The following is a 71,801-nucleotide window of genomic DNA, read 5'->3' as shown; positions in this document are numbered from 1 at the left end:
CAAATCAAGTCATAATCTGTATGTACACCATGTCACTGGCACCTGGAAAAGAGGGGCTAAATTCAGACCAATAATTTACTTATTGCAAACCCCTATTAAGTGCTACCTATATTTGCTTGTGCAGTTTGTGTATAAGAAGCAAATCCCTGGACTAATAATATGTATTTATTGGAGCAGAAAAGAGTAGTAGGGGAATTAAGTAAGAACTATAACATTCAGATTTATAGTGCATTTATAGCTAGCTAATGCTTAGCTCAGTTCAGCTTCATATGGGGCCTAACCTGGAAGACATTTCTGATGACCAAAGTGCTTTCTTCTCTGAGCTGTTCTACTGATTTGAATAGAATTATTTGTGTTAGTGTCTACAGTATCGGCTCCTCAATTTATATCAGATGCCATAAAAAGACAAACAACTGCAAAGATTCATTTTTCTAACTAAATTATAACATTAAATTAATATTCTAAAATAAACTAGTTATGTTCTTATTCCTGTATTTATTTTAATGCCCAAACTATAATATAACTAATTATCTACAATTTAATTAAAATGTTAACCTTCTAAAAGTAATCTTTATTAATTATTGTAATTGTCTTTTTCCCCCAATTAACTTCTATCCTTTTAGTTCCAGGTTTTTGACTTGTAATGGCTCCCAGCTCTACTACAGGCCTCCTAGAGGAAAAGCTAACTCATGCTGCGTAACCTCAGTAATGCTCACTTGCTCAAAACTTCTCCATCTGGGTGTCCATCCATCCAGAGAACCAGCTGCTCTGAACAAACACCTTATTCACCTTGGCTGATGTATCAATATCTGAAATATACTGCTACCATAATTACAGTTTTCAACCCTAAAAAGAGCCAGGGACTGATCTATCAGTAGCCTTAATTGTTGCTTGCTGGATACAACATTTTGTTTATTAGAGTCAAAATTTTGTATCACTAGGAATAAGGAAAATTGTATTGCAAGAACAGTATTTCAAATACAACATCTTATCACAAAGACAATAAAATCACTAATTAAAAGCATAGTATCAAACATGCTAGTAAGAAGCAGTCATTTTGAGTTTCCTATGACCTAGGAGAGAGCTCAGGAAATACCTAAATCCCATTTTTGTTTTAAATATGACAAGGTACCTTCAAAGTTTTTGAGAGCTCTATTTCTAAATTTTGTCCATGTAATAATATAAATGTAAAGCTAATTGTAGTTTTTAAAAAGTAATATTATACCATTAATATACCATTATTAATGTATCAATTTAATTAGAGATCTAAATAACATCTGGATTCTATTAACCTTACCAGTTTTTGTCACCAATTCAGCAAAGCAGTTAAGAAGGGTGGCTGTGCCTTAAGGAAACGATCCTTCGGGCACAAAGCAAGACGATCCCCGAGCGAGGCAAAAAAGGGAAAGGGGCCAGGAGGCTTCCATGGCTGACCAGAGAAATCCAGGGCAGCCTAAGGGCCAAAAGGGGAGCACATAAAAAATGGAAACAGGGTGAGATCACTAAAGATGAATATACCTCCTCTGCTCGTGCTTGTAGGGAGGCAGTTAGGCGGGCCAAAGCTACCATGGAGCTGAGGATGGCAACCCAAGTAAAAGAAAACAAGAAATTGTTTTTTAGATAAATTGGGAGTAAAAGGAAGGCCCAGGGAGGAATAGGACCTCTGCTAAATGGGCAGAAACAATTGGTGACAGACAGGGGGGACAAGGCTGAACTCCTCAACGAGTTCTTTGCCTCAGTGTTCCTAAGTGAGGGGCAAGACAAGTCTCTCACTGAGGTTGTAGAGAGGCAGCAGCAAGGTGCCAGACTTCCATACATAGATCCTGAGGTGGTGCAGAGTCACTTGGAAGAACTGGATGCCTTTAAGTCGGCAGGCCCGGATGAGCTCCATCCGAGGGTGCTGAAGGCACTGGCCGACATCATTGCAGAGCCACTGGCGGGAATATTCAAATGCTCGTGGTGCACGGGCCAAGTCCCAGAGGATTGGAAAAGGGCTAACGTGGTCCCCATTTTCAAGAAGGGGAGGAAGGAGGACCCGGGCAACTATAGGCCAGTCAGTCTCACCTCCATCCTTGGTAAAGTCTTTGAAAAAATTATCAAGGCTCACATTTGTGAGAGCCCGGCAGGGCAAATTATGCTGAGGGGAAAACAGCACGGGTTTGTAGCAGGCAGATCGTGCCTGACCAATCTAGTCCCCTTCTATGACCAAGTTACGAAACGCCTGGACACAGGAGGAGGGGTGGATGTCGTATACTTAGACTTCAGGAAGGCCTTCGATACGGTATCCCACCCCATACTGGTGAACAAGTTAAGAGGCTGTGATGTGGATGACTACACAGTCTGGTGGGTGGCGAATTGGCTAAAGGGTCGCACCCAAAGAGTCGTGGTGGATGGGTCGGTCTTGACCTGGAAGGGTGTGGGCAGTGGGGTCCCACAGGGCTCGGTCCTTGGACCGATACTCTTTAACGCCGGAGGGCAGGGAACAGCTGCAGGCAGACCTGGATAGGTTGGACAAGTGGGCAGAAAACAACAGGATTCAGTTCAACAAGGAGAAATGCAAAGTGCTGCACCTAGGGAGGAAAAATGTCCAGCACACCTACAGCCTAGGGAATGACCTGCTGGGTGGCACAGAAGTGGAAAGGGATCTTGGAGTCCTAGTGGACTCCAAGATGAACATGAGCTGGCAGTGTGACAAAGCCATCAGAAAAGCCAATGGCACTTTATCGTGCATCAGCAGATGCATGACGAATAGGTCCAGGGAGGTGATACTTCCCCTCTATAGGGCGCTGGTCAGACCGCAGTTGGAGTACTGCGTGCAATTCTGGGCGCCACACTTCAAGAAGGATGCGGATAACCTGGAGAGGGTCCAGAGAAGGGCAACTCGTATGGTCAAGGGCCTGCAGACCAAACCCTATGAGGAGAGACTAGAGAAACTGGACCTTTTCAGCCTCCGCAAGAGAAGGTTGAGAGGCGACCTTGTGGCTGCCTTTAAGTTAATCATGGGGGCACAGAAGGGAATTGGTGAGTATTTATTCACCAAGGCGCCCCCGGGGGTTACAAGAAACAATGGCCACAAGCTAGCAGAGAGCAGATTTAGATTGGACATTAGGAAGAACTTCTTCACAGTTAGAGTGGCCAAGGTCTGGAACGGGCTCCCAAGGGAGGTGGTGCTCTCCCCTAGTCCGGGGGTCTTCAAGAGGAGGTTAGATGAGTATCTAGCTGGGATCATCTAGACCCAGCACTCTTTCCTGCTTATGCAGGGGGTCGGACTCGATGATCTATTGAGGTCCCTTCCAACCCTAACATCTATGAATCTATGAATCTATGAAGGTGTTTAAATCCCAGTGTTACATTACTTTTCAAGAAATCATGAAAGGACAAAATCTAATCCTGCAATATACTCAGGGCCCAATCATATTCCATTGATTAGGCATATAAGAGAATGTATACACCTAAAAATGGCCTCATTCCAACCAGCTCAAGTCCCTGAAAAAACATTAACATAAAAAGCAGAGTAATTCTCTCTCTCTTTACTGCTTGTTATGACTTAATCTTAAGGTTAAGATGATGGTATTTTAAAAAATAGATGTGTTAATGTTTTTTTCAGGGACTTAAGCTGGGTAAAATTGGACAGCACTTAGGCCCTTAGTAAGTGGAAAAGAATTTGGCCCTAAGTGTCTTCAGTTCTTTTACCTAGGATACTGAGTACCTTGCAAAATCATTTTTCATGGTTTTGATTTAATAGTAGTTATGTCACTGCGATCTTTTCTTTTACTAGGACATTTCCTTTACTTGATCTGAGAAATTTCTCAAAAAATGTGCAATCAACTTAGTTACTAATACTTGCCAATCCAATTTTTCATGGACAACAATGCTATGAGTACAAGGGTAGTAACAACATGTAAGCATGTTAAAAGGTAAAATTAAAAAAAAATCCTAACTGGCTTAGGAGCCTTAGTCCAGTTTTTATACATGAACTAGGCACTTAGCAAAGTTAATGAAACTTAGGCTCTTAAGCCATTTTAGCACTTTTGCAGATAATATTTATTGTGAAAACATGACATTTTCAGTAATAAGCTAAGAAATCCAGCTGATATCTTAAGAACGGAAGAATATGCTGCTCAGATTCAGAGCATTCCTAGTGTATGGATACTTGGACGGGACTATCACTCACGCATTGGACACAGCAGCCATCAAAAAACTTCCCAGTGCATACACAATGCTCTGCTAAAAACGTAACTGCCAATTGACATTGAATTTGGAACATGCTGTCCAGTGTGCTACATGTATCAGGACAGCACAACTGTAGCAGGGAGTTTGGTGCTCCTGCTACTTTAAGGGAAGGAAGGCTGCAGGAGAAACAGGATGTCCATGAGGCAAAGGGCAATCAAGGGAGCCATGAGAAGCAAAAAAGGCTGGGTTTATGGGATAAAGTCAGAGTCAGAGCTGAGCAGAGAGTCTGACATGGAAACCATGGAGAGAAGAGCTCCTGTGCAGAAAGGCTGCAGCAAGGCTCCTGGCTGGCACCTGAGCTGAGGTATCAGGACAAGTGGTTTATGGATTGAGACTGTAATGAGGCCTGAGCCCAGGAAGGGCAGAGGACAGAGGCCTGGACCCTGGAGGGGCCAGGAAAGAGTTACGGGGACAGTTAATTGAGCCCATGTGGAGCAGAGAACGCAGGCCTAAGCCCAAGAGAGTTTGAGATTGTTTGCTCAGAGGCCTGAGTCCAGGATGGGCTGGGATGGTTAAAGGCATCAACACAAGAGGATCCAATAGAGGCAGAGACTATTTCATGTTTAGAGGCCCACATTGACTAGAGTTGGTACTAAGGCTGAAAACCCATGAATAATATATTAACTGGATTGGACAATGAGACTTCATGCCCAATGATAGTAACATCTGTGAGGCTTGAGTGTGGCTAAAAGGAGAGATGAGACCGTGTAATTAGCCCTTAAGGCAATGAGTAGTGACAGTTGTGCTAATGAGTATGAGATCTCACCTGGGGAGCCCTGAGACAGCCTCCCTTTCTTCTAAAAGCATAATTACATCAAGGCATATAGGTGAGCTAAAGAGGAGATGGCCTAAAAAAAGTAAAGGTTACAAGAGCTAAGAGGATCTGCAGGGGTGTTACAGCAACCCTGGGGCAGGACCCCATTACAACAACACGTGTGATTACTAGACACCTGATTTCATTTCTGCACCATGATTCATTATTTGCTTCATCTTAAATAGTTTATTTAATAGGATTTACACAGGTGCTTAAGCACTTGGCTGAATAGTGGCAAGCAGCAGCAACTTTGCCTACAAAAAGAGATGGTCTATGTTGCATACATTTTTGCAAAGCAGTGACAAAAAGCCAGATTTTTACCTGTATTTGAGGCTTAACAATGAACAAAAAGGTCTTAGGTTTCTAAATTCCTATTTAGGTGCATAAATACAGTTAAAACCCTGGTCCTACCAGTCTCTAAGTGACTTGCCTTTTTAGTGCCCAGCTAGAGCTCTGTTGCTAGGGACGTGAGATTGCTCAAATTAAAATCAATGGCAAAAGTCCCCATGACTTCCTTGGCAGTTGGATCAGCAACCAGGCAATGACACTATATAGCCATTTTTACTTTCTGAACACTATCTTGATGTTCCAGACACAGAGAATCTATCAAATAAAAAAATATCACTCAAACATGAACCCTGTTGCATGCCAGGTCTCCTGATACCCAATCATTTGCCTTAGTTCTATTAAAGCCCTTCCTCAGAGCTCTTAGAAAAGAAGTAATATATGTTTCACAGTTGGACCCCTAAAAGCACTCTACAGCCATTCTGTGACACACATGCATGGCTGCAGAGTGCTTTAAAAGTAGCCAATCACATGATAAATTTACTCTCAGTTAATGAGGGGTCAGATAAAAGCACTCCAAAGTGGAGCACCTTAGGGAACTTGTGTCCCTTAGGATCAATCTGTTATTGTGATTGGGCTGATGAATTGCCTTGCTAAAGTGGATGGATTGCAGCCCCCCTGCCTCATGGCCTCCCCCCCACAAGCCCCTTCCTTCAGTTCAGGCTAGGTAAACCCAAACCTGAAGTTCCCCCTTTCTCTTCTCCCTCCCCATTCCTTTTCTGCAGATAGTACCTGAGCTGGGATGGGAGGAAGGTATTGCATCAGCCCAGCCCTGACTGTGGGACAGGCAGGCAGGCAGGCTTAAACCTCGCACATCCAACAGGTGAATGTCTTGGGTTGTGGGGGGTCACTAACCCATAGCATTTTATGCAAAGTGATGTGCAGAGACCTGCACATCTGTCAGCACTCTTTGTGTTATTTCTAATCCCAACTCCATAACTGGAGTGAAAGCAGCTATGTTCTTCATTCATATTTGCACATGGGTTGCATTCTTTGGGCTACTGCAACCCATTGCCCTATATAAACAGCAAAGTGGCTACAAAGCACACAGCAATGAATGCTGTAGAATTCTACCTCTATTTAGAATTCTACCTGTGCCTGCCAGAGTAACTACACTGTTTTCTGTACCAGCCACTTCTCACTTCTAGGGTTAAGTGTCAGAAGGTCCATGCCAGCAGGAGTCCATAAGCAAAGCTTGTGTGCAACAGGAAAAAAAAGAAAAAGTACCCATACCTGTACTGTTCCAAAGTACCTAAGAAGCCTTAATACATTGGTGTGAGGGCTGTTCCTTTACAGCCCTCACTTGCAGGCTGAGTGGCTCTGAATCATGGAGCTGCAATCAACTTCCTGCAGGCATCATTTTGAAAGAGAGGCTTCTAAATCCATGCTCCATCTCCATTCTGAGTAACTTAATGGATGGCATTATGTTTACCTTATGGGAACTGACTTAGTCAAAGAATGCCCTTGGAAAAGCAGTACAATATGCTGTCTGTTAATTAGGCATGGTGTGAGGTATTCTCATGTAGGATGGAAGGCTATAGGTTAAAATCTTTCAGTAGGAGTTGTATTAATTTATAAACAGCTGACCTGATGTTTAATCCTGAATAAATGCTGTATTTTTACAGCTATTTTCCATCTTCCAACTGATACATTAACATTCCTTATTCAATGTTCTTCTCTCCCAAATATTACCTTAGATTAATTGGCACCATATGAAATAATTTGCTGGGTACATAATGGTAACCATAGTAGCCTTCATACTATCTTCACAATGCATAAATAATTAATTTATCAAAAAAATACATAATTAGAATTAACATATTTCCTCTTAAGGCATTGCTGTTGTATGACATACACACAGTCAAAGCAAAGACTGCCCCCCAAAATTCCCTCTGAATAAGTGCACTATTACTGAGCAGTTACATTACAGCCAATCATACTGTTAAGTAGTTTTGCTGCAGCCTCACTGACTTGTATAATGTTCTGTTTTAACCTCATATTTTTTCTTTATGACCAAAAGATGGCAGTGTCAACTTGGTTTCAAGTCAATGGAACTGCACTCAAACAATAATAGTTTACAGCCAAGTAATGTTCTACAGCCAAGCCAGCAAGCTATGCATCATTAACCATTTTGCTTAGCTTGCCCAAATATTACCTCCAATACAGTGACAGAATCATTAAAAAGTATTATAAATAAGAATCTAACGCAAGAACAAGAGAGAGAAAAACACAAGTGAGTGTTCTTTTAATAAGTAAGTGACAGGTCTATTTAGCTCAACAAAAAATAGTCCCAATCTTTTTATTACTCACCATGTTCTGGAAGTCACAACACTTTACACAGGAAACTTACAAAGAAAGGTAATCAAACAAAACATTTTACATGATTGTCACTGCTAAATAATAAGCAAAATGTTTACTGTCCTGAGGAGATGAGCAATCACTGGCACCTTATACCTGGTTAAGAACTTGATCGTTATTTTGTGCCTGATTAGATCAAGTTCTGATTGCTAATCTTTTATCATTCTTGAGGTAGGACCACTGGTAATAGTGGTCCTACCTCAAGAATGATAAAAGATTAGCAATCAGAACTTGATCTAATCAGCCACAAAATAATGATCAAGTTCTTAACCAGGAAGGAAACACCTAATGAAAAGAGTTTGGAATAACACTTCCTCACAGTACTTATCTTAACTAGCTTGGTAAAGATAATTAGGCTTGAAACCTTTTACTAAAAATACGCTTTCACTGTCCTTTGTCTTCATGGGAGTAAGATGATTCTGCCAAAATGATAGCCTATAGTCTAACATTTTGTCCCTATCAGCATTATCATTAAGCATTAAGAATATATTATATACAGTTCTTCACACTAATTCTGGAATTTACCCCAGTCACACCAAGAATACACCTTCTTACATTCCAGGACAGATATCATATAATGATATAATCACATCAGTGCTTGCTCAACTTCAGTGCCATCACCTAAAATTTATTTATCTTACATTCTACACTCCAGCATTTTAAGTGTTTACACCAGAGCTGGATAATTGGTTTGATAACTATTATAATTATCTGAATTATTGAAGCATTCCTATTCTCAAATCAAAGTAAGGCATTGTACCATTCTTTCAATTGTACAAATTGGAAGGAATGGAAGGTAAAAAGCAAAATATCTGAACTTTGTAGACAAGTAAGGAAGAAGCCATACTGTTTGGGAAAAAACAAAAATAATTCATTATGTGAGAAGCAAGAATTTTTGTTGGTGATATTAAGAGATGCCTTCTTTTATGGTTGTAAAGTTGAAGATACTTTCCATAATTATTTTTTTTTAGAAATCCATAATATTGCTAAAATAATTAACACCACATGTGGTACAACTACAGAATGTGTGTCATGGTAATAAAGTTTAAATTTCAACTTATTTGAGTTGACCCGTGTAACTCATATAGGCTTTGCTGGTTATGAATAATGCAGCCATCTCAAAAACTCACCAGTAAAACCTATTGGGCACGTCCAGACAAGTACGCATGTGCATCTTGCAGCATCTCAAACCCTTTTGAGATGCATGTGCAGGAACAAAAAAACATTCCCTGTGCTGCATATTTGCAGCGTGGGGGCAAAATTAAACCTCTGGATATCAAGGGGTCAAAAAAAAAAATGCACTGCAGAACAGCAGGGCAAGGCACAGGTCAAGACCATGCCTAGAGGCAACCTGGGAGTCAGTCCTCCAGGAGAGATGCTCTGGTTTCTGACCAGACTGTCTCTGTGGTGCTCCTGCTACCCCTGGTGCTGTCAAGTGTAAGTTAGGGACATGGGGTGGCGGGGTTTATGGGTGTAGGTGGGTGTGAGGAGTGGCAGGGGGATGTTGGGGGGTGTCAGAAGTGGAGGGGATTGTCAGGGGCTATAGGGAGTGGCAGGGAGATGCTGGAGGGTGTTGGGGGTTATGGGAAGTGGCTGGGTGATGTCGGGGAGTGGAGGGAGTAGAGGGGGTTGTTAGAGGCTATGGGGAGTGGAGGGGGATGTCAGGGGGTGTTGGGAGCAGTGGGAGGCAATGTCCTATATGTGGGTGGGTTCATGGAGGGGCTCGAGCAGGGGCTGCCACACACCTCCCCTGCAGCACCAGCAGCAGCAGGCAGCATGGCTGTGCCTCTGCTGCAGGCACAGCCAATGGTGATGCGGCCCTGTGTGACCCAGGCTCTGTACATGCTGAATGGACCCCACCTGGCCCACTAGTGCACAGCCTTGGACAGGCTGAACCAGGTCCATTCAGCATGTATGGAACCTGAGTTACACAGGATTGTGTCTCTGCCCACTGTGCCTGCAGCAGACCCACAGCCCTGCACAGCCCCACTTGCCTGCTGCCACTGGTGCCGCAGGGGCTGGTTGGGGGGGAAGGCATGTGGCAGTCCTCACTTAAGTCCCTCTTTAAAGTGCACAGCAGGACCCAATCCAACCCAACCCCACCCAGTGCAGCGTGGCTTACTAGCCTGGCTTTGCACCAGAGAGGGACACGCGGCTCTGGGAGACACAGCTCCTGTGCAAACACACACTAGCTGCATGGTCTGGGCCATATTGGGTCAGGTCAGGCCAGTGGGCTACATTTTCCAGAATGCTCAGGCCTGACCCTCATGGTAAATGTATCCCACCATCCTGATGCAACCTGGACCAGCCCGGGCAGTGCAAGTAGCATGCCTTTGCACAGGAGCCATGCCTCCCACTTTGATGCAATGCCAGGTTAGCGAGCTGTGCCAGGCCAGGTCCCACCACACGCCTCCACCCCACAGGCACTGCTTCCAGAGGCAGGACCTGGTGTGGTACACAGAGATGATGTGTCGCACTGACCTGGGTCCTACCAGCACTTGGACCACTTGCACTGCCAGATTAGGTCAGTTCGATGGTGGCAGGAACCCCCCAAAACCACAGGTGCTGATTCTGAAGCCTTGGCTGATACAAACAAAAGTCTGGCAGTGGAGCCCTCCCCCTCTGACAATCTGAGGGAGACAGGGGCCCTGGGGCTCACCTCGGTGAATCTTGGGAATGGAGGCATCCTTTCCCAGGACCCCGAGGCAGACACTGAAGCCACCCTGGTGCCTGATGGGTCCCTTCCCTTCCACTCCCAGAAAAAGCCTCACTTTCAGCCATCCCCATGGTCCTGCACCAGAGGGATCAGGGTGGGGTCCCCTAATCAACAGGCTAATCTTGTCGGGGACCCTGTGCAGACCACCCAGGGCTCCAACTCTACCCTACCATCTTGTGAAGGAGCTCCACTCTCACCCTTACTCCCACCCCTATCCCAAGGGGCTGCAAAGTTCTCCCAGTCCCAAACAGAGTCCAGGGTTTTAGCAGAAGGGGGGGGGGGATCAGATGGTGCCTAATGAACCTGCTGAGCCCCAGGACCAGGAGAAGGATGCCTGAGAACTGGCAGGCTCCATGGATCCTGCAAACCTCTCAGTCCCAGGAGTCCCCAAGAGTGAGCTACTTGCATTTCTTGACTGCGAGTACACCCGGTCGTCCAGCAGGAAGGTACAGCTCGCCTTGGACCACTGGGGAGATTTTGAAAGTGCCCTCGCCACAGCAAGGACACTGGCAGGGGAAGGCAAGGGGCTCAAAAGCTGCAACACCTGGATCTATAGGTGGGCCCGTAGTTTCATAGACGCCCTCTATACTTAAGAGAAGGCACTGTGTGAAACAGCGGACTCCACACCAGACATTGAGATACATGAGGCTCCTGCTAAACTGTCCACTCCACCCCCACAGCCATGAGGTCATTTAAGATCATGACCCTCAATGTCCATGGCTGGAGGAAGGGTTTCCAGAGATGCCGGGTGCTCTCCTTCCTTCAGAATGGGGGTTACCCTGTGGTATTCTTGCAGGAGACCCTGATGACTCTGGCTGATGAGCCTAACTGGCAGCTGGAGTGGGGAGGTGGGGTCTTTTTCAGTCACCTCTTGGCCACCTCTTATGGGGTGGCCAACCTGTTCTCCCCAGGCCTGTAGCCTGAGGTTCTCCAGTTTGTTGAGGTGGTGCCGGGCCACCTGCTGCACCCCCAGGACCCAGTTGCAGAAGCTGGTCCTGAACCTTCTAAATGTGTATGCCCCTGCAAAGGACCCAGAGTTGGGAAATTTTTTTTCTACCAGGCAGCCACTTATATTGACCTCCTCAAGTCTCACGAGTACCTGGTACTTGACAGGTACTTTAACATCAGCCTCAATGTGCGAGACCATTTGGGCAGGGATTAGAACCAGGCCACCATAGGTGTCCTCAGGGAGATCCTAACATACTACTCCCTGGTGGACATCTAACATGCCTGTCACCCTTCTGGTCCCCCTGCCTTCACCAATGTGAGGGTGGGGGAGGAGCAGGCATGCCACTCCTCATTAGACCAGATTTATATCTCTTTGCTGCACTTTGCCTGGGCCCACTCCTCTGGCATCCAGCCAACCCCTTTCAGTGATCACCATCTTGTCTGGGCCCAGGCCACACTAGGGCCTGGGCATCCGGGGTTGGCCTCCTGGCATTTCAGTTCCAGTCTGCTGGAGGATGTGCACTTCAGGGAGACCTTTCAGGAGTCCTGGCTGGCCTGGTGGGAGCAACAGGCAGCTTTTCCCTCAGCTCGGAGATGGTGATATGTGGGGAAGGTGCGCATCCAGCTTTTTTGCCACAGCTACGCTTGGGGTCACACCCAGCACAGGGAGACTGTCAGGGAGCAGCTCGAGTGGGAAGTGCTAGAGCTTGAGAGGTGACTGGCCACTGACCCAACCGACCCATCCGTCTGTGGAGAGTGTTGGGAGAGGCAGGAAGAGCTTCATGCTCTGGATGAACATCACGCCCATGGTGCATTTTTCTGCTCGTGCGTCCAGCCCCTTTGGGAGATGGACCATGGCTCCTGCTTCTTCTATGTCCTGGAGAGGAGGCAGAGGGCCAAGAAGTACATCACCTGCCTTCTGGTGGGTGACGGCACCCCCTTCACAGATCCAAGTGAGATGTGCCGGTGTGTGCGGGCCTGCTCTAGAGAGCCTTTCAGAACCTGTGGGAGAGTCTCCCATAGGTCATCATGGATGGCCAGAACCAGCTGGAGGCTCATCTCACTCTGGCCAAGTTTCCAGATGCTCTCCTCTTGATGCCTGGCATGTCAGGCCAGCTGTACGCCTTGGCCCTGTAGCCCTTCCTTGTCCTCCTGTGAAGGTGGGTGGTGGGGTTGATGTTTTTGGAACCAGTAGTGCAGTTTCTCCTGTCAGCATACACCAACAACATACTCCTCATGGTCCAGGACTTAGGTGACCTGGCACAGGTGGAGGCCTGCCAGGCATTGTACTTGGCAGCCTCCTCTGCCCAGGTCACTTTGGTCAAGAGCTTTGGCCTGACAGTGGATGACAGGTGGCAGGTAGGCTCACTCCCACCTGCACTCCATGGGATCAGCTGGAGCACAGGCTCACTTCTCTACCTGTCCCCCATAGACCCCTCCCCACTGAAGAACTGGCACCAGCTGAAGGCAAGGATAATAGAGAGGCTCAGGGCATGTCAAGGGCTCCTGAGGTGTCTCTCCCTGCATGGGAGAATGCTGCTGCTGAACCAGCTGATCCTATCCATGCCATGCACTGCTTACACACCCTGCCTGTGCCCCCTGAGGTCCTGGCAGGACTCCAGAGATGGACGCTGGAGTTTTTTCTGGCTGGGACAGCACTGGGATGCTGTAGAGACCCTGAGCCTCCCCTTGTGGGAGGGCAGCCAGGGCCTGGTTTGCCTGAGTGGCTAGGTCCTGACATTCCACCTTCAGGCCCTGCAATGACTCTTATACGGTGTCGGTAGCCACACAACATGAAGCCACCTGGGACACACCTTTCTCTGCCACTTCTGGGTGCTCCAATACAACTATCATGGTTTCTCCCTGCAGGCCCTGCGAGGGTTACCAGAGTTCTACCAGGACCTCCTCTGGGCCTGGAGGCTAGTCCTTGCCTTCAGGTCCCCTGCAACACTCACCCAGGGCACTGGCCTGCTCGTTGAGCCCCTCCTCTGGAACCCCCAGCCGGAGGTGCTGACAGCAGAGGCACCCTGGTTGCAACAGAGGTTGATGCTGGCTTGTGTCACCCATATTAGAGACCTCCTGGGCTATGATAGGCAGTAGTGGCCAGCTGGACTACTGAAGCATCCCTGAGAGTTCCCTGCACTCTCTACACACTGCAGTAGTCTGGCAGTGGGAGCTGCTGTCTGTCTGTAACCTTCTGTGCACCTGCCAGACCCAGTTGGGGACTGCACAGCCAGTAGAGGCATCTTCCCCTCTGGGCCAGCTACCAGTGGGCTATGGATGCAGAGTTGGCCTTTGGGTGGCACTACTGCCATGTGCGCTCCTGCCCAACCATCTGGGCAGCTATCACCTGGAAGATGTTCCCAGTGTGGTGGACTGCTTTGAACTGTCAAAGCATTTCCTCCTGGCCTCAGTTGCTTCCAGCTGGATCCAAGATGCCAGTTCTGAGCAGGCTTCTCTGCCTAGCAGGAATTCTGGTGTTCCCAATTTGAAAACTGAAAAATCCCAGATAAAAAAAATCCCAAAGTCACTCTGTAAAGTACTCTGAAATCCATGTTCCTCCAAAATTAAAACAAAAGACTACTATATATACATAGAGACAGACAGATAGACAGTGATCAGTTGGTCAATGCTTTATCAATATATCTACAGTGTTAAAGCAATTTGGAAGCCTACCAGTATCTCTATCATCATAATAAAAGTAATTCTAAATACCTATATGTTTTGTGGTTTGCCTTTGGTTTTATTACCATAGAGTGGTCAGAGCTCCCCCTGACCCCTTCAATAACCAGGATGTGGGGACAACTGCCCATGCAGCCACAGCTGCTGCCAGCAGGTCTCATCCTGTCTGGCATCTGGGCATGCAGGGTGTGTGCTGTAGAGATGTGGGGTTTGCAGAACTGGGTGGGAAGAAGGGTGAGGGGATGTAGGGGGAAGTGGAGGGATGTGTGGAGCCGTGGGCTGTCTGAGTAGGTGTGCATGGATTGTGGGGAGACTGTAGGTGGGGGGGCTGCTCAGGAGGGGTGAGTCCCCTGCCCCCACAGGGTGCATCCCCCCCGCACAGCTCACAAACTGCCCCCCACAGAGCTACAGCCCCTCCACAGGGGCCACAGGGGCCCACAGGGGCTACAGCCCCCCAAAAGGTGCTATAGCTTCCCCCACCAGGGGCCACAAAGCCCCCACAGGGGCTACCATGCTCCCTGCAAGGCCCACATGCCCCACTCTGCTTGCTCCTCCAGACCCCCAGATTGCTGCCCTGCCTGGCATCATCACCTGTTGGCTCCTGCATCCCCGCAATGGCTGCCCCACCCAGCCTCACCCCCCGCTTACACCCCCAGACCTACTAATGGCTCACCCACCCCAGCCCATCCCCTGCTTGCACCCCAGACCCCCCGATGACTGCCTCACCTGGCTCCATCCTCCGCTTGCACCCCCAGACTAACGGATACCTGTCCCACTCAGCCCCAGCCCCTATTTGAACCCCTGGATGCCCAATGGCTGCCCTGCCCAGCCCCAGCCTCCCAGCATTAAAAAAAATAAAGCCCCACACTCACCGGCAGTAGTAGCAGCTGTGAGGGTCACTGAGGCCTCCTGGCAGAGCCCCCCTGTACAACATGGGGCAGCAGGGACTGGCCCCCACCACCTGGCATATGGGTGTGGCCCAGGTTGGCAGGGCACCATGTGGCTCTGTGCACTGTTGGGCAGCTGAGGCCACTTCAGCTGTCACCTGGGGCCTGCCACCACTCAGCCAGAGTGGCCTCAGCTGCCTGACAGTGTGCGGAACCACATGATACACTGCCAACCTGAGCTGCACCCACACAATGGAGCAGTGGCAGTGCAGGTTTCAGATGTCTGGGGGCACTCCCCGCTGCCCTGTGCTGTGTGGGGGGCTCTGCCAGGAGGCCCCAGTGACCCTTATAGCTGCTGCTACTGCCGGTGAATGTGGGGCTTTATTTTTTTAATTGTTGGCATGCTGGGGTTGGGTGGGGCAATGTTTGGAGGGGCTGCAGGGGCCAAAGTGGGATGGGGCCATGTGGAGCAGTGATTGTGGAGGCTTGGGGGACAGGTGGGACAGTAATCCCGGGAGGCTCGAGGATTGGGCAGGGGATGGGGCCTGCAGGGGTCCCTCCATGGACAGTTTAGATGTTGAAAAGTATCAGTCAATTAACAAAAATAGATAGATTTAATAGATTTCATTGACTTCATAGACATTAGGGCTGGAAGGGACCTCAGAAGATCACCGAGTCCAGGCCCCTGCCCCAGGGCAGGAAGTCAGCTGGGGTCAAAGGATCCCAGCAAAATAAATGTCCAAATGTCTCTTAAAGGGGTCCAGAGTACATGCTTGCAGCACCCCTGGTGGCAGTCTGTTCCAGGCCTTGGGGGCTCAGACAGTAAAGAAGTTCTTTCTTATGTCTGGCCTGAAACAATCTTGGAGGAATTTGTGGACATTTGATCTTGTCATCCTTTGGGGTGCTCTGGTGAACAGGCATTCCCCCAGATCCTGATGTACACCCCTTACATACTTATAGGAAGCCACCAGGTCCCCCCTGAGCCTGCATTTTTCCAGGCTGAAGAGTCCCATGTCTCTCAGCCTCCCATCATACTGTCTGTTTTCCTGCTCTCTGATCATGTGCGTGGCTCTCCTCTGGACTCTCTGAAGCTTTTCTGCTTCCTTTTTAAATAGTGGAGCCCAGAATTGGATGCTGTAGAAAAAGATACAATACATTTAATTAAAAAATTAATGCATTGATTGGAATGGTGAAAAAAAAATTCCTTCACCACTTATTGGCCAAATGCTATTTTTCTGTGACCAAATGCTGAAGAAATGTTAAGACTTTAAAATACTTAAATAACTTGTCTCACTTTCCAGGAAGAGCCAAAAGGCAAAGTTTTAAGCAACTAAGACAGACCTATTTTGTGATATTATAATGTCATTTGCTCAGAACTGGGAAATCTCTGTTATTTGTATGAATATTCTGTCCCATGGTGTGTTACATCAAAAGCTTATTGTTAAAACCAAGCAGCAAAAGCAAAAACAATAGCATAGATAAGAATCACAATTACAAATTCTAGAGAAAAATAGCCAGGTTTTAACTAGGGAAAGGTGACTCCATAATGCAATTCCTACCTTGGTAGGAGTGTGGGTAGTTTGTTAGTTTTGATTTGTTTTTTATTTGATTTTTAGTTTTGCTTTTGAGGAGGAGGTGGTGGGGGGTGTTGGGTGGGGGGGTTGTGCCATGTTTACAAAGAAACAAGTTAACAACACTGATCAGTTAAAGCATTAAGCCTATATGGAAGAAGGAGAGAAGCTGGCAGCTGCTATAGGCTGACTGAATCATGGTCAGAGTCATGGTCTGCAATGTGGTCTCAAAGGAAGAGAGAAGATGAAGGCTAGTTATGGAACCTGAGGGTAAAACCATATAGCTAGGATAAAATTGTGTGGTCTGTTACTTAAGATATATATCTGAATGCCATATGCCTTTTAGCAAACAGTCACTTATGTATGTCATTGTGTATTGTCCATGACTCCCAAAGGAATGCTCTTGCATGTGCCATACCTATTCACTCTGCAACCTAATATGACTGGTGAGCACAGCAATAAATCCCAGGGAAGCAGAGGCAAGGCACAGACAAAATTATATTTATCATGCAATCAAGCTATTGAAAGCACCCTACAGCCATGCCCTAAGCCAGTGCTTCCCAACATTTCTTTTCCATGACCCACTACTGGGAGCAGAGTGTGGCAGCATCCGTTGTGGCAGTGATGGCCCGGGGATGGGGGTGGGGAGCTCCCGGCATGCAGCACAGCTTGTCTTTTGTGTGTGGCGCCACCAGCATTGCCCCTTCAACTGTCATTTGGGTCACAACCCGGAGTTAGGAACTGTTCCCCCAAGAGAAGAGCATGACTGAAGAGCACTCTGATTGCATGACAAATTAACCCTCATTGTATGAGGGCTCAAATGAGGACACCCCAAAGCAGACCACCTTCTGCTCCAGCAGTGGGGCTGCTGCCATCCAACCCCATCCCTGGTGCTGTCTTAGGATGGGAAGGGGAAGAAGAGAGGGGAGAGAGCTCAAGCTGGTGTTTGCCCAGCCTGTACTGGAGTGGGGAAAGGTGGACTGAAGCCCCCACTTCTCCACCGCTCTGATCTTGAGACAGCAGCAGAGTGCTGTGGGGGAGGAAGAGTGGAGCTAGGGGAAGAGGTTGCCAAAACACAGCAGCCTTGCTTGCTGGATTAGCTCCAAACTGGAGCTTGATCCACCACCTTCCTACCCAATAGCTAACTTCTGTTGAGTTGGGAGGATTGGTCTTACTTATGATGCTTTCTGTGAAGTGCCATGAGTTAGACTGGGAAACTGTACTTCTGTCTGTGCCTGCAGAGTCTGGCCACTTGAAAGAAGTGCAGTCTGAGAATTGGGAAGACATTTCCAAAGACAGAATCATATCCAAGGATCTTGACCAGTACCACTGTAATAGGAAATTTCAAGTCTAAATTTGCAAATGCAAAAAGTATTGGTAGAATGGAATTTTTCAAGTGCATTTTAAAACAAAAACCTGAATTTCATAAATACACATGTTCATCCTACACAAATATTGATTGTTTGCAGGTGTCTATACACCAGTAAGGGCTTGACTGGAACAATCGGTGTCTAAACACTAGGGCTCTGTGAAGCTTCAGACCACAATTCTGATTTGGAAAAAATTTGGATGATTCAGAGGCCAAATCAGCATGTCTGAATCAAATTGCTGGCTGCTTTTGGCTTTCCAAATATATATGGAGCTTCTGAAATGATTCAGAAAATATTCAGTGATTCAGAGATTCAGAGGGCTGTCTGTATGGGAAAACAAAAACTTAGAAGAAGGAGAGGGAGTAGGGAGGGGGAGCAGGGGGGGAAAGACTGACATGTCTAGGTAGCCAATGAGCATGATTCCTCTCTGACTGCATTTCCAATTACAGTGTCTGGGGGGAGGGACATAGAAACATCATAAAGGCCTCTTTGTGCAGGCTTGCTGTGCCTTTTGTAAGCTGGTTCTGTCTGAGGAACAGCATCAGAAAGGTACTATGCACTGCCTGGCTTACTTCATAGTCATCAGTTGTTACTTGCCTGCTCCTTTTTGTTGTTAGAAAGGATTGGGTATGATTTAGCTTATCTTAGTTTAGCTTAGAATCTCTTAATACTATCCAATTCATTTATTTTAATTTATATTTGCTCTCTTTTTTATTTTTCAAACTTTGAAAAAAGAAAGCTCTGTGTTTTCCCTGCCAGTGTGATCCATCACTGTGCAGGGAGGCACACAGATTGCGCACACGCACATACAAGAAGAAAAATCAGATATTCAAAGGAGAAGATATAGTATATATCATATAGTAGTTATTAGTTATTAATATTATTATAGTTAATTTACATAGAGACTGAAGACAACATAGAAGTCAGATTCAGATTGAGACTAACACAGAACTCAGGGTCTTAGAAGAAGGAGATATATCATTTTAGGTACACGTTACAACACAGAAGAAGAACAAGAAATACAGCAGTAGTAGTGACACACTCACATTAATAGAACATCATAGAAGAAGACACCATATATAGTTATTAATAATCAATACAGAGTCCAGTGCACACACACAACACATAGGGAATAACACACAGGGAATAAAACAGATAACAGAGTCACACTTCACATTCATAATTCATAGTAAATAAATACACCACAGCAGAGAAGAAGACAGACAGACCGCACACATTTTTTACATAGTTCTTAATACTTACTATTACTGAATCAAACAATCAAAGAAGAGTCCAGTGCACACAGGCAACACAGAGGGAATAAAACACACAACACAAAAAGTGACAGGCACACACACACAACTTTTGCAGCACAGGAAAGATTAATATGAAGCATGCTGGAAAGGCAGGTGCCAGGTTTTCTGGCAGGAGAGGGAGAGGGGGTAGGGGGAGAGCTACAGCTGCAAGTCCCACCCCCACCCCCCAAACATAGATGCATTCTCTTCCCAAGCAGCCATGACACTTGTGCTGCCAGTGGAAACAAGGAAGTGGGAGCAGTGTCTGCACCTGACATCCCTGCACCCGTACCACCTCCCCTCAGTCCAGAAATAGGCACCAGCAGTGGAATCACTGTCTCCTCCACCTCAATGTCATCTCTCAGCATGAGCCTCCTCCTGCCAGCGGAGGAGCTGGAGCTGGAACCAGAGGTGCTAACCGCACTGGCTCAAGCAATTCTGGGGACCAAGAGGGAATCAGAGTTTGTGCTCTACACCCCTCAAATTTCCCTGAGACCCACATCTCTTCTGGAAAGCAGCACCTCAGAGGAGGTTGAGATTGTGGAGGCAAGTGGCTCAGCTGAGGCAGCTCCTACTGCTGTTGTGCCTCAGCCTGCTGAAGAGTGGGATAAGGCAGCATCCTCACCCTCAACCCAGAAGTGGGCAAGTAGCATAGCGTAGGAGTATTTTGAGCTGGCAGATGATCCCAGGTTTGCCATCTGCCAGCACTGCCAAAGGCACATCAGCCGAGGCAAGGACATGAAATGCTTTTCCACCACAGTGATACTGCTGTATCTCAGGCGGCAGCACCCCCTTGTCCTTCTTGCTGCTCAGCCTGGCACCAGCGTGAGCTTGCTGAAAGGGAAGTTCCCCATTTGCTCCAAAGCCCTCTTCCCCCAAACCAGAGGCAGGGCACCCTGGAACAGTGTGGGAAAGCTGCAGACAGAGTGGTGTGAGTTGCAAAGGCAATTGAGATCACCCAGACCACTGGGGAGATGCTTGCTCTGGATAGCCATCCCTTCTCCCTAGTTGGGTGGCCAGGGTTCAGGCGGCTCTTAGCACTTCTGGCCCCATCCCTGCATGTACCACCTTTAGCAGGATGGTGGTGCCCTCCCTGTATGAGGCATGCAGGGAGTATTTGAGGGAGGAGTTGCACAAGGCAGGGTTGCAGGTAGCCTTGCACTTCACCTCCAAATTCTGGAGAAGCCAAGGTGGCGATCACACCAACTCTCCCTCACAGGGCACTGGTGCAATCATTCAGGCTGTCAGTGGGCTCTACTGCAAGCCTACGTGCTGGATGAGTTCCAAGCAGCAAGTGAGATCATGGGGGTCATAGACTGCATGATGCAGGGGTGGCTCATTGGGCAGGCTGAGCTCACCTGCGGGTTCATGGTCACTGACAATATGGTGAAGGCTGTCCGTTATGCCAACTTTGTTGGCATCTGCTGTGTGGCACATAGGCTGCACCTCTTAGTGAGGTATGCCTTGGAGGGGGACAGGGCTGCCGGTTATGACACCACTACCACTATTACTACAAGCCAAGTCATTGTGAAATGAAGGAAGGTGGCAGGTTACTTCCACCGCAGCATCAAGGGGGGCAAGATGCTGTGGGAGAAACAGGCAGAGATGACCATCCTGCACTACAAAATCATGCAGTATGTGGAGACTTAGTGGAACTCCACATACCTGATGCTCAAAAGACTGGTGGAGCAACAGAAGGACATACATGAAAATGGCTTGGCTTGGGGAGATCAGGATAAGTGCCCCCCCTGAACAGAGCTGAGTGGGGTACCATGTCCCAGATGCTGGTGGTCCTCAAGCCCTTCCTCAAGGCCACCAAGACCCTTATTGCTGGTGATGCCCTCCTCAGACAGGTGATCCACATAAGTAGTATATGGCTCTCTGCCCTTCAATGCAAATGTGACAGGTGGGCGGGGCCGGAAGTCCTGCCCCCCTTCGCTCTGCCCCCTTTCCCCTTTTATGGTGTGTGACATCATCAGCCACACCCCCTGACCCCGGTCACGTGGTGCATGACATCAGCAACTCCGCCCCTGACCTTGGTCATGTGGTGCATGACATCAGCAACTCCGCCCCTGACCACGGTCACATGGTGCGTGACATCAGCAACTTCGCCCCTGACCCCAATCACGAGGTGTGTGACACCAACACCATATGGTTCATGACATCAGCAACTCTGCCCCTGACCCCGGTCACATGGTGTGTGACATCAGCAACTCCGCCCCTGACCCCAATCACGTGGTGTGTGACACCAACACCACATGGTTCATGACATCAGAAGGACAACGCAGGCAGACCCTCAAAGCCCAACCCCTCATGCTGCAAGATCCGCCCTAGATCACATGGTGCTGTTATGGCCTATCAGGTCCCTGACCATTAAACAGAAGTTGAGAATTTGGAAGATGGTGTCTTTGTGCTGTGGTTTAAATTTGTCCTCAAGTGTTTGAATGCACAACACGGGTGTTAGCATGGGGGTAAGTGTAGGGGGGAATGGTTAACAGACATGTCTACACAGGAGGCTATATTAAAGGAAGTTTATTACTCTCCTGGTGAAGCTGGTAGTTTTGGTGGGGTGAACGCATTTTTTGAAGCTACCAAAAGGCAGAATAAGTTCCTGAACAGAAGTGGGGTGGCTGCCTGGCTTTCAGACCAGGATGCTTATACCCTGCACAAACCGGCAAGAAGACATTTTAAAAGAAACAGACTTGTTTCAGATATTGATGCACAATGGCAGGCAGATTTGGTGGATATGCAGCAGTTTTCTAAACACAACAGAGGGGTTAAGTTCATCTTAACAGCGATAGACATATTATCAAAGTATGCGTGCGCCATAGGTCTAAAAGACAAGTCAGGTGGTGAAATAGCTCGAGCCTTTAAAACCATTTTTACAGAGGGCCGTGTACCTCAAAAATTACAGACTGATCGGGGAAAAGAATTTTTAAATAAGTCTTTAAGTAAGCTGTTAAAACAGTATAATGTTCACCATTTTGTGACAAATAGTGAAGTGAAAGCGGCAGTGGTAGAGAGGTTTAACAGAACAAAAAATCAAAGATGTGGAGGTATGTTACAGCCCGCGACACCTTTCGCTACATTGATGTGTTACCAGAGTTTATAAAGAGCTACAACCACAGTTTTCACAGAACTATTCGCACCAGGCCTGTTGACGTGAACTTCTCAAACTCTCCACGGGTGTGGAAAGCCGTGTACGGGGACTATTTCAAAATAAAACCAGCAGCACCCGTGTTTAGAAAAGGAGACCATGTGAGGGTGTCTAGAGCCAAAGGGCAGTTTGAAAAAGGTTATGAACAAACATTCACCAATGAGATTTTCATAGTGCATGAAGTCCTTAGACATGTGCAGACGCCTGTATACCGCCTAAAAGATTACGAAGATGAACCTATTGAGGGTTCTTTCTACCCTGAAGAACTACAAAAAGTGAATCCCAAACAGGACAGAGTTTACAGAGTTGAAAAAGTTCTAGCAATGAAAGGAAAAGGAAGAAAGAAGCAGTTGTTGGTAAAAAGGTTGGGGTGGCCATCTAAATTTAACAGTTGGGTGGAAGCCTCCCAAGTTTGTAACATATAGGGGTACCTCAGTCAGAAGGTTGAGATGTGTGATGGTGACTTTTACATTACTTTACCCAGCAACGCTTGCTCCAGCATTTTTCCACAGAACACCAGCTCAAACTTTACCATACAACTGGTTAAACCTCTGGATCTGTTGGGGAACTGGGAGATAGGGTTAGCAGAAATACAATACCCACACAGCTGGAACAACATCAACGAAGACACCCCTTTCAAAATTATTACTGGGACTAAAAAATGGGGATACAGCCTGTCTCAGGGGTATTAAACATCCATCACAGAGTTACTGGATCTTATAAACAATACAATCACCAACAACCCTACTCCACCCGAATTAGTTATGCACTATGACCAAGCGTTCGGGAAAGTGAGACTTAAAGCCAAAGATAACTCTTATGGTTTTTATACTCATGGTGAACTAGCCTATATTTTGGGAATGCTACCTGGAGTCTCTGTTAAAAAACCACCCTTCCCAGCTGATATTACTGGAGGGTTCAATTCACTGTATGTCTACACAGACATTGTGGAACATCAGCTTCTGGGGGAGTTTTTGGTACCTTTGCTACATTGTGTCCCGGTCCGTGGAAGCAACAACGAGTTTGTCACCATCACGTATGACAACCCGCATTATGTCGCCATCAGTCAACGTCACATCGACACAATCAGCATTGAAATAAAGACGGATCAGAACAAACACATCTCATTTCGCTTTGGTAAGGTGATCGTTAAGCTTCACCTACGCCCCCAGAAGACTTTGAGATTTTAAAATAAGTAAAAGTACAATGGTAATGGTAAAAAACTATGGGGACCCTAATTTGAACAGAAATTATTATAAAGCCCAGGCTGGGTATGGCCTTCCCGGATATCATGGGGTACCCGTGATGTATGGGGCTGGTGTGGGAGGTATATTTCACAGCCTCTATAGAAAAGCCGTTCCACTTTTGAGAAGGGGCCTGGAGATTATTAAACCCCACGCTAAAAATGCGGCACAAAACATAGCCAAAGATGTGATCGGTCATGTCTCCCGAGCTGTCCTAGATAAAGTGGTCAAGCCGGCAAAGCAGGAGGGGTCCGGCCTCATGTATATTCAAAGAAAGAGCCTTAAAAGAAAGAGAGACGTACCAGACTCCGGACGTGCAGGACCTCCACAACCCCTTAAAAAGAAGAGGGTAAGTCGACGGGGAAGCCAGACACAAAAAACCAAGAAGCAGCCTGGGAAAAAGAAGGGGCGCTCTCCTGGAGGAAACAGAAATATATTTTAACCGCCATGGCCTTTGTTCACTGTGGGTCTGAAGAATGTGCCAAATCCAAACTGGATGTGTTTCAAATAGCCCCAACGCAGACCTGCATTGAGAAAAGCCTGTATGTTGAGATCCCCCCACTCTCGGCTATTACCGAGTCCAGCCCCCTTGACTTTTTCATAGCTGGGAATGGCGAAGATTACATGGATTTGAACAACATGCTGCTGTACCTTTGCTGCAAGATTGTAAAAGGTGATGGAACGGATCTTGATACCGGGGCTGCAGTGGGTCTGGTGAATTATCCACTAGCTTCTGTCTTCAGTCAGCTGGATGTCACTCTGGGAGACCGTCTCATAAGCCAGAGCAACAACTGTTACCCTTACCGAGCCTTCATCGAATCAGTTCTCAACTACAGCGATGACACCCTCGCCACCCAATTTTCTGCCGGCCTGTTTTACAAAGATACCCCCGGGCATCATGAATCGGTTGCAAGGGATGGCCATAATCAGGGGTTTCGAAGACGGGCAAATCTGACAGACCAGAGTAAAAAGATAGAGCTGCTTGGTCATCTCCATAGCGATTTGTTTTTTCAAGAAAAACTGTTGCTGAATGGCGTGGATGTGAAAATTAAGCTGACACATAGCAAAGATGCCTTCTGCTTGATGGGCAATGCAGCAGCTGGCCAATGTAAACTAAAAATAACATCTGCCTCACTTTTTGTGAAAAAAGCGAAGGTAGCTCTGGGTGTCCGATTGGGCCACGCGGAGGCCTTGCTTACGGCCAACGCTAAATACCCCACAGACCGCGTGGGTATTAAAGTGTTTAGCATTCCTGCCGGCAGCCGAGTCAGCAACCAGGAGAATCTGTTTCTGGGAAAGTTACCCAAACTCATCATCATCGGGTTCGTGGATAACGATGCCTTTAGTGGGAATTATGCTAAGAAGCCCTTTAATTTTAAACATTACAATATTAATTTTGTGGCTTTCTACGTTGATGGAGAACAAACCCCAACAAAACCCCTACAACCAGATTTTGAAAACGGTAACTGCGTGAGAGAATACATGCAGCTGGTACAGACAGCCGGTAAACATACGAAAGACCGGTCCCTGATCATCAACCGTGAGGAGTTTGCTCTGGGGTACACCTTATTTGCCTTTGACCTGTCTCCTGACCAGGAGTGTGCTGATCATTATTCACTGATTAAAACCGGGAACCTGAGAGCAGAAATATGCTTTGCTGCGGCTTTGCCCACCACGGTTAACATGATCGTGTATGGGGTCTTTGACAACGTCATAGAAATAAATCAGAGAAGAAACGTCCTGTTTGACTACATGTGAAGATGGACACTGAACAGATCATCAGGGCTTTATCCTCAGACCCTTATGCCAAAGACACTTTCTTACATGTTTTCCCCAGCGACTGGCTTCCTAAGACTCGGCAGTCTAAAAGGCCCCTGAGTTTAGTAGTCAACACGCACCCACATTATCAACCCGGAGAACACTGGTTGGCTGTTTACTTGGAGGATCAGAACAGCGGAGAATTTTTCGACTCGTACGGTCACCCCCAAAACAGCGCTCTCTTTCCTCAAAGCATTATGTTGTTTTTAAACAAGAACGTCACCGGCACTGTTTCTCAAACGGAACAGTTACAACACCCCCAGTCCTTCGCCTGCGGATACCATTGTGTGTTTTTCCTACACCACCGTAGCAAGGGGCTGTCGCTTGAACAGATTTAAAAATTGTATTATTCCGACGATTTAGCACAAAATGATAGGGTGGTGATGCATTTTGTAAAAGGTAAATATGAAAATTTCCGTGTGTCTGGGCCTGCTCAAAACATGTTTCAACATGCCCAGACATGTATTTCTTGCAATGACTTTCACGAATGCTTTGTCTAAATAAGACACTCAGCTGATGCTGTGTAAATAAAGCTGTTGTTGTTTAAATGTGTGTGTGTGTGTGTGTGTGCTTTCATTCAAAAAAATCCTCTATAGACAAAAATTTATAGCAGTAGAGAATAGTTTATTTCAAAGTGTAAAACTTTACAGGGGGAGCCAGTGGGGTTTAGAGACTATTTTTCGCTTCATAGGTGGCGTTGTTGGTGTTTCTTGGTCTGAGGCAGATGCTTTCAGACGTTCCAGATGATCACGATTCACAACGTTGCCCATAACAGAAGATGGTACGTTCAGCTCGGCCATGGCTTGCATAAAGATGTCCCAGCCTTTAGGCGGATGTTTAGTAGCCCCGGCGTGAGTCTGAAGGGTTCTCCGGACCAAGTCGAGCATGTTAGAACCCTTGACGAGCATCCCTTTGTAGACAAAACCCCCTTGATCATCCCAAGAAGAAATATCCTTGTGCTGGCTCAGCTTAGTGAGCAGTACTTTAGCATTTTTCCTGTATCGGGTATGCACGTTATCTAGTAGTTCCTGAACGATTGTGTCAGGGTTCGTGGGGGTTTCTAGGGGGTATCCGGCTTCTAGGGGTGTCTGTTCTGGCAGAAACAGGGTTAATTTCCCTCTGTCCAGATCACCCTGCTTTACATAGGTCAGGTATTTCTGAAGCACGGTGGCATACAGTTTAGCCTTATCATATTCTTCTAACCCCGGTCTTTGGAGAATATTCCTCATTTCAGCATCCAATAAGCAGGTTGCCTCAGTTCTGATATTTTCCTGAGGCGGTTGGGTAGCCCTTAATTGTTCCAGTTCGTATTTGGGCACCAGGTACATTTTTTCTGCGTGCTCCATCACCGGCTGGCCAAAAGCCCCGTAACCAAAGGAAGAGCAAAACTTAACAGAGGTCCGATAAATCCCCCAGACTGTTTCACCAGCTGTTTCTTTTTTTTAAGCGGTAGTCTTTTGTTACTTAGGTTTTTTATGATCCCGCGTCTCTTTTTTAGCACGCGAATTTGATGCGGTGTCAAAGGGATGTTTCCTTTTAAGGTGTTCAGAGCAATTTCTGAAATGGCTGCTATTAAATCATCAGAGGCGGAGCAGAGTATAGCTTTTCTCTGCTGTGGGGAGGATTGAAGAAGTAGTTTTAAGAGAGCCAGATTTCTTTTTACGCGGTTAGACATGTTTCCCCTCCACCGTCCCGAGAGCTAAGAAGAGGCTGCCACTACATCATCTCTTTTTATTCCCACCTGCTGTTTTTTTAAAAGTGTAAGCAGCCAGTTGGTCGGGAGGAAAAAGCCCGGTTCTTAATCTAAAAGCAACCGGGGTAGAAGCATTTAGATCAACCACCAGATACCCGTAAGGTGTTTTAGTGGCATCCTCAAAAGCTTCTAGACAGAACTGGGTCTTACCCGGATACATCTGCCGCGCCAGGGACACGATCTGTAGCTTATCCCTGGGGTTTTTAAACAAAACCATGTATTTTGTGCTAAGAGCAATGGTGCGGCTCCTTTTCCCTTGACAGAAAACATTTTGAACTATATACATAATGCTCAGATTCCGATGATGCACGTACTTGGTAAAGGCTTTCTCGATTTCGCCGCTGTCACAGGCAGAGTCCATCAAATCATCTACCACAACCATATTTATTTTATTAGGAGGAAACAAACAGTTGTCATTAAGACTGTCCGGTAGACCCTCCACAAACTTGATAAAAGGATGTTTACAAAGCAGTTCTTCATACAAAGGCTGCCAACAGCTATAGCACCACACCACATTCTCAGGCATAACAGACAGCATTTTATCAGCGTGATCCAAAAGGTTTTTTATAAAGTAACTTTTACCACAGTTGCTAGGGCCTGCCAAAATCACAGAAAAGGGGTGCTTCCAACGCATATCCATCTTTAAAAACCATAGGGGAGGCTGTTAAAGTTTTCTGTGAGGACCCTTTTGTCATAAACGACTTTCTGCGTTTTTCTCAAGGTTTTGGTTTCTATCGTCCACTTGCTTTTGTTCCTGACGATAGAGTGCTGTTGTATCACAATTGTTTTAGGGGTGTCCCCAGTGGAGTTTGCCCCATAATCTAGAACAAGATCTCTCAAAGGTTTCAAAATTGACTTTTTCACTGTTGGCCACATTCAGGGTAATCCCTTTCACCTTCAAGCAAACCTTTCCCCCAGACAACTTGTACCCGTGGGTTTTTGGACGGGCCGACACAAACTCTGTGATGTGTTCATCTGGGGGGATTTCGCTGGTGAGCTCGCCTAAATAATCACCTAGCGGGGGATGCCAATCTCCCTCGCGGCTCACAAATATCACAGAATCTGTGTCGTGGTACAGACACCGGTCTTGCAAGCTGTCTAACAGGGCGTACAACTCTAAGCGTGCATAAGCGGTGGTGAAACAGGCTATAAAGATGTTTGTGTTACCAGAGACCGTGTAACGCTCTTTGGCATGTTTCCAAGACACGCAGGCTGCCTCATCATCAATAAAGTCGCAAGATGAAATTTCATAGGCGGGAGAAAAGAGGTAGCCAAAGAGTTCTTCGGGGTCTCTAACGATACTGGTGTTGGGCAAGTTGGTTCTCTGACCGAATTTACCCCACAAAGAATTTAGAAACAATTTTGCTATTTGGCGCTTGGCAGGATTGGGTTTGATGTGCTCAGGGCGTAAGGTCACGCCTTCTTTTTGCAAGAAATTGGCCACGTATCTCTCTTGTTTTTCTAGGTCGGTACACCAGGCGGGGTAGCTCGAGGCTTCCTGCTTCTGCCGGAGGTGCATTTTTATGTACTCTGAAAAAAGGGTGCTAGACTTCTCAGCAAAATGCCAAACTTCATAGATTTGAGCTACTCTGTACCCCTTGGCGATAGCTTTATTCAATTCTGGTGTGCACCACGTGCCCAGGAGGGCCCTCTCTTCATCTGTGTGGTTGCACTTTTGCTGTCTTGTTTCCGCACAGAGGCGGCACAGCGTGAACATAAGTTTCCCATTCATCCTAGTGGGTAGCACGGGGAAAAAAAGACTTCGCGGTGGGTACAGTCTCACCCTGGCTATTCCAAAATAGCTCGACAGGGGTTGGAAATTGTCATGAATGATTTCAGGGTGTCCGATTGGGTATTCCTTCGTTTTGTTTATAAAGGGGTAAAGACTGGTAAAATCGTAATAGTGTATTTGTTCGCCAGGTTTAGTTTGGTAATATAGACAGATGGCATTAGTTCTGCCCCCAAAAAGAGCATCCCTAGGCACCAGTGGAGAAGGCAGTGGGGTTCTGCTTATAAAATCTGCCAACTCCCCATCCGTTTCTAACAGAGCCCTCCACTCATGCTCCCAAATGGTCCTAATGGTAAACCCTTCTCTCTTGAGATAATCGGTCTTGTGCAATGCCTGATAATTCAGAAACCCAAAGGTCGTCCCTGTCACAGGGTTCTGGTCTTTCTCATTGTAGCAAGTGACACAACCGTGGAAAAATCATCCGTTAAATTCAAACGCCGTAGGTTCCCCACCAATGTTGGCATAGCCGTCTAAAAAATAGGGACCTACATGAAATTCCCCACCCTGTAAGGCATGTTGAATTTGAATATTTTCTTTCTCCGATATGTACATTAGCCACTGAATAGATGGGGTTGAAAACCTCTTTTTCTGCCTGTGATAGTTGTCCGGGGGGAGAAGCGCTACGGTCTGTGGTTCCAAAAACATAAACCTGTACATGGCCATACAGACAGAGGCCAGCGTGATGTATTGAAAAGGATCTATGCAGCGTACTACATTTTGGAGTTCACCATCTACTTTCACTCTGTCTACCCGCCATGTCATTTTCATAAGCTCATCCCTGTAGAGACAACAGGCCTCTTTCAAAATTTTTACATCCTGCTGGCAATAATAGGCCAGCTCCTTCTGCATGTCAAAGGTCTTATCGCGGTTATTCTGATACCATTCTAAAAACTGTCCTTTCTCACCAGACATCATATTTTCAACGCCGTAGTACTCCATCTCTGGGAGAGGTCCCACATAGTTTTGGTTTTCTGCCGTGTTAAAAAAATGTGGGAAATAACCTTTGCATCCTTCAAATCCCATTGCCTGTGGAAGTCTGCTAAGTTTCATGGGCAAAAAGTTTAAAGAATCTATGAAATGGATGCCTAGCCTGGTGACTTCAATGCACATGAGTTTACCGCCCTGAGTGATTAGTTTCACACCCATTTTTTCCTTCAATAACTGGCTGACAACGAAGTAACCGTCGTAGCCTTTGGCGTTGTGAGCTATGAAGGTGTAGTCCTTGAACTTTTTATCCATAAAAACCTTAATAAAACCAGACAGACACTCTTCACCCTTAAACTCCCAAGTGCTTTCTGCCTTTTTGGGCTTAGCTTTACAAGCCCTTTGGGGGTTTTTGCCTGCATCTTTCTGAGGTTTTTTTTCCCCCTGTCTTTAGCTCCATTGCAAAAATATAGTTGGGCACATGCATACCCATCTCCTGCAAGCATTCAAAATCATAAAAAATGTACCCCTCGCCTTCTTCAGGCTCTTTAATCTGGCGCATAAAGCACCAGTGTTTGTTTACATCCGTGATTTTCCCATAACACTGTTTGCACTGTCGCCCTTTGCACTCGTGCTTTTTGTCCACGTAAGATTTACACTCTTCGCACAGAGTTTGAGTCAGACATTCAATCCTATTTTCAGAGGCCAGGGCCACGTGCTTTTCTAAGCACTCTTTGGAACGACAGAACAGTTTACAATTAGGGCACCGCTGTGTCCTGCCCACGTTTTCAGAGCAGTTTGGTCTCAGGCAAAGACGACGTCGGAACCTGCACGTGTGGCTATGGCTGTAAACGTCTGACAAAGATCACAATAATTTATCATGCCAAACACATTTCTCACATCTAAAACACCATAATAATGTTCACCATGTAGCAGAAGAAAACAGGTGTCGGGGTACCTGGGCGTGTCCTGTGTTTTAAATAAACTCCACCCGGTTTTTTCCTTATGCATCACTATGTGAATGTTAACCTGCTCAAGGTCTTCAAACAAAGGTACTTGATGGAGCATAACCTTTTGATATATAGACAGTCCTAATTTCCTATACAGTTCTTTGGCACCATCTAGCAGTTCGACATCTCTGGCCCCTCTATGTTTTGTAACAGCCAATAGACTGCCTGCAAAGCACAGGTTAGTATCATAGGTATTCAAGTCTATTAAATACTTCCTCTTTTTAGTAATGATCTGGGAATAGGGGATAGAGCTTATAACTCTACGGCTCCCACCTCCCCGGCCTTTCACAACAATCACAACCAGCCAAAATGTTGAATCGAGCAATATTTCTCTCTGGCTTTGTAACAGCTTACTGAACCACTCTAAAAACAGCTCAGGGGTCATCTTGTTTAAATTAATAGCTCGAGAGTATAAGCAGTTTGACATACTATCTGCCTGAATACGTAACTGGGCATAATCGTTGCCTGTAAATCTCTGGCAGAGTTCTGCTACAATTTCTTCCACCCCATGGGTTATGGCTTCGTATGCCACGTGTAACGGCACACGCTCCAGATTCACAAAACGGAACTCCTCAGTGTACCTCATGCCTCCAAACCTGGCTACAGACCACTCTTGCCTTCTCACCCGCACCATATGTACATCCGGTAATACATCCTCTACTGACTCAGGAGACCGGGGGGCGCTTAAGGGGTCCTCTAAACTGTCTTCTACAACAGATTCGTTATTCCAACCCTCTGACCCCTCAGGTCTTGGTGGTGGGGAAGGTCTGGGAACATTTGAGGGACCCTCTAAGGGGCTTCCTAAACCATAGTCACCATCTCCCCTCTCTGGCTCTGTGGGTTCTGGTGAAAGGTCCGATCTGGGTGGCTGGGGTACATTTGAGGGACCCTCTAAAGGGGTTCCTAAACCATGTTTTCCATCCCCTCTCTCTGGCTCCGGGGGTTCTGGTGAAGGGTCAGGACTGATAGGAGGAGAAGTGTTTGAGGGATCCCTAGGGGATCTCTCTTTTTTTTTTTTCCTCAAACGGTGTTTAGCCTTCCCCACGCTCTTCTTTAACCAGGCCCTTACTTTTTTCCCCGCAAGCCACTTGCTGGTTGGCCAACCATTTTTACCCCCACGTTTACCATGACTCCCCCTCTTATGATACAGACTACGCCTGCTGTCCGAATTACACAGACTACCTCCTTTCTGAGTAAAATTTACCCTTTTGCGCTGGTAGTAATCATGATCTTTCAAAGCGCTCTGCACACTCTTTCTGAGATGTATACGCCTACGTGTACCACTCCAAATCCCCCTCTTTTTTTCACAATAATCATGATCTTTCAAAGGGGTCTGCACACTCTTTCTGAGACGTATACGCCTGTGTGTACCACTCCAAACCCCCTTCTTTTTTTCACAATAATCATGATCTTTCAAGACAGGGTGTTTATACCCACCCCGAAAACCCACCCTCTTTTTTTTTTTCACAATAATTATGATCTTTCAAAAAAGGAGAAAGACTCTCCTCTTTTTGTAAATTGTGCGAGCAATCAGCCCTGGGTTTCTTATTCACAGGGTTCAGATCACCTGTTTTGGGTGTGTGAATCCTAGTCTTTTTACATGTGAGTTTCTCAGAGGTATGTGGCTTGTTTTCCTCTGAGGAATCGTACCCTTCTGTTCTGTCCCGTCCGTCTTCTGATCCTTGGGTGTTATGATCTGCAGGCTGTGCTTTTAGAGGTCTCTGCCCAGGTCCCTGCTCTTCTTCAGGTGTGGTGCGTGTGATCACTTAGGAAATATAACATTTATATCTCAGCATTGAGAATTCACTTTCCTCACACACTGTAAATTTAAAATTTGCTTAACCCCTACACACAGATTCTCCTCCCACAGGAAACACACAGTTTCAGAAAAATTACCTTTTACTACTGGGTAAAAACATGACTGTATGTGCTTGTTCTGCTTTTCTATTTTAGAAGAAGAGGTTCTGTTTGAAAACAAACAGTTGTTATAACTTAGTGTGATTATAGCAACACTGCCACAAATAACCCGATCCTTTTAAAATAATTGTTACCTTATTGTGGTAAAATGGCCTGGGGCTTCCCCACCTGATAAGCTCTCTGTAATATAAATGAAATGATACAATAAGTAAGTCCTCTGTATTAAAAATTAAACAATAGATTAAGGAAAATAGTGCATGTATAAAGTAAAATATAACTGTATTAAAATAGTCAGCACTAAAAGACAACCCACCCCCCTTTAGTCTTAAAAAATGTGGTGATCTGGACACACCGGGCCTCTTTTTTATCTTTATAACACACACCCCCATCACCCCTATACCATAACACAATCTGTGAGAATATATCTTTTTACATTCAGTCTTTATTTCCCTTAAAAACTTTTATAATATTTTATTAGTTTATTTTGTTAATCCTTCTTCTAAGAAGTGTTTCTTATCATATCCAGTGACCATTATGCATTGTCAACCGGAAAATAGTGTATGTATAAAGCAAAATATAACTGTATTAAAATAGTCAGCGCTAAAAGACACCTCCACCCCCTTTTAGTCTTAAAACATGTGGCGATCTGGACTCACCAGGCCGCTTGTATTTTTATCTTTATGATACACACCCCCGTCACCCCTATACCATACACAATCTGTGAGAATATATATTTTAAAATTCAGTCTTTATTTCCCTTAAAAACTTTTATAATATTTATTTGTTTATTTTGTTAAACTTTCTTCTAAGAAGTGTTTCTTATCGTATCCAGTGACCATTATGCCTTGTCGGCCTTATCTTTACAGCAGGCCTTTTGGTAAGAGATAACTTATGGTCATTTTTTTTTTTTTGAGGTCTGTTTTATCTTTATAACAAGACCCCCACACCACCCCACCCATACCATACAAAAGCTGTGAGAATATATGTTTTTAAATTCAGTCTTTATTTCCATTAAAACTTTTACAATATTTTACTAGTTTATTTTGTTACCCCTTCTCCTAAGAAGGATTTTTATCATTTCTAATGACCATTAAGTCTCATTGTTTTATCTTTACAAAAAAACCCTATATGTATGTGATAAGATATCCAAGACACTAAAGCAAATGCTAAAATACATTAGATGTAGAAAACTGTTGTTGTGTTTTACAGCCTCACATTCCCCAGTCTCCCACCCAGAACAGCAACAGAGGTACGCCCCAAACTCGTTTTGCTAATCCCTTCTCTTAAGCAGGGTTTTATAATCTCTAGCACCAATTAAGTGTTCAATATGGGGTATGAATGTTTCATCTTCCTCAGTGATCAAATCATGAAGGGCAGCCTTAGGATCTTCTGCAGAATACACCGTGTTTAGAAGCTGTCTAACCTGAATTAAGTGTTTCTCAGTAATTCTGAGACTGTTCCTGGCAAACCCTATGATTATAACAGCATTGAAAATGCTATCAAGACATATTTCCTGGCAATGATCCTGAATTATTTTATTTATGTCTTCATCTAACCAAGCAATACATTCGTGGGGTTCTTGACCCCCTAAGTCAAATGTGCACCCCCGGCATAAGTCAAAAAGTCTCTGCCTCAAGCAGCATTTCATTATGCCATAAAAGGAAATGCGAACAAGAGACTTCATGAAAACTTTACGTTCACGTGATGTAAGAGCTTGTGTAGCTTCGATGCTGAGATGACTTCTTAACTCTTCAGCCTCATCAGGTCTTTGTTCTCTGCAGAAGCATACACTTCCTTCTGGTGTACTGGTGAGGAGGTTTTCTGGTGTCATTAAAAAGGCTTCATCTAGCTGCAAAGAAATTCAAATAAAGGACTAAGTTAGTTAGCTACTTCCAAACACACACGTGCCATGAAGTGAACCCCACCACTACCGTCACAACCCAAAGACCCCCACATTCATCCTCCAAGTCTCTTACCAGTCTCTCCTCTGCAGTGACCTGTACTTCACACGCAGGATCAGGTACAAAGGTACCATCTTCCAAAGTCTCAACGTCTGCTTCGAGGTCCTGGGTCTCCTCCAATTGCCTGTTCACAGGCTCTTCCCCGACAGGGTCAGGCTTCTCAAAGAGTCTTTGGGCAAGGAGCCGGGTCTCCTCCTCAAAACTATTTCTACGGTAACGCTTTCTATAAGGCCGTCTTGGTGGTGTAGTGAGTGGGCCTACAGGCATTGTGAAAGAATCCATATCTGCCCTTGCTTGCCTTAGCACGGTCTCAGATAAACAGAAGGGTCATTTGGGAAAGCAGATAGACCTAGTGGGTTTGCTGCCTAAACCCCACCCCCACTGTACTCATTCCAATTGGTTCAGGATTGTTCTTGGGAGGTCTGAGGCCTCTGAAACCACTGCCAATTGGTTGGGGGTGTTGGGGCAGGTTGTTAGAGGGGTCACATCACCACCCTACCACCCCATAGGTTACACCTGTGCTCCAGAGTAGGGGGGGTTAGAGTGGTCAGGGACCTGATAGGCCATAACAGCACCATGTGATCTAGGGCGGATCTTAGAGCATGAGGGGTTGGGCTTTGAGGGTCTGCCTGGGTTGTCCTTCTGATGTCATGAACCATGTGGTGTTGGTGTCACACACCACGTGATTGGGGTCAGGGGCGGAGTTGCTAATGTCATGCACCACGTGACCGGGGTTAGGGATGGAGTTGCTGATGTCATGCACCACGTGACCAGGGTCAGGGGGTGTGGCTGGTGACATCACACACCATACAGGGGGAAAGGGGGCAGAGCGAAGGGGGCGGGACTTCCGATCCTGCCCACCCGTCACATTTGCATTGAAGGGCAGAGAGCCTTTATACTACTCATATTTACTTAAATTATCCCAGACATTTCTAAAAAATGATGGAAAAAGAAACAACCATTTTTGTGTAAAAATATATATTTTCTGAATTTTTGGTTTGTGAGATATTTTGAACAAACGATACAGACCAGCTTTTAAGATGAAGTGTAAATATTGTTTATTTTATTTGTTTTTATTTGTTTTATTTTTTGAAAATATATTTAATATATAGTGAGACAGTAAAAACATAATTGGCTTGAAAACTGTATTACAGAATATAAAATTTGTCCCCTCAGTGGTGAGGCAGCAAGTTTGTATTTGATTTGATACCAAATGCTGTTGATACTAAATAACAACTGAAACTTAAAACAAGCTAGACCCTCTCTATTTAGCTATCTACTGCCTGAAACTTTGCAGTAACTTAATGACTATAACTCATTAGTAGCAGAAACGTAAAAAGGCTGCAGTTGTCCTTAGTGGCAGCTTATGATCTTGCCATTTGCTTGTCACTTGGGCATTTGCCACTGTCACTTAGTCTAGGCTAGAGCCACAAGCACAGCCTGCCAATCCAGGGTCTCCACATGCTGTTCCTCTGGGGCCAGGAGCTGTGCCCTAAATTTCTGGTCTGCCTGGTCCAGTGCTTCCTTACACTGGTCCTACACATCCTTGTGGGTGACATCTTCTGTCCACCATGCTTCCTGCCAGGCACCATCCTCCACACATGACACCCATGTGTCTGCCAGCCAGTCCTTTGAAGCTGTGACCAGCCAGTCCAGGACAGTCCAGTCCTGGGTCCTCCTCCTGCCAAGCTGATGAATCCAAAAAACCCAGCTGATGGCAGCACTGACTGTGAATCCGGTGATAAGATGCTTTGTACTGGGGGTTATGCAAATAAGGGTGCCTACAGACTATGGTAAGTCAGCCAGGCAGGCCCTGGCCCAGGCAGCTACCTGCTGAACCATCCTATAAACACTCACTCCCCAGGGCTTGGTGGGCTTCTGGGTGCTGGCCATAGGCAGCCTGCCTCCCCTACCCCATATCCAGGATGGGGTAGCTGGGAGCACCCGCTGCCATGACTTCAGACCCACACCCTTCTCCTGCAGGCCAGCCTGTCTCCTGTAATGCCACCAAGACCATGGTGCCTGGTCTCAGGGGCATGGGGCTTCCAGACAACTGGCATGCAGAGTTGCCTGTGCCTCTGCCTTCCCTACAGGGGGTCTCTCTGGTGAGGCACCCCAGGACCAGCCCCCCTCTGCCATGGTCACTCTGTGTCCCAAGTGTTCCTTTGCTGCATGTGTCCTGAGCACAGCATGAGGAGCTGCTTTCACAGATCAAGGGGTGCTTGACCCACTATGCCCTGCTGCTGATGATGTTCATGGTGCCCTAGGTGGACCTGCACACCTGGCACAGGACCCTGAGATTTGATGGTGTAGCAGGAAAGTACACACTGCCCTGCAACTTCTGCCACTGTATGGAGGGCTACCTGTGACCATGCTACACATTGATAGCCCCCTGCATATGAGGAGGGCATCCCCACTGGCATTGATGCATTCCTTGGCATGTGAGAGGCACATGCCCACCTAGCTGTAGGGACACAGTGCAAAACTATTTTGAGTTGCCTGTCTCCTGCCTCCCTGCATGCTGTGTGTGTGTGTGGGGGGGGGGGAGAAGAGGTGAGAGCCCAGGGGCCAGGGGAGCTTGGCCAGGCCAGGCAGAGAGAGGGTGCTGGGGCTGGGGCATGGAAGACCCTCCCTCATGTGGGGCTTACCATGTGGTTGGGGATGACATACCCAGCAGCTTGGGTCAGTCTGGTGGTGATGATGAGAGGCTCCTGGCAATGTCCTTGGTTGTAAGGGGAAGGTGTGTGGCTGCCCAGGCAGGTCTATGGCACTGGGGAGGATCTGGTGGCTGGCAGTGACATGGCCAGCTGGTGGGGCAGGCACTGGCCCAGGCTCCCCAAGCTGTTAGAGGAGACTAGGGGCAAGGAGCTTTTCAAGATGGGCTTCTGGTGGGCTGAGGGGCCCTCCCCTGTTAACATGTCATTGTGGGAGCCAGGCCATAGCGGAGGCTCAGGCATGCTGTCCATGCTGAAGTACATAGCACTGCTGTGGCCTTGTCTTGGGGCATAAGAATGACATCCACTCGCAACTCAGATACACACACGTCCAAAATAACCAGTCTAGGTTCATGCACACCTATCACCAGTTTAAGCCCATACACACTACACACACACCAAATTTAGACAGAATCAGTTACCAGTACCTGCACATCCAATACATATATGTGGATTACTAATTTATATACCACACACACACAGATTATAGATATAGATCTCACCTGTGTGTATGAGTAGGTGGGTGGTATGTGTGTGAATTAGTGAATACACACACACACACACAAACAGGTGAGTTCCTAAGTTGGGTGTTGTGATATGTAGGTATGCATGTGCTTGGTGTACTGAGATAGCTGGAAGAGGGTTATGGTAAGAAAGTAGAAATGTAGGGAGTTAGACTTACTGGAAATGAAAGTCACCAGGACTGGGATTAGAACCGGTAGACTAGAGGGCCCTGGGCTGAAGAACTGAGGCTCAGGGGTAACTTTAGGTTAACTGATCTTAATCAATTAAGAGAGAATGCCCAAAGCCTGCAGAACAGGGAAGCATGCCTGCACAGAGACTGGGTCTGGAGCCAGAGCTATGGAGAAGCTGAAAAGGTAGATAGGGACAGGGAAAAATGGAACTACGGGAAAGTGTGTGCGTTAAAGAGGGGCTATGGGTGTGGGGAGCCAGAAGATGGCTCTGGAGCAGCTAGAAGGGTCTGGAAAGCTGCAAGGGGGAGAAGCCTGAAACCAGAGAGACAGACAGCAGAAAAATCACAGAAAGAGCAGCAGGAGAGACTGAAAGGTGGCAGAGGCAGCAGGAAAGCAGAGAATGACAGCAGAAAGTCACAGGGAAAAGGCAGTAGGAATTGAGAACTATCCATATGAAACGATAAAAATCAGTACAAAAGTTATAATAATACAATATACAACAGTAAAAATCAATACAAGCCTAATAAGAATACAATATACAACAGTGGTTATCCAAAACCAAAAACTTGCTAGCAAAATAAAAATGTTTAAAGCTTATCCTACATCTTAGCTTACTTATACTTATTTATAGGGAAAAGAGAGGGAGAGAAAAAGTCAGAAATGATTGGGGAAGGGGAGGGAATGCATTTTAAAATAAATAAATTAAAAAAAGAAAAAGAAACTGGGGCTTTTGCTACAGCAGGTGCCTGCAGAATCCTGTGGGGCTGGACAGTGCAGCCCTGTGGTACCAGGGATTGGAGCTGGGTTGCAGGCAGGCTGGCAAAGTTAGTCTGCAGCCTGTGCAGGGGAATGCAGTGGCCACAGGCTGCCTGCATATGCCCCAAGGCTAACAGTGCCTGCAGGTTTTTAATGGCCTGGGATGGGGCTGCCATGGAGCCAGCCCAGTCCTGGGCCAGGAGAGGCTCCCAACACTGGGGTCCTGGGGCTAGCCTGAGGCTGGCCCTTTATGGCAGGGCTGACTGGGAGGAAATTTGCTCCCAGTCTACATGTGCACTACTACACAGTAACTACTTGTGAGTAAATTTGCTACTTTGATTTGCAGGTAGCAAGTTTACTTGTGAATAGAGTAGTTTACTGCACAGTAATCATGCGAATGTATAAATGTGCTTTATCACATGCTCCCTTCCCCTCAGCATCTGTAAGGCAAGCAGCCTCACCAGTGAGGGGAGAAGCCATAGGAGTGGCTGAAACAGGGAAGCTGGGGATCCTGTCCCAATGCAACCCCAGGAAGCCCAAGGGCAGGTCTGGGGGCATGAGGGAAACACAACTCTTACCTTTAGAGTTGTGAGCCATCACAGCAGGGAAAACATGGGCTGCCAGGAAGCTCCGGGGAGCACAGCTGTGGTCCAGCCCCTTTAAAGTTCACCCTGGGAAATACAGTCACCCTGGGAGAGGAAAGTCCTATTTGGGAATGCTAAGCCTGGACTAGAACAGCCTGGGCAGTTTGTACCTTCAAGGGAGGAATCATCTGATTTCAGGCTCAGAATACATAAATTTGGAGCATTTCAAAATGAGCATAATGCAAGATTGCATATTTTCAGGTACAGCACAAGAAAGATTCTAAATGTATTGTATACTTTTGAGTGAATAATATTGGCTGTTTCACTGATTGCATTTTTCATTTGTTGTATAAAATATATTGTACATACTGAATATTGGAGGTGATCTGAATTGGTTCATAATATTTTGTAGGCTAGCAAATAGAGTATTTTGACTGCCTAGCCTGCCTCTTTTGAAATCTGTAGACATCCTGAATTATTTTATTCCCTGAACTAGTGCCTGAAACTTCTGGCTAACCAATGATAATACTGGAAGTTAATGATTTAAGATGAAATAAACAGAGTAGCCCATATGTAAAATAACTCTGAACCTGGCAAATTCAATGGCAAAACTCCGATTAATTTAATAGACTCATAGAAAATTAGGCTTCAGGAGGTCATCTAGTCCAACTCAAAGTGGGGCCACCCCCAACTGTATCATCACAGGCAAAGCTTTGTCTAGCCTGCTCTTAAAAGACCTCCAGGGGTGAAGATTCTACAGCCTCTATGGGTAACCATTCCATTTCAGTAGACATAAGGCTCAATACCCCATGGTACCTACAATGAAGACTTTTCCTTGTTCCAACTCTTGTCTGTCTATCTAGCCTCTTCACACTCAGAAAAGTGGGCTTCCCTGGACATTTTTGCAATATGATGCCACTATCTAATTAAAGTATATTTAAATCTTATGTACAGTGGTTTCATAACTCTTCTCAAAGCTAATCTGTCCAGCTCTAATCAGAGCTGATCTTTAGTCATTATGAGGTGTAGTGCTCCCAGAAGTGGTGGGTGTGTAAGCTCGTATAGTAGTATAGTACGGGTGTGCAAAGTGGGCAGTATTCAATTCAGATTTGGCCCAATTTGGGGGACTGTTTCAATTCACTCATTCAGATCACTGTCCCGATTTGATTTGTCCGAATCGGGATCAGAAGATTCAATTCTGATTCATAGAATCAGTAATTCAGCCATTCACACAACTTTATATGTTTTTCTATGTACCTTGAGGTACCAGGCATGGCTCGCGAACACTGAGATGGTGGGGCAGATGGAGCATCCCATGGGAGCAAAGGGGGAGGTCCCCCGAGTGTTCAACAGTGGAACAGGAACTACTTCTGGTCCCCTTCTGGGTCAGCTGCCGAGCATGCACAGAACCCCCCTGTGCCCCCCTGGCGCAGTGATTTGCCTCAGGGGGACCCTGGGTGCCTGCCCCCCCAGACTCAGGAGTCACCAGTTGCTGAGCCTGGGGGCAGGTGGGTCCCCAGCATGCTCCACAGTGGATCTGGAAGTGGACCAGAAGTACTTCTGATCCACATCTGGGTCCGCTGCTGAGCATACAGGGGACCACCCCACACTCTCATGGGACAGTCCATCTGCTGCACTATCTCAGCATTCACGAGCAGTGCCTGGTACTTTGAGGTATGTAGAAAAAACATATAAGGCTGTGTCTATGGTTGAATCACTGAATCTCTCCAAATTTCACCAAATTGATTCAGAGGCTGCCAATTCAATTTGGAGAGATTAATGGGTCTCCTGATTCAATTACAATTCATAGGTTCAGCCACCAAATTGGGCCAAATTTCCTCTAAGTTGAATCAGTGACCAAAGCTTCACACAGCCCTATTGTATAATATTTAAAATGTATAGAGCTCTATAGGCATTGCTAAATATGTGGTATATTCATGCTTGAGAAAGATAGCTGAGGGGAGGAACCAAAAATTCTCAATCTGCCATTAACTTTTGGGCAAATCACATAACTTTTTGTTTCTATTTTATGATTTGAAATATGAGGAAAATAATATCTTGAATGAGTGCAAATACTTCTAAGCTGTTAGAAAATAGAAATACTATTCAAATACAAATTATTAATATAACATAATAGTAATTATAATCCTAACTTCTTAATATTAGTAATCTTAAATTTACACATTCAGAATAGATGGAAGTACTTGTCTTTGTTACCTAACAATGATAATTTCATTATGTATTTCTATGCCTCATAATTAACTGTAAAATCTAGTATTACCAGAAAAGGTACTAGACATATTCTTTTTATAATAAAGTAAGGCATCTTCTGTGAGATTCTATATTATATATATATATATATATATATATATATATATATATATATATATATATATATATATATATGAGAGAGAGAGAGAGAGAGAGAGAGAGAGAGAGAGAGAGAGAGTTCACATGAAAGGATTCATAGATGTTAGGGTCGGAAGGGACCTCAATAGATCATCGAGTCCGACCTCCTGCATAAGCAGGAAAGAGTGCTGGGTCTAGATGACCCCAGCTAGATGCTTATCTAACCTCCTCTTGAAGACCCCCAGGGTAGGGGAGAGCACCACCTCCATTGGGAGCCCATTCCAGACCTTGGCCACTCGAACTGTGAAGAAGTTCTTCCTAATGTCCAATCTAAATCTGCTCTCTGCTAGCTTGTGGCCATTATTTCTTGTAACCCCCAGGGGCGCCTTGGTGAATAAATACTCACCAATTCCCTTTTGTGCCCCCGTGATTAACTTATAGGCAGCCACAAGGTCGCCTCTCAACCTTCTCTTGCGGAGGCTGAAAAGGTCCAGTTTCTCTAGTCTCTCCTCGTTGGGCTTGGTCTGCAGGCCCTTAACCATACGAGTGGCCCTTCTCTGGACCCTCTCCAGGTTATCCACATCCCTCTTGAAGTGCGGCGCCCAGAATTCCACGCAGTACTCCAACTGCGGTCTGACCAGCGCCCGATAGAGGGGAAGTATCACCTCCTTGGACCTATTCGTCATGCATCTCCTGATGCACGATAAAGTGCCACTGGCTTTTCTGATGGCTTCATCACACTGCCGACTCATGTTCATCTTGGAGAACACTAGGACTCCAAGATCCCTTTCCACCTCTGTGCCACCCAGCAGGTCATTCCCTAGGCTGTAGGTGTTCTGGACATTTTTCCTCCCTAGGTGCAGCACTTTGCATTTCTCCTTGTTGAACTGCATCCTGTTGTTTTCTGCCCACTTGTCTAACTTGTCCAGGTCTGCTTGCAGCTGTTCCCTGCCCTCCGGCGTGTCCACTTCTCCCCATATCTTTGGGTCATCTGCAAACTTGGACAGAGTACATTTCACTCCCTCGTCCAAGTCACTGATGAAGACATTAAAGAGTATCGGTCCAAGGACCGAGCCCTGCGGGACCCCACTGCCCACACCCTTCGAGGTCGAAACCGACCCATCCACCACGACTCTCTGGGTGCGACCCTCCAGCCAATTCGCCACCCACCGGACTGCGTAGTCATCCAAGTCACAGCCTCTTAGCTTGTTCACCAGTATGGGGTGGGATACCGTATCGAAGGCCTTCCTGAAGTCTAAGTATATGACATCCACCCCTCCTCCTGTGTCCAGGTGTTTCGTAACCTGGTCATAAAGACAGACTAGATTGGTCAGGCACAATCTGCCTGCCACGAACCCATGCTGGTTTCCCCTCAGCATAATTTGTCCTGCAGGGCTCTCGCAAATGTGAGCCTTGATAATTTTTCCAAAGATTCTGCCAAGGATGGAGGTGAGACTGACTGGCCTATAGTTGCCCGGGTCCTCCTTCCTCCCCTTCTTGAAAATGGGGACCACATTGGCCCTTTTCCAGTCCTCCAGGACTTGGCCCATGTGCCACAAGCGTTCAAGTATTCCCACCAGTGCCTTCAGCACCCTCGGATGGAGCTCATCCGGGCCTGCCAACTTAAAGGCATCCAGTTCTTCCAAGTGAGTAGATGTTATGACTCTTTGAAAGATCTTATTTTAGGCCCACTAAACAGTTTTTAGTAGAGACGGTCTAAACTAATTTTTATAGTTATGTACAGTTATTTTTGTACAGCCCTGATATAATATGTATGTTTTCTAGCAAGTAATACTTAACATTTTTCTGCTGGGGATATATAGATATAACTGATGGAAGAACTACATCTTAAGGCAGACAGTATGTTACTGTAACTTCTCAAGGAGTTGCTTTAAGTCCTTAAAACCTTAGGTCACCTATACACATGGTGGACCTCTGTTTTGATGCATGCTAATTAGCAGGGATCCTGGTTTTCCTCGATAACAAAAAAACAAAACGAAAAAAAAAAATCACAACTATTTTGATAACCCCTCTCCCCATTCTTTACTTAAAACTAAAGGCCCCCTCACAGCCCTTCCAGCCCTGCTTGTGCCTCTCAATCCTCCCCTGACAGCCCCCTGGCCCTGCTCAGACCTCTCACTCCCCCCCCACCACACACACACACACACACACACACAGAGCCTGCTGTCCCTGCTTGTGCCTCTCACTCCCTCTGCACAGCCCTTCCAGCCATACTAGTACCTTGCCCCCCACCCACAGCTCCCTGCCTCCCACAGCCTTGCCAAAGGGGGCCCCTAGCAGCCAGGGCCAAGGGTCAGGGACTTGGGTCCACAGCCCCCAGCAGGAGGTAGCTGCAGCTGCAGCAGACTGGAGCCCAACTACCCCCTGCTTCCTGAATGCTGTGGGCAAGGGTGGGGGAGGATGGCTCCCCATTGTGGCATGCACTCCTGGGGGGGGAAAGGAGGACCCACATCCCCTGTGGGGTGGGGGTAGGGTGGGCTGTGCACTGCAGGTTTGGGTGGGGGGGGGGCAGCTGCCTAATGCTGGGGGCAGGGGAGTGAGAAGGGAGTACACATGCACCCCAGATATGTGCATGGGGTAGGAGTTGGGATGGGTGAGGGTTGTGGGCTCGGGCTCCCACCCTGCTGCCCTGTCCTGGGGCCTCCACAGCCCAGTGGGCATGTCCTGATGTGGCAGAGAACAGCAGAGCTGCCTAGAGAAGCTGCTTGTTGCTTCAAGCTCTGAACTGCCCTAACAATGCAGCCCCTGCACACAGTGCTTCAGTGAGGGAAGCAGTGCAGGGTTGTGCCTCTCAAAGGTGCTGTGTAAGCAAGGGGTGCCTGCAGCCCCAGGCACCACCCAGCTGGGCAGCATCCCCAAGCCCCAGCCCTTCCCAACTCCCCATCTCCTTCCCTATGGAAGGCTGGAACTCTGCCAGCCTGCAGAGGGTTCATCGCAAAACTGCAAAATCTGTAGGCTTCTCTGGTAAAATGAGAAATCTGCATTTGCTTCCAGTAAAGGTAAAATCCATGGTCTACTCCATTTGAGCATGCATTGGAGCAAATTTGATTAAATCAAGTCTGCTGCAAGTCTACTGGAATGTCCTAATTAGCATGCTCCAGCATCCCCATGTTTCAGAATGCTGGCAGGGGCACTTTAACTAAAGCTTTTTCAATGAGCTTTAGTTAAAGTGCTCCCACAACCATTTTGAAGCATGGGATGCTGAATTCATGCAATTCTGTGGGCACTCTAATTAGAGTGGCTCCGACAGCTGCTTTTATTAAAGTTCCTCCCCCCCCTTCACCCTGAATCATGTGTATAGACACCCTTAGTTTCAAACAGTGTTTATCTGGTGGTCGATAGTATGTTATCCTCATGAAGTAATTATTTATCACTATCTACAGGCAAATAAGGAATAGCTTTTCTATACTAGAATATCTCTTTGTCTCCTCCTCAGTGAGACTAGAGCATATTTAAATTTTTTTTAACAGCTTTCCCCCCACTCCCCCCCCCCACCAAAGTCTTATTAATAGATATAATGAAAAGTACAAAATGTCTAATCAAGCTGTATAGTGCTGAGAATAGAGGGAATAATTTGAAGCCATCAGTGTGTGCATCCCATGCCATCAAAATCAGTGGCATTGTTACTGAAAATTGCTTTACAGCACTGTCACTTGAAAGAACTGCCATTTCTTCCTTCCCCCTCCCTTCCCAATCACAGAAAATATCAGCTTGTCAGTATCTGTACAACTAAAATGTTATGGTCATAATAGTATATTGTGCATTTAAAGTTATAAATATCAGAGACACTGATCTCTGAAATCATGTCTTATAGAAAACTGGGATGAGAGGCTGTCAGCTGGTGCTGCAGTCTAACACTCAGCTTAGAGGTTAAAATTTGTCTACTTTTTTCTTGATGCATAGTGGAGAGCCATGGGGCAAGGGTCTCATGGAAACAAAGTGAACAAAAGACTCTAGTAAATAGAAAGGGTAGTGAAAAATATTAAGTACAGGCAGTCCTCAGACTTATAAACATAATCGGTTCCTGAAAACTGTGTCTTAAGTCAAAATGTAACTTGGAACCAATTTTCCTATAAGAGCAACGTTGTAAATGGGGGGTTGGTTTCTTTACAATGGCTGACACAGCTGCATCCAACTGGTAAGTCTGATGTGGTGGGGGAAGGGGAAGGGAAGAGGCATGGGGGGCAGATCAATGCCCCTGCAGTGAGGAAGAGATTGGGGCTGGGATTGGGACCCAGGCTGGGGCAAGTGCTGCCCAGGGAGGGGATGAGGTGGCTCACACCACTGCATGCTGCTGGTCTGGGAGCTGCTCATGTAGCAGCTTATCCATTGGCTCTTACCACTGGTCCCACCACCAATCAAAAAGGGCATTGGGTGGGGGCATGTGTCCCAGGATCTGTGTGAGGTAGGTGAGGCCAGGACTGTGCCAGGCTGCGATCTGGGTGGAAGAAGGAAGGCGCTGGGAGCAAGGGCTATGCCCTGTTACTGCTCGCCCAGCTGGTGTGGGGCCAGCATGAGACTGAGATGCTGTGCTGCCTCTGGACAAGTGGCATGCAATGGCGGGATCTGGCTCAGCTTCATCACACCTCTCAGATGAGCAGTGGCTTCACTGTGGCTGGGTGAGCAGCAGCAGAGTATGAGGGGGTGATGTTTGCTACTCAAAAACTTGCTGCAGCCCCCACATAACCCCTGCTCCACCCCAATACAGAGGCACACGCCCCCATCATGCCTTCTCAGCTAGGTGGTGGGAGCAGTGGTGAGAGCTGTCAGACAAGCCTCCACATGAAAAGCTTCCAGGCCAGCGGCACACAGTGGCATGAGCCACCCCACCCCCTCCCTGGGCAGCACTTGCCCCCAGCCTCAGCTCCAACCCCAATCACTTCCTCTCTGCAGGGGCATTGATCTGCCACCCCATTCCCCTCCCCCCCCCCCACAGACTTACCAGCTGGATGCATCCATGTCAACAGTCATAAAGGTGAAACTGGCATGGGAACCTCATAACAGGGCATCAGTTTACAAATGCCGTAAATACCATTTGTCATAACTTGAAAAGTCGAGGACTGCCTGTATTTAAATACAAAAAATGTTGATATCTTTATTAACACTTTTGTGATCACTTAGTTAATCAGCTAAATTTCACTACATACTTGTCATCTTCTGTGCATATCCCTAAATGGAAAAATGTTTTGCAAGTTGATGCTCTGTAATCTAAAATGTATCCTTTGAACATGAAAAAAAAAGTCACTGTATTTCACACTTAAAGCTAAATTAACCAGTTATGCAACCCCCTCCTTTCTTCATTCATATTTGCTATATTTGTTCATTCACATTTGCTTTCTTTATTCATTTTGCTACATAACCAATATATCTTTGCTTTTGTGTGTTCAGGAATAGCATCTTAAAACTGATAATTAAAAAAAAAGTTTTCCATCCAATTCTAATTTCCACACCAATTTGTACATTACCTATTGTAAGTATATCTCTTTTAGGGAAGTCAAAATATACAACTCTATGTAGTAAACATCCAAACCATGATATGAAGATCAATGGGAAGGATTTAGTCCAGGTGTCATGGTGCAGGGTCCTGCAGGATGGCCATGATCTCCCAAGGCCCCCTTCCCATGCCAAGTTGGCCCAAAGGGCACCCTCACTTCTCACCCACCATGTCTTTGATGGAGATTAATGGAGGCTGCCTTACATCCTCTTGGACATGGTTTGCTGTAATATCTGACCCCATGTACTCCCAGACCCCTTGTGGGTCCTGTTCTGCAAATGGGTGCTTCAAGGCACCCTAGCCTTATGGGTTGTGTGTGACTCCAACCACCCCTTTACCATACCCCAAGCCTCACAGATGGCTGTGACATTGTTCGGTCATGGCCTTGTTATAATATGGCCCTCTTGTCCTCTCTGGGCCCTACGCAGCCCCGGTCTCACCCTGCCCCCTTTCTCTAGGGGCTTCTCCAAAATGCTGCCCCCCACCCCCAAGGCTCACTACACCCACACTGGGGCTTCTCAACTGCCCCCTTTCTGGGGATGGGGTCAGTACACCCCAAATGCTGCACCCTTGCTGGCGCTGGGGTCCCAACACTGCTGTGAGTCCCCTATGAGGCCTCCTCCAACCCCTAATAGCCTCACCCAAACCACCAGTTTTAAGCAGTAAACAAAATACAAGCCCCTCAGCTATAATATAAACTGAAGCTGCCCAGCTATAACCACGTTACTCAAACGCTTCAAAGATGCTCCATCCTTTACCCAGCTCAGGCTGTACCTGTGGTCAGGCCTCTCCTCACAGCTTTGCTCAAGGAGCACTCCTTCCTGACTGCTGGCAAGGAACTGCCTCTGGCCTCAGCCCCTAGGGTTTATAAGGGAGCCAGGCCCTGCCCCTTTCAGTCAGCTGACTGCTGGCAGGTGTGGGCACTAACTACTCTGGTTGCCCTGGTGATCAACAGCTAGGCTCCTTATTCACTGCTAGGGCTCTTTCCCTAGCAGTTTCCCCTCTTTAGGAGCAGGGCACCCAAGTGCTCTGCTACACCGGGGTGGGCAAAATGTGGCCCATGGGCTGGATACGGCCCACCAGGCCATTCTATCCAGCTCACGGGGCCCCTAAAAAATTTAGAAAATTAATATTTATCTTCCCCTGGCTGCCTGTCATGTGGGCCTCGATGGCTTGCCAAAACTCAGCAAGTGGCCCTCTGCCCAAAATAATTGCCCACCTCTGATTTAGTTCCACATGTTCCATATGTATAATAACTAAAACAGGGAAGACGTCTGTCTTCTTGTCGCATGAAAATTTTCCAGATAACCAAAAAATTAAATGGGTGGTGGAAAGTGTTATTGGAAACAACATCATTAATAATAATAATGATAATAATAATAATAAAGGCTCTCCAGAAATAGGACGTAATGTAAAAATCACAAACATTTTCAAGAACCAAAAAATAAAGCAAATCTTTTGATTTTAATTTTGCCCCTGTTCTTTTAGATGTAATTAGCTTATTTTTAAAAAGTGAAAGCAATTTAGAAATAGAAAACTGGAACTTTGACATTTAAATAGTTTGATAATTTTGAGCCTTTGTAAAATTTTGTTTTGAAATATTAATTGAAACTTATTCTTTCCCATGAAAAATTTCTGTTCAAGAATTAACCTTTTCATTGGCAAAAATATGCAATTGAAATATGCCTGGCCATCTCTCATGATGACATAAGTCCCTTGCACTCATCAGAAAGGCTCATTCTCTTTTCAAATTACTCCCATGTATTTAGATATATGCAGTAGGAGTTCCCATGTGTACTGTTATGTTTAGCTTAAATATCACTCAATGTTCCCACATTTGAGAAAGGTTTGGCTGGGGTGGGCAATTACTTCAGGTGGAGGGCCGCTTAATGAGAAAGATGTTGAGGGCTGCACCCCATTACAGGTGCCTTGCCCCCTGGTCATCATCTTGGGACAGGAAGTCCCACCCCCAACCCCTGACCTTTGCCACCAGATGTACCTCCCCTTGCTTTCAGAAGTTATTCTTTTGGGAAGGTGTTTTGCCATCTTGGAACCAGAAAAAAAAAAAGGATACTAAAAATCAAACTTTGAGAATAACATGTTAATTTTATTTAAAAATACATTTTGTTGTGATTTGTGTTTGTTTCTGTGGTGTACATAGAGGTTATTGCATAATAGCTCAAAATGAAGTCTTACTCTTGTATATTGTAGAGGAGTATGAAGGTGTGGGAGGAATGGAGGGGTGGGTATGGGATTTGTGTGGGGTTGTATGTGTGGGAGGTGTGGGGGTATGTGTGGATGTGAGTGGATGGGTGGGTATGGGAAATTTATTGGGGAGTGTTTATGAAGATGTCTGGGTGTGTGTGTGGGTAGGTATGGGGTTCGTGGGGCGTGTGGAGGGGATGAGTGTGGGGGTGCATGTGGGATTTGTAGGGGAAGGGGAAGGGTGTGTGCAGTGTTTGTGGAGTATGTGGTTGTGTGTGGGGGAGGGCATAGTTGTGGGGTTTGTGGGGGAGAGTTTTTGGGTATGGTAGTGTGTGCATGGGAGCCCCCAACATGTTCCCCCTGAGCTAGTCAGCACTCGCCTCCACCCTGCAATAGCCCAGTGGTGGTGGTAGCCAGTAGGAGTCACTGCTACCCGAGCTACCTAGAAACGCAGTCCAGGTGGGGAGCCACCCCAGCCCCACTATGTGCCTAGGGGGCAGTAGGATGAGCCACAGCTGGACTGTGCCTGGGCCAGGCAGGACAAAGGGACCTGCTATGGGGCAGGGCCATATTTTGCCCACCCCTGGTTTAGGCAAACATTGCTTAATCTAACTTTGTGCTTTTCATACTTGAAACAATGGAGAACCCCATCCATTCTTGGATATAGGACACAATGCTGTCATGGCTGTATTAGTTGGCATACAGCTTTTCATCCAACCTGGGAAACATAAGTGTATGATGTATGGTTAGGTCAGGGGCAGGCAATTATTTTGGATGGAGGGCCACTTACTGAGTTTTGGCAAGCTATCAAGGGCCACACAACAGGAAGCCAGGGGCAGATAAATATTAATTTTCTACATTTTTTAGGGGCCCCGTGGGCCGGATAGAATGGCTGCATTTTGCCCACCCCTGGGTTAGGTTCTTCTGGTGGCAAATGCTTCCAATAGACCCTATAACTTATTTCCTCTAGCCCCCTGAAACAAGCAAATGGAAAGCTTCAGCTGCAGGAACTCCCTTTATCTATTTGGGTTCTTTTTCAGCAACCTTTTCACCATTAACATGCTTATACCAAAATGTTTTTAAAATTGTATGTTTCTCTGAATATCACAACTTGCTGTTGGCTGTCAGCATATCTAGAGACCTGGCAGGTGTTGCCATCACATCCAGCATTCTCTCCTCTTACCTTTCTTTTCCTCCTCCTAGCTATTTCACAACATGAATAGTAGAAGAAGAAGGCCACTGTGATACCAGAAAGCACACTTAAGTCTATTCCAACAATGCAGTTGGTCCAATAAAAGATATTACCTACAAAAATTCTTGCTTGTCACATAATGAATACATATTTATGCTTTTTCCAAACAATATGGTTTCTTCCTCACTTGTCTACAAAGGTCAGATATTTTACATTTTTCCTTCCAATCTCTCTCTTTTCTTATCAGTTCTCTTTTCTTTCACCAGGGGTTAATAATCCATTGAAGAACTAAAGATGATAATGTTTGAATAGAACTAAAAGAAAAGCACTAAGTCATGGCCCCCAGAAAATGCTGTATTCGAATATACCACAAGAAAATTCTGATGTAGGTGCCTGTCACACCATCACTGCTGTCAAAACTTGGGCCAGGAACTGTCCACCAAACACTGAATATTGGCATGGTAAGATTGTCAGGATGTCAAGTGATTAAACTAGCAACATTATTTGGCAATAATAGCTCCTCTTCTGACTATACTATCAAATCTAAAGAAGCACTTGCGAAAATAAAAAGTTAAATAAATTCATCAGCTGCTGTTTTGCTTATTTCTTTAAACTCTGAATCAATCATTAAAGAAATATAGTATTTGCATCTTCCAATAGGGAACTAAAGGAACTTAAAAGATGTAAAATGAATGGTCAAATACAGTAGTGTCACTTCTTAATTGCATGCCAATTTGATTTTATTAACACCTATAAACTCTAGTTACTGAGGCTGCAAATCTTTTTCATGGTTTACTAAGTCTTATCACTCAGTTACAATTGCATGCAGCCTCATACAAAAGTTGACTGATTGGCAGAAAATAGAGAAAAATGTGAAGATCTCTTTCATCTTACTTTGCAAATAAGTAAAACATTTTGCTCACCCTCCTCCTTTTGGTAGATATTGTAGACACTAGCAATCTGCAGTGGTGTTTAGTAGGCCTGTGCAAATAGGGAACTATTCAATTCAGGTTCAGATGCAACTGATTCAGATGCCAGTGATTCAATGCAGAGCTCTGAATTTGTTTTCCACTTCAATTCGGCCAAATCAGCTCCAAAGCTTTGGAGCTAATTTGGAGATTCGGCCATAGGGTATAAAGGGGAATCAATGAAATATCTATAACTGTTGTTTTTTGTCTGATTCAGATGAAACTTGCAGGGGTGGTATCCCCTGATAAGAGCATGAAGTCTACCAAGTTTCAGGGAGAGAGGTGCAAGGGTTTCTGGGAATCTGCACTTCATAGTACTGAAAGCAAAACTCATGTCACTTGTGTATGTTATCCTACAGTGGGGTAAAAACTGCAGAGATGGTATCCCCTGCTGAGGCCACAAAGCCTGACAGGTTTCAAGGTGATAGATACAGGGGTTTGGGGGAAATTGCACCTCAAGCTGCTGACAGGCAAAACTCATAACATAGATGACCCTTTGAGTGTTAATGCACAGCAGGGTGAAAACTGCAGGGGACGTAGCCCCTGCTGTGGCCACAAAGCCTTCCAGCTGTCAAGGATATAGGTGAAAGGGGGTTCTGGGGCCCTGCACCTCTGGCTACTAACAGGCAAAGCTCATGATATGGGTGCTTGTGCATCTGTGTCTGTCTTAGGGTGCAGGGGGTGGGGAAAAAACACTACTGCAGGCCTGCCAGGCCCTGCTGCAGCCATGAAGCCTGACAGCTGTGTCGGTCTTAGGGCACAGGCGGGGGGGGGAGGGCACTACAGTGTGTGTGTGTGTGTGTGTGTGTGTGTGTGTGTGTGTGTGTACTTATGTTCAGGTGCACCCTTTCCTGGCACTGAGGCCTCTGCACAACATGGCAGCGTGACCCACTGAGGCCTCCTCCTCCCCTACAGCCTTATGTCCGGTCCACCACTTTACATGACAACAGGTAAAATAACTTAGCTGACCCAACACAAGTATCATCAGCAGCAGCATCAAAGGTACCCAAATGGGACTGTCACAGAGCCTTTCTTTTTTTAAAGCAATTGACAGCAAGAAGTAAAGATGTTGTGTTGTGTTGGATATATGATGTTACTCATGGTGTGTGAAGGCTTATCTTGTATTTTTATGTCTATATTTCAGAGCTGGGCCTATGAACTGCACTTCATCAGCCTTGTTGGTAGTAGGTACAGAAACTCATGGACTCAATATAGATTAGACAGTGGAATTCTGACACACTGCAACCACCAAATGTCTGACTCCCCAGGCACCTCTGCACTTTTACCTGCACTGCTACATCCCCCTTTCCCCGCCATCCCTCCACCCAGCCTGTCCCTCACCTCATGATGCCTCCATTTTCATTTTCACTGCCTGACTTTCTTGCCTGCATTGTGGCACACTACCATGTTATGTAGAGGCCCCAGTGCCAGTGAGGGCACCGCACCACCAGCAGTCCCACCAGGCCTCATTATGCTGGCAGGGTGCAGCTTTAGTGGTCATGCCCAGGACTTGAGTCCTCCTCCTTCCCCATAGCCCCAATCCCATACCTCCAAGTTTGTCCTTGCAGAGGAATGAGCTCAACAGGGACATGTTCTTCCCCTGCTGGCTGGTGATGCAGTTAGTGCTCCCTCCAGCTGAGAGTAGGGCAATACCTGTCTTTTAAAAAACACAAAAAAGGAAATTGGTGCCGACAGAGTGAAGAGGGTGGCACTCAGTCCGTCTGCAGGTGGAGCTTGGAGAATTCAGCAGGAGGTTCACTTTTAGGAACACCAGCTGCTCCACCAACATAGGATCCAAGCAGGTGCAGTGGGATGTCACAACATCCCCAGCAATGCTGAACACCCTCTTGATCAGCACACTGGTTGGTGGAGAGGACAGGTGTTGCCAGGCAACAATGGCCAGATTCTGCCACATTTGGCTGTGGCTTTATGAGTAGGCCAAGGGGTCACAGTCCAGTGGCTGCACATCCTCAGCAAGATAGGTAGCCACCGAAGCTAAGGCACTACCTGCCTGAGGCTGGGGTCTGGTGCATTTTGACCTCAGCATTGAAGCCATGACCATGGCCCACATTGACAGTGGCTGGCATGGAGGAGACTGGCTGGTGCTGGTGCTGGGAGTGCTGTCACAGGAAGGTGGATCCCTGTCTTCCACATCCACTCATCTTTGCACTTTGGCTTCCCTGACTCTGTTGACCAACACCTGTGTCCAGTGATCAAGGGTTTGGTGCTGCCAATGCACATGCTCGCCTTCACCCTTGGGTTGCACATGCCCACCATCATGTGGACTGTACTGGACCACAAGGGATCCAGCCATCTCCTGATGCTCTTCTTCAGCTGTCTCACCAGTGCCTGTAGATTTGGTGACAGCAGCTTGCCCCAGTCAGGAACATGATCCCCTGGAACTTCTCCATTTGGTTCTCAAGTTCCCTCACTATGTGAGTAGTATATGGCTCTCTGCCCTTCAATGCAAATGTGACAGGTGGGCAGGATCGGAAGTCCCGCCCCCTTCGCTCTGCCCCCTTTCCCCCTGTATGGTGTGTGATGTCACCAGCCACACCCCCTGACCCTGGTCACGTGGTGCATGACATCAGCAACTCCATCCCTAACCCCGGTCACGTGGTGCATGACATTAGCAACTCCGCCCCTGACCCCAATCACGTGGTGTGTGACACCAACACCACATGGTTCATGACATCAGAAGGACAACCCAGGCAGACCCTCAAAGCCCAACCCCTCATGCTCCAAGATCCGCCCTAGATCACATGGTGCTGTTATGGCCTATCAGGTCCCTGACCACTCTAACCCCCCCTACTCTGGAGCACAGGTGTAACCTATGGGGTGGTAGGGTGGTGATGTGACCCCTCTAACAACCTGCCCCAACACCCCCAACCAATTGGCAGTGGTTTCAGAGGCCTCAGACCTCCCAAGAACAATCCTGAACCAATTGGAATGAGTACAGTGGGGGTGGGGTTTAGGCAGCAAACCCACTAGGTCTATCTGCTTTCCCAAATGACCCTTCTGTTTATCTGAGACCGTGCTAAGGCAAGCAAGGGCAGATATGGATTCTTTCACAATGCCTGTAGGCCCACTCACTACACCACCAAGACGGCCTTATAGAAAGCGTTACCGTAGAAATAGTTTTGAGGAGGAGACCCGGCTCCTTGCCCAAAGACTCTTTGAGAAGCCTGACCCTGTCGGGGAAGAGCCTGTGAACAGGCAATTGGAGGAGACCCAGGACCTCGAAGCAGACGTTGAGACTTTGGAAGATGGTACCTTTGTACCTGATCCTGCGTGTGAAGTACAGGTCACTGCAGAGGAGAGACTGGTAAGAGACTTGGAGGATGAATGTGGGGGTCTTTGGGTTGTGACGGTAGTGGTGGGGTTCACTTCATGGCACGTGTGTGTTTGGAAGTAGCTAACTAACTTAGTCCTTTATTTGAATTTCTTTGCAGCTAGATGAAGCCTTTTTAATGACACCAGAAAACCTCCTCACCAGTACACCAGAAGGAAGTGTATGCTTCTGCAGAGAACAAAGACCTGATGAGGCTGAAGAGTTAAGAAGTCATCTCAGCATCGAAGCTACACAAGCTCTTACATCACGTGAACGTAAAGTTTTCATGAAGTCTCTTGTTCGCATTTCCTTTTATGGCATAATGAAATGCTGCTTGAGGCAGAGACTTTTTGACTTATGCCGGGGGTGCACATTTGACTTAGGGGGTCAAGAACCCCACGAATGTATTGCTTGGTTAGATGAAGACATAAATAAAATAATTCAGGATCATTGCCAGGAAATATGTCTTGATAGCATTTTCAATGCTGTTATAATCATAGGGTTTGCCAGGAACAGTCTCAGAATTACTGAGAAACACTTAATTCAGGTTAGACAGCTTCTAAACACGGTGTATTCTGCAGAAGATCCTAAGGCTGCCCTTCATGATTTGATCACTGAGGAAGATGAAACATTCATACCCCATATTGAACACTTAATTGGTGCTAGAGATTATAAAACCCTGCTTAAGAGAAGGGATTAGCAAAACGAGTTTGGGGCGTACCTCTGTTGCTGTTCTGGGTGGGAGACTGGGGAATGTGAGGCTGTAAAACACAACAACAGTTTTCTACATCTAATGTATTTTAGCATTTGCTTTAGTGTCTTGGATATCTTATCACATACATATAGGGTTTTTTTGTAAAGATAAAACAATGAGACTTAATGGTCATTAGAAATGATAAAAATCCTTCTTAGGAGAAGGGGTAACAAAATAAACTAGTAAAATATTGTAAAAGTTTTAATGGAAATAAAGACTGAATTTAAAAACATATATTCTCACAGCTTTTGTATGGTATGGGTGGGGTGGTGTGGGGGTCTTGTTATAAAGATAAAACAGACCTCAAAAAAAAAAAAATGACCATAAGTTATCTCTTACCAAAAGGCCTGCTGTAAAGATAAGGCCGACAAGGCATAATGGTCACTGGATACGATAAGAAACACTTCTTAGAAGAAAGTTTAACAAAATAAACAAATAAATATTATAAAAGTTTTTAAGGGAAATAAAGACTGAATTTTAAAATATATATTCTCACAGATTGTGTATGGTATAGGGGTGACGGGGGTGTGTATCATAAAGATAAAAATACAAGCGGCCTGGTGAGTCCAGATCGCCACATGTTTTAAGACTAAAAGGGGGTGGAGGTGTCTTTTAGCGCTGACTATTTTAATACAGTTATATTTTGCTTTATACATACACTATTTTCCGGTTGACAATGCATAATGGTCACTGGATATGATAAGAAACACTTCTTAGAAGAAGGATTAACAAAATAAACTAATAAAATATTATAAAAGTTTTTAAGGGAAATAAAGACTGAATGTAAAAAGATATATTCTCACAGATTGTGTTATGGTATAGGGGTGATGGGGGTGTGTGTTATAAAGATAAAAAAGAGGCCCGGTGTGTCCAGATCACCACATTTTTTAAGACTAAAGGGGGGTGGGTTGTCTTTTAGTGCTGACTATTTTAATACAGTTATATTTTACTTTATACATGCACTATTTTCCTTAATCTATTGTTTAATTTTTAATACAGAGGACTTACTTATTGTATCATTTCATTTATATTACAGAGAGCTTATCAGGTGGGGAAGCCCCAGGCCATTTTACCACAATAAGGTAACAATTATTTTAAAAGGATCGGGTTATTTGTGGCAGTGTTGCTATAATCACACTAAGTTATAACAACTGTTTGTTTTCAAACAGAACCTCTTCTTCTAAAATAGAAAAGCAGAACAAGCACATACAGTCATGTTTTTACCCAGTAGTAAAAGGTAATTTTTCTGAAACTGTGTGTTTCCTGTGGGAGGAGAATCTGTGTGTAGGGGTTAAGCAAATTTTAAATTTACAGTGTGTGAGGAAAGTGAATTCTCAATGCTGAGATATAAATGTTATATTTCCTAAGTGATCACACGCACCACACCTGAAGAAGAGCAGGGACCTGGGCAGAGACCTCTAAAAGCACAGCCTGCAGATCATAACACCCAAGGATCAGAAGACGGACGGGACAGAACAGAAGGGTACGATTCCTCAGAGGAAAACAAGCCACATACCTCTGAGAAACTCACATGTAAAAAGACTAGGATTCACACACCCAAAACAGGTGATCTGAACCCTGTGAATAAGAAACCCAGGGCTGATTGCTCGCACAATTTACAAAAAGAGGAGAGTCTTTCTCCTTTTTTGAAAGATCATAATTATTGTGAAAAAAAAAAAGAGGGTGGGTTTTCGGGGTGGGTATAAACACCCTGTCTTGAAAGATCATGATTATTGTGAAAAAAAGAAGGGGGTTTGGAGTGGTACACACAGGCGTATACGTCTCAGAAAGAGTGTGCAGACCCCTTTGAAAGATCATGATTATTGTGAAAAAAAGAGGGGGATTTGGAGTGGTACACGTAGGCGTATACATCTCAGAAAGAGTGTGCAGAGCGCTTTGAAAGATCATGATTACTACCAGCGCAAAAGGGTAAATTTTACTCAGAAAGGAGGTAGTCTGTGTAATTCGGACAGCAGGCGTAGTCTGTATCATAAGAGGGGGAGTCATGGTAAACGTGGGGGTAAAAATGGTTGGCCAACCAGCAAGTGGCTTGCGGGGAAAAAAGTAAGGGCCTGGTTAAAGAAGAGCGTGGGGAAGGCTAAACACCGTTTGAGGAAAAAAAAAAAAGAGAGATCCCCTAGGGATCCCTCAAACACTTCTCCTCCTATCAGTCCTGACCCTTCACCAGAACCCCCGGAGCCAGAGAGAGGGGATGGAAAACATGGTTTAGGAACCCCTTTAGAGGGTCCCTCAAATGTACCCCAGCCACCCAGATCGGACCTTTCACCAGAACCCACAGAGCCAGAGAGGGGAGATGGTGACTATGGTTTAGGAAGCCCCTTAGAGGGTCCCTCAAATGTTCCCAGACCTTCCCCACCACCAAGACCTGAGGGGTCAGAGGGTTGGAATAACGAATCTGTTGTAGAAGACAGTTTAGAGGACCCCTTAAGCGCCCCCCGGTCTCCTGAGTCAGTAGAGGATGTATTACCGGATGTACATATGGTGCGGGTGAGAAGGCAAGAGTGGTCTGTAGCCAGGTTTGGAGGCATGAGGTACACTGAGGAGTTCCGTTTTGTGAATCTGGAGCGTGTGCCGTTACACGTGGCATACGAAGCCATAACCCATGGGGTGGAAGAAATTGTAGCAGAACTCTGCCAGAGATTTACAGGCAACGATTATGCCCAGTTACGTATTCAGGCAGATAGTATGTCAAACTGCTTATACTCTCGAGCTATTAATTTAAACAAGATGACCCCTGAGCTGTTTTTAGAGTGGTTCAGTAAGCTGTTACAAAGCCAGAGAGAAATATTGCTCGATTCAACATTTTGGCTGGTTGTGATTGTTGTGAAAGGCCGGGGAGGTGGGAGCCGTAGAGTTATAAGCTCTATCCCCTATTCCCAGATCATTACTAAAAAGAGGAAGTATTTAATAGACTTGAATACCTATGATACTAACCTGTGCTTTGCAGGCAGTCTATTGGCTGTTACAAAACATAGAGGGGCCAGAGATGTCGAACTGCTAGATGGTGCCAAAGAACTGTATAGGAAATTAGGACTGTCTATATATCAAAAGGTTATGCTCCATCAAGTACCTTTGTTTGAAGACCTTGAGCAGGTTAACATTCACATAGTGATGCATAAGGAAAAAACCGGGTGGAGTTTATTTAAAACACAGGACACGCCCAGGTACCCCGACACCTGTTTTCTTCTGCTACATGGTGAACATTATTATGGTGTTTTAGATGTGAGAAATGTGTTTGGCATGATAAATTATTGTGATCTTTGTCAGACGTTTACAGCCATAGCCACACGTGCAGGTTCCGACGTCGTCTTTGCCTGAGACCAAACTGCTCTGAAAACGTGGGCAGGACACAGCGGTGCCCTAATTGTAAACTGTTCTGTCGTTCCAAAGAGTGCTTAGAAAAGCACGTGGCCCTGGCCTCTGAAAATAGGATTGAATGTCTGACTCAAACTCTGTGCGAAGAGTGTAAATCTTACGTGGACAAAAAGCACGAGTGCAAAGGGCGACAGTGCAAACAGTGTTATGGGAAAATCACGGATGTAAACAAACACTGGTGCTTTATGCGCCAGATTAAAGAGCCTGAAGAAGGCGAGGGGTACATTTTTTATGATTTTGAATGCTTGCAGGAGATGGGTATGCATGTGCCCAACTATATTTTTGCAATGGAGCTAAAGACAGGGGGAAAAAAAACCTCAGAAAGATGCAGGCAAAAACCCCCAAAGGGCTTGTAAAGCTAAGCCCAAAAAGGCAGAAAGCACTTGGGAGTTTAAGGGTGAAGAGTGTCTGTCTGGTTTTATTAAGGTTTTTATGGATAAAAAGTTCAAGGACTACACCTTCATAGCTCACAACGCCAAAGGCTACGACGGTTACTTCGTTGTCAGCCAGTTATTGAAGGAAAAAATGGGTGTGAAACTAATCACTCAGGGCGGTAAACTCATGTGCATTGAAGTCACCAGGCTAGGCATCCATTTCATAGATTCTTTAAACTTTTTGCCCATGAAACTTAGCAGACTTCCACAGGCAATGGGATTTGAAGGATGCAAAGGTTATTTCCCACATTTTTTTAACACGGCAGAAAACCAAAACTATGTGGGACCTCTCCCAGAGATGGAGTACTACGGCGTTGAAAATATGATGTCTGGTGAGAAAGGACAGTTTTTAGAATGGTATCAGAATAACCGCGATAAGACCTTTGACATGCAGAAGGAGCTGGCCTATTATTGCCAGCAGGATGTAAAAATTTTGAAAGAGGCCTGTTGTCTCTACAGGGATGAGCTTATGAAAATGACATGGCGGGTAGACAGAGTGAAAGTAGATGGTGAACTCCAAAATGTAGTACGCTGCATAGATCCTTTTCAATACATCACGCTGGCCTCTGTCTGTATGGCCATGTACAGGTTTATGTTTTTGGAACCACAGACCGTAGCGCTTCTCCCCCCGGACAACTATCACAGGCAGAAAAAGAGGTTTTCAACCCCATCTATTCAGTGGCTAATGTACATATCGGAGAAAGAAAATATTCAAATTCAACATGCCTTACAGGGTGGGGAATTTCATGTAGGTCCCTATTTTTTAGACGGCTATGCCAACATTGGTGGGGAACCTACGGCGTTTGAATTTAACGGATGATTTTTCCACGGTTGTGTCACTTGCTACAATGAGAAAGACCAGAACCCTGTGACAGGGACGACCTTTGGGTTTCTGAATTATCAGGCATTGCACAAGACCGATTATCTCAAGAGAGAAGGGTTTACCATTAGGACCATTTGGGAGCATGAGTGGAGGGCTCTGTTAGAAACGGATGGGGAGTTGGCAGATTTTATAAGCAGAACCCCACTGCCTTCTCCACTGGTGCCTAGGGATGCTCTTTTTGGGGGCAGAACTAATGCCATCTGTCTATATTACCAAACTAAACCTGGCGAACAAATACACTATTACGATTTTACCAGTCTTTACCCCTTTATAAACAAAACGAAGGAATACCCAATCGGACACCCTGAAATCATTCATGACAATTTCCAACCCCTGTCGAGCTATTTTGGAATAGCCAGGGTGAGACTGTACCCACCGCGAAGTCTTTTTTTCCCCGTGCTACCCACTAGGATGAATGGGAAACTTATGTTCACGCTGTGCCGCCTCTGTGCGGAAACAAGACAGCAAAAGTGCAACCACACAGATGAAGAGAGGGCCCTCCTGGGCACGTGGTGCACACCAGAATTGAATAAAGCTATCGCCAAGGGGTACAGAGTAGCTCAAATCTATGAAGTTTGGCATTTTGCTGAGAAGTCTAGCACCCTTTTTTCAGAGTACATAAAAATGCACCTCCGGCAGAAGCAGGAAGCCTCGAGCTACCCCGCCTGGTGTACCGACCTAGAAAAACAAGAGAGATACGTGGCCAATTTCTTGCAAAAAGAAGGCGTGACCTTACGCCCTGAGCACATCAAACCCAATCCTGCCAAGCGCCAAATAGCAAAATTGTTTCTAAATTCTTTGTGGGGTAAATTCGGTCAGAGAACCAACTTGCCCAACACCAGTATCGTTAGAGACCCCGAAGAACTCTTTGGCTACCTCTTTTCTCCCGCCTATGAAATTTCATCTTGCGACTTTATTGATGATGAGGCAGCCTGCGTGTCTTGGAAACATGCCAAAGAGCGTTACACGGTCTCTGGTAACACAAACATCTTTATAGCCTGTTTCACCACCGCTTATGCACGCTTAGAGTTGTACGCCCTGTTAGACAGCTTGCAAGACCGGTGTCTGTACCACGACACAGATTCTGTGATATTTGTGAGCCGCGAGGGAGATTGGCATCCCCCGCTAGGTGATTATTTAGGCGAGCTCACCAGCGAAATCCCCCCAGATGAACACATCACAGAGTTTGTGTCGGCCCGTCCAAAAACCCACGGGTACAAGTTGTCTGGGGGAAAGGTTTGCTTGAAGGTGAAAGGGATTACCCTGAATGTGGCCAACAGTGAAAAAGTCAATTTTGAAACCTTTGAGAGATCTTGTTCTAGATTATGGGGCAAACTCCACTGGGGACACCCCTAAAACAATTGTGATACAACAGCACTCTATCGTCAGGAACAAAAGCAAGTGGACGATAGAAACCAAAACCTTGAGAAAAACGCAGAAAGTCGTTTATGACAAAAGGGTCCTCACAGAAAACTTTAACAGCCTCCCCTATGGTTTTTAAAGATGGATATGCGTTGGAAGCACCCCTTTTCTGTGATTTTGGCAGGCCCTAGCAACTGTGGTAAAAGTTACTTTATAAAAAACCTTTTGGATCACGCTGATAAAATGCTGTCTGTTATGCCTGAGAATGTGGTGTGGTGCTATAGCTGTTGGCAGCCTTTGTATGAAGAACTGCTTTGTAAACATCCTTTTATCAAGTTTGTGGAGGGTCTACCGGACAGTCTTAATGACAACTGTTTGTTTCCTCCTAATAAAATAAATATGGTTGTGGTAGATGATTTGATGGACTCTGCCTGTGACAGCGGCGAAATCGAGAAAGCCTTTACCAAGTACGTGCATCATCGGAATCTGAGCATTATGTATATAGTTCAAAATGTTTTCTGTCAAGGGAAAAGGAGCCGCACCATTGCTCTTAGCACAAAATACATGGTTTTGTTTAAAAACCCCAGGGATAAGCTACAGATCGTGTCCCTGGCGCGGCAGATGTATCCGGGTAAGACCCAGTTCTGTCTAGAAGCTTTTGAGGATGCCACTAAAACACCTTACGGGTATCTGGTGGTTGATCTAAATGCTTCTACCCCGGTTGCTTTTAGATTAAGAACCGGGCTTTTTCCTCCCGACCAACTGGCTGCTTACACTTTTAAAAAAACAGCAGGTGGGAATAAAAAGAGATGATGTAGTGGCAGCCTCTTCTTAGCTCTCGGGACGGTGGAGGGGAAACATGTCTAACCGCGTAAAAAGAAATCTGGCTCTCTTAAAACTACTTCTTCAATCCTCCCCACAGCAGAGAAAAGCTATACTCTGCTCCGCCTCTGATGATTTAATAGCAGCCATTTCAGAAATTGCTCTGAACACCTTAAAAGGAAACATCCCTTTGACACCGCATCAAATTCGCGTGCTAAAAAAGAGACGCGGGATCATAAAAAACCTAAGTAACAAAAGACTACCGCTTAAAAAAAAGAAACAGCTGGTGAAACAGTCTGGGGGATTTATCGGACCTCTGTTAAGTTTTGCTCTTCCTTTGGTTACGGGGCTTTTGGCCAGCCGGTGATGGAGCACGCAGAAAAAATGTACCTGGTGCCCAAATACGAACTGGAACAATTAAGGGCTACCCAACCGCCTCAGGAAAATATCAGAACTGAGGCAACCTGCTTATTGGATGCTGAAATGAGGAATATTCTCCAAAGACCGGGGTTAGAAGAATATGATAAGGCTAAACTGTATGCCACCGTGCTTCAGAAATACCTGACCTATGTAAAGCAGGGTGATCTGGACAGAGGGAAATTAACCCTGTTTCTGCCAGAACAGACACCCCTAGAAGCCGGATACCCCCTAGAAACCCCCACGAACCCTGACACAATCGTTCAGGAACTACTAGATAACGTGCATACCCGATACAGGAAAAATGCTAAAGTACTGCTCACTAAGCTGAGCCAGCACAAGGATATTTCTTCTTGGGATGATCAAGGGGGTTTTGTCTACAAAGGGATGCTCGTCAAGGGTTCTAACATGCTCGACTTGGTCCGGAGAACCCTTCAGACTCACGCCGGGGCTACTAAACATCCGCCTAAAGGCTGGGACATCTTTATGCAAGCCATGGCCGAGCTGAACGTACCATCTTCTGTTATGGGCAACGTTGTGAATCGTGATCATCTGGAACGTCTGAAAGCATCTGCCTCAGACCAAGAAACACCAACAACGCCACCTATGAAGCGAAAAATAGTCTCTAAACCCCACTGGCTCCCCCTGTAAAGTTTTACACTTTGAAATAAACTATTCTCTACTGCTATAAATTTTTGTCTATAGAGGATTTTTTTGAATGAAAGCACACACACACACACACACACATTTAAACAACAACAGCTTTATTTACACAGCATCAGCTGAGTGTCTTATTTAGACAAAGCATTCGTGAAAGTCATTGCAAGAAATACATGTCTGGGCATGTTGAAACATGTTTTGAGCAGGCCCAGACACACGGAAATTTTCATATTTACCTTTTACAAAATGCATCACCACCCTATCATTTTGTGCTAAATCGTCGGAATAATACAATTTTTAAATCTGTTCAAATGACAGCCCCTTGCTACGGTGGTGTAGGAAAAACACACAATGGTATCCGCAGGCGAAGGACTGGGGGTGTTGTAACTGTTCCGTTTGAGAAACAGTGCCGGTGACGTTCTTGTTTAAAAACAACATAATGCTTTGAGGAAAGAGAGCGCTGTTTGGGGGGTGACCGTACGAGTCGAAAAATTCTCCGCTGTTCTGATCCTCCAAGTAAACAGCCAACCAGTGTTCTCCGGGTTGATAATGTGGGTGTGTGTTGACTACCAAGCTCAGGGGCCTTTTAGACTGCCGAGTCTTAGGAAGCCAGTCGCTGGGGAAAACATCTAAGAAAGTGTCTTTGGCATAAGGGTCTGAGAATAAAACCCTGATGATCTGTTCAGTGTCCATCTTCACATATAGTCAAACAGGATGTTTCTTCTCTGATTTATTTCTATGACGTTGTCAAAGACCCCATACACGATCATGTTAACCGTGGTGGGCAAAGCCACAGCAAAGCGTATTTCTGCTCTCAGATTCCCAGTTTTAATCAGTGAATAATGATCAGCACACTCCTGGTCAGGAAACAGGTCAAAGGCAAATAAGGTGTACCCCAGAGCAAACTCCTCACGGTTGATGATCAGGGACCGGTCTTTTGTATGCTTACCAGCTGTCTGTACCAGCTGCATGTATTCTTTCACGCAGTTACCGTTTTCAAAATCTGGTTGTAGGGGTTTTGTTGGGGTTTGTGCTCCATCAACGTAGAGGGCCACAAAATTAATATTGTAATGACGATGAATTTGGGTAACTGCCCCAGAAACAGAATTCTCCTGGTTGCTGACTCGGCTGTCAGCAGGAATGCTAAACACTTTCATACCCCCGCGGTCTACGGGGTATTTAGCATTGCCCGTAAGCAAGGCCTCCTCGTGGCCCAGCTGTTATGCATTAATTTGCCTCTCTCCTGGCAATATAATGCATTATCCTTCTTGATTCTTCAAATCCTTGTGACACACAAATGTACCCACCAGGACATACTTAATATTGTAACAAACATGACCACAGAAGGTTTCATGGCTGTCACGATGATGCACACTACAGTATTTGGAATTCCACAGTGGTATTCACAGTGGCACAGTGGATAGAATTCACATGCTATTTACTTGCAATACTGTAGACCCTATAAATCTCTAATTCTGCTTTCATTAAGAGACCAGTGATAGACATCTTTCAGTTTACTACAGTTTTTTTTTAAATGCCTGTCTATCATTTGTCTGTTTTTATAATAAAGTAAGATATGTTATATTATTTTCCATATAAGTGCCCAAATATGTCTCTCAGCACTTTTTCTATTTCATGTCAACTGTATTGCTGAAATGGTGGATGAAAAAGTGATTGCAATACGGTCAAAATGGGTGGAGTTTGTGGAAGACAGATATAAGGAGTGCCATGCTACTGACCAAAAGGATGGTTCTCCACATTGTTAAATAGAGTTGGGACAAATAAGAACCTAGATTTTTCACTGCTTCACCTTTTGGGAACTGGTTGGATCAGAATGTGACTTTTTTATTTTGGGCCCAAAAATCAGGGGACATCACTGCCATGATAATAAGATGCATATTCAGGAATTGATAAGTTTCCTTCTCACCACTAACCTCTTATGCACGTTGTATTATCTAGCACATCATAACCAACCTTGAACTTTAATGCACATACATTGACTCCCTAGTCTTGCCACTGTACAACTGGTAAGAAAATAAGAACATAAAAATTTCCCAATTCAGTTGGACCAATGGCCCATCTAGCCTAATATCCTGTCTCTGACAGTGGCAGAAGTAGATGTCAAAGAAGATGTCATTGAACTTGATATCTCTAGTAATCTATCCCCTATTCAACACCCTCCATCACATCTTTAAACAAGGCTCGTCGGGGGGAGGGGAGGATGACGGCGGGGGAAGCCGTGGACCACCAAATCATGTGGCACCCACAAGGACAGCCCAGCCTGAAGAAGGAGAACATCGGGAACCTGTAATCCATGGGGCGGCCAGCAATACAGCACAGGTAAGCAATAAGCAGGTAAGCAATAAGGGGCCCTTTGGGAATCGGAGCTGGGGAACAGCAAAGGCACCAGTCACAGGGCTCAAGTGCCTATATACTTAAGCTAGGAGCATGGGGAACAGGCAAGATGAACTAACACTCCTGCTTGCAGAAACCACCTACGACTTAGTAGGGCTAACAGAAACCTGGTGAGATTTGTCCCACGACTGGGTGGTACATATTGAGGGTTATAGGCTGTGCAGAAAGGACAGGGTGGGGAAGAAAGGGGGAGGGGTTGCACTCTATGTCAATGAGCGATATACATCGACCCTCATCAAGACGGAATCGAAGGAGGAGAAAGTAGAAGGATTGTGGGTTAGGTCACATGGGGGACAAGGAGAAAGGGATTTGGTAGTAGGGGTCTGCTACAGACACCCACACCAAGGGGAAGAACTAGATTCAGGGCTCCTGAGGCAGCTCTCAGAGACCATAAAAACTAAGGAGGCGGTAGTCATGGGGGACCTAAACTACCCAGACATCTGCTGGGAGACACAGACAGCAAAGTCCCACCATTCATGCAGGTTCCTATCCTGTGTACAGGACCTCCACCTGACGCAGGAGGTACACGGTCCCAATAGGGGGAACGCCTTACTGGACCTGGTATTGGCAATGGGGGATGATATGATAGGGGACCTACAGATTGGTGGACACCTGGGGGACAGTGATCACCAAATAATAGAATTCATCATAAGACGTCGAGTGGGTGAGGTAACTAGTAGGGTGAAAGTGCTAGACTTTAGGAAAGCTGATTTCAATGAACTCAGGCAATTAGTCAAGAACGAACTGCAGAGTAGGAGTTTTGAAGAGATGGGAGCCCAGGAAGGGTGGCTGTGCCTTAAGGAAATGATTCTTCGGGCACAGAGGGAGACGGTCCCGATGCGAGGAAAAAGAGGGAAAGGGGCCAGGAGGCTTCCTTGGCTGACCAGAGAAATGCAGAGCAGCCTACGGGCTAAAAGGGGCGCATATAAAAAGTGGAAATAGGGAAAGATTACCAAAGAGGAGTATAACTCCTCTGCTCTCACTTGTAGGCAGGCAATTAGATGGGCCAAAGCTACCATGGAGCTGAGAATGTCATCCCAAGTAAAGGATAACAAAAAATTGTTTTTTAGATATATAGGGAGTCAAAGGAAGGCCCAGGGAGGAATAGGACCCCTACTTAAATGGGCAGAAGCAATTGGTGACAGACAGGGGGGACAAGGCTGAACTCCTCAATGAGTTCTTTGCCTCAGTGTTCCTAAGTGAAGGACAAGACAAGTCTCTCACTGGGATTGTAGAGAGGCAGCAGCAAGGTGTAAGACTGCCATGCGTAGACCCTGAGATGGTGCAGAGTCACTTGGAGGAACTGGATGCCTTTAAGTCAGCAGGCCCAGATGAGCTCCATCCGAGGGTACTGAAGGCACTGGCTGACGTCATTGCACAGCCACTGGTGGGAATATTTGAACACTCGTGGTGCACAGGCCAGGTCCCGGAGGACTGGAAAAGGGTCAATGTGGTCCCCATTTTCAAGAAGGGGAGGAAGGAGGACCCGGGCAACTATAGGCCAGTCAGTCTCACCTCCATCCTTGGCAAAGTCTTTGAAAAAATTATCAAGGCTCACATTTGCAAGAGCCCGGCAGGATAAATTATGCTGAGGGGAAGCCAGCACGGGTTCATAGCAGGCAGATCATCTAATCTACACTCCTTTTATGACCAGGTTGCAAAACGCCTGGACGCAGGAGAGGGGTCGATGTTGTATACTCAGACTTCAGGAAGGCTTTCGATACGGCGTCTCACACCATATTGGTGAACAAGTTAAGAGGCTGTGACTTGGATGACTACACAGTCTGGTGGGTGGTGAATTGGCTAAAGGGTCACACCCAGAGAGTCGTAGTGGATTGGTCGGTTTTGACCTGGAAGGGTGTGGGCAGTGGGGTCCCGCAGGGCTTGGTCCTTGGACCGATACTCTTCAATGTCTTCATCAGCGATTTGGAAGAGGGAGTGAAGTGTACTCTGTCCAAGTTTGCGGATGACACAAAACTGTGGGGAGAAGTGGACACCCCGGAGGGTAGGGAACAACTACAAGCAGACCTGGACAGGTTGGACAAATGGGCAGAAAACAACAGAATGCAATTCAACAAGGAGAAATGCAAAGTGCTGCACCTAGGGAGGAAAAATGTCCAGCATACCTACTGCTTAGGAAATGACCTGCTTGGTGGCATGGAAGTGGAAAGGGATCTTGGAGTCCTAATGGACTCCAAGATGAACATGAGTCGTCAGTGTGATGAAGTCATCAGAAAAGCTAATGACACCTTATCGTGCATCAGCAGATGTATGACGAACAGAACCAAGGAGGTGATACTTCCCCTCTATCGGGCGCTGGTCAGACCGCAGTTGGAATACTGCGTTCAATTTTGGGTGCCACACTTCAAGAGAGATGTGGATAACCTGGAGAGGGTGCAGAGAAGGGCCACTCGTATGGTTAAGGGCTTGCAGGCCAAGCCCTATGAGGAGAGACTAGAGTACCTGGACCTCTTCAGTCTCCGCAAGAGAAGGTTGAGAGGCAAACTTGTGGCTGCCTATAAGTTCATCACAGGGGCACAGAAAGGAATTGGTGAGGTTTTATTCACCAAGGCGCCCCCGGGGGTTACAAGAAATAATGGCCACAAGCTAGCAGAGAGCAGATTTAGACTGGACATTAGGAAGAACTTCTTCACAGTTAGAGTGGCCAAGATATGGAATGGGCTCCCAAGGGAGGTGGTGCTCTCCCCTACCCTGGGGGTCTTCAAGAGGAGGTTAGATAGGCAACTAGCTAAGGTCATCTAAACCCAGCACTCTTTCCTGCTGTCGCAGCGCACCTCGCTGCCCCGCTCCTAGAGAGGGGAAAACTGGCAGAGGAGAAGCTCTGGCAGTGCCTAAGGAGCACAAGCGGTGATTAGGGAGTACAGCTGTGGGTTGCAGGGGCAACTAAGGAGAGTCAGCTGCCAGTAGGAGGCAGGGCCTGGCCCTTATAAAGCCCAGGGCTGAAGCCAGGCTGGCAGTTCCCTACCAGCAGCCAGAGAGGCAGGAGCTCTTTCAGCTATGATATTAGAAGCAGTGAGAACTGCAAGTACTGCTTGAGCAGAGTTACAGAAGGCAGCTCGGGAGGCTTGAGCCGTGGTGTTAAGTTATCGCCAGGCGGCTTCAATTTGTGTTACAGCCTAGGGGCTTGTGGTTTTGCTTTGGTGTTGTTATTTATTAGACCGGTGGTTTGGGTGAGGCTATAGGGGTTGGAGGAGGCCTCATTGGGGACTCACAACAGAGGGTGAGGACCCCAGCGCCCGAGTGGGTGCAGCATACTCATAGGGACCCACAGTGGTGTGGGGGCCCTAGTGCCAGAGTGGGTGCAGCATACTCAGGGGGGAACCCACAGCGGTGGGTGGACCCCGGCGCCAGTGAGGGCGCAGCTTACGGGGTGCTTAGACCCCAGCCCCAGGAGGGGGCATTTGAGAAGCCCAAGTTGGGCACAACGAGCCCCAGGAAGGGGCAGCCTTTTTTAAGAAGCCCCGTGCGGGCGTAGCAAGCCCCAGAGCGGGGCAACAATTGAGAGGCTCCAGTGCGGGCGTGATGGCCCCAGGAAGGGGGCAATACTTTAGAAGCCCGAGTGTGGGTGCAGAGAGCCCCAGAAAGGGGGGCATTATCGAGAAGCCCCAGTAAGGGCATGGCAGACCCCAGAAGGGGGCACTATTGAAAAGGCCCAGACAGGGGGCAACAGTGCAGAGAAGGCCCCGAGAGAGGGCGACGGCGCAGCGAAAGCCTGGAGTGGGCAAGGAGAGCCCCAGGAGGGGGTGTCAGTGTACAGAGAAAGACAAACCAACGTTTATCCCATCTGTGAGGCTTGGGGCATGGTATCAGGGAAGGTTGGAGCCACGCATAGTCCATAAGGCTAGGGTGCCCCGAAGCACCCATTTGTGCTGGACTAGATCCACGAGGGGTCCAGGAGTCTACGTGTCCAAGAGGGTATAAGGTAGTCTCCCAAATTAACTTAAGAGCAAAGACCTGGCGGGCGAGAATAGAGGGTGCCCTTGGGCCGACTTGACACGGAGAGGGGGCCTGAAGGAGATCACAGCCCTCCTGCAGGATCCCGCTGTGACACCTGCCTATGCAGCGGGTCGGACTCGATGATCTATTGAGGTCCCTTCCAACCCTAGCATCTATGAATCTATTGTCATTCATTTAGAGACATCAGAGGAAGCATCTCCAAATGTGCTGTCTAATAGACATTAATAGATCTATGAACTGTGAATTTATCACAGAAGATAAGATTTGACACCTCCTAGGGAAAATTAACTATGCATTGCATAAAAAAACATACTTTCTCTTGTTATGTCACTTAATCTCAGTGGATGCCCCCAACTTCTACGTTCTGGGGCTTGGTGAACAACAGTTCCCTGTTCACTTGGTCCATAACCTTCATGTTTTTATAGGCCTCAGGTTTCCCCTTTCAAACTGAAGAGTCCTAGCCTTTTTAGTCTTTCTTGGTATAGCAACTGCTCCATGTGCCTGATCATTTTTGTCGTCCTTCTCTGTACCTTTTCTAACTCTACTCCATCCTTTTTGAGATGTGGGGACCATAACTGCGTACAGGATTCAAGATGTAGGTCCACAATGGATTTGTGTAATAGCATCATGATATTCTGTTTTGTTTTCAAATCTCTTTTTAATGATAACTACAATGACTCTGAGGTCTCTTTCCTGAGTTGTAACAGCTAGTTCAGAACCCAGTATTGTGTATGTATAGTTAAGATTATTTTTCCCTAGGTGCATTACTTTGCACTTGTCAACCTTAAGTTCATTTGCCATTTTTTTTTCCCTCCCACTTACCTTGGTGAGATCTTTTTGTAGCTCTACTTCATCAGCTTGAGACTTGACTACCTGGAATAATTTTGGGTCATCTGAAAATGTGGAGATTTCACTGGGCACCCCCATTTCCAGGTCACTGATCCAAAGATTGAACAAAACTGGGCCTAGCATGAATCCCTGCCAAACCCACTTTTGTGTTTCCTCCATCCTGAAAAGTGACCAAGTCCTACCCTTTCTTTCCTACCTTTTAATAAGCTCTCAGTCCACAGAAGCACCTTCCCTCCAACTCCTGCTGCAGTTTTTTTAAAAAGCCTTTGGTGAGGGACCTTGTCAAATGCTTTTTAAAAATCCAACTATATTATGTCAATTGGATTCCCCCTCCAAGAACTCCCACAGATAGGTGAGGCAAGATTTCCCTTTACAAAAGCCATGTTGACTCTTACCCTGCAGATCATATTTGTCCATGTGACTGCTGATTTTATGATGTATTATAGATTCTTTTTCTTTATTATGGTTATAAACTAAGAAAGAAAGAAAAGTTAAACAGATGCCATAGCCACACTTCCCATTTCCTTCTAAGTTGCAAGAGAAATTCATTTAACAAAACATGGTAGAATCTATAATTGGCTGAGTAATAGGCTCACTTTTCCACCAAACGCACATACTTCTGCAGCTTTGGTTGCATTGCTATTCCTTGTACTGTTTTTCCATTGTAGCATTGATCCCATGACATATCTACTCATCTAAAATAAAGTGCAGGTGGCCAGCCGAGCTGCAG

General features: G+C 46.2%; 2 protein-coding genes and 1 long non-coding RNA gene across 3 annotated transcripts; 1 reads left to right on the top strand and 2 right to left on the bottom strand.

Moving 5' to 3' along the window:
• Positions 1-32,442: 32,442 nt before the first annotated feature.
• On the bottom strand, positions 32,443-33,033 carry LOC132252217 (uncharacterized). The gene is made up of 3 exons (XR_009464114.1): positions 32,966-33,033; positions 32,811-32,878; positions 32,443-32,679 (listed from the first exon to the last, which is right to left on the bottom strand). It is a non-coding gene; the product is annotated as an uncharacterized LOC132252217 (long non-coding RNA).
• Positions 33,034-33,815: 782 nt separating this feature from the next.
• LOC132252216 (uncharacterized) lies at positions 33,816-35,346 on the bottom strand. Its single transcript, XM_059733116.1, has 2 exons — positions 34,808-35,346; positions 33,816-34,680 (listed from the first exon to the last, which is right to left on the bottom strand). The coding sequence occupies exons 1-2, from the start codon at positions 35,072-35,074 to the stop codon at positions 34,102-34,104; spliced, it is 846 nt and encodes a 281-aa protein (XP_059589099.1). The 5' UTR covers positions 35,075-35,346; the 3' UTR covers positions 33,816-34,101.
• A 15,727-nt stretch (positions 35,347-51,073) lies between these two features.
• On the top strand, positions 51,074-56,087 carry LOC132252215 (uncharacterized). Its single transcript, XM_059733115.1, has 3 exons — positions 51,074-51,263; positions 52,915-55,095; positions 55,223-56,087. Exons 2-3 carry the CDS (start codon positions 54,829-54,831, stop codon positions 55,799-55,801), a joined length of 846 nt encoding a protein of 281 aa, XP_059589098.1. The 5' UTR covers positions 51,074-51,263; positions 52,915-54,828; the 3' UTR covers positions 55,802-56,087.
• Positions 56,088-71,801: the final 15,714 nt, after the last annotated feature.

Source organism: Alligator mississippiensis, chromosome 8 (genome assembly GCF_030867095.1).
Source record: "Alligator mississippiensis isolate rAllMis1 chromosome 8, rAllMis1, whole genome shotgun sequence".
NCBI lineage: Eukaryota > Metazoa > Chordata > Crocodylia > Alligatoridae > Alligator > Alligator mississippiensis.
This window is presented reverse-complemented; position numbering and strand designations above follow the sequence as displayed.

What these genes read in the sequence shown, in the direction of transcription:
- LOC132252215 (XM_059733115.1), top strand. Translation starts at nt 54,829, where the DNA reads ATGGATTCTTTCACAATGCCTGTAGGCCCACTCACTACACCACCAAGA. An exon ending in TCACTGCAGAGGAGAGACTG is followed by an intron (nt 55,096 to 55,222) that starts GTAAGAGACTTG and finishes ATTTCTTTGCAG; the next exon opens with CTAGATGAAGCCTTTTTAAT.
- LOC132252216 (XM_059733116.1), bottom strand. Translation starts at nt 35,074, where the DNA reads ATGGATTCTTTCACAATGCCTGTAGGCCCACTCACTACACCACCAAGA. An exon ending in TCACTGCAGAGGAGAGACTG is followed by an intron (nt 34,681 to 34,807) that starts GTAAGAGACTTG and finishes ATTTCTTTGCAG; the next exon opens with CTAGATGAAGCCTTTTTAAT.